The following is a 71,144-nucleotide window of genomic DNA, read 5'->3' as shown; positions in this document are numbered from 1 at the left end:
CATTATTTGAGAGAATCTCAAGTGTCATTGAATAGTCATGTTGGAAAATTTCTAACACAAAATTCGTTATATTATTTGCAAGAATCTCTGGTGTCAAGAAGAAATTTGCTCCAAAAAATTCATTTTTTACTACAGAAAATCCGTTGCATTATTTTAAACGAATCTCGGGTATCAATTAATAGTCTTATCAGCACGTTTGATGAGGAAGAATTTTGCTCCAAAAAATCCATTTTCTACTACATTACCCTTTGTATTATTTGAGAGAATCTCAAGTGTCATTGAATAGTCATGTCAAAAAATTTCCTACACAAAATCCGTTGTATTATTTGAAAGATCGGGTGTCAATGAATAGTCCTGTCAGCACGTTTGATGAGGAAAAACTTTGCTCCAAAAAACCCATTTTCTACTACAAATTACCCGTTGCCTTATTTGAGAGAATCTCAAGTGTCATTGAATAGTCATGTCGGAAAATTTCTAACACAAAATCCGTTATATTATTTGAAAGAATCTCAGGTGTTAGAAAGAAATTTGCTACAAAAAATCCATTCTTTACTACAGAAAATTCGTTGCATTATTTGAAATGAATCTCGGGTATCAATTAATAGTCCTATCAGCACGTTTGACGAGGATGAATTTTGCTCCAAAAAACCCATTTTTTACTATAGATTACCCGTTGCATTATTTGAGAGAATCTCATGTGTCATTGAATAGTTATGTCGAAAAATTTCCTACACAAAATTCGTTGTATTATTTGAAAAAACATCGGGTGTCAATGAATAGTCCTGTCAGCACATTTGACGAGGAAGAACTTTGCTCCAAAAAACCCCATTTTCTACTACAGATTACTCGTTGAATTATTTGAGAGAATCTCAAGTGTCATTGAATAGTCATGTCAGAAAATTTCTAATACAAAATCCGTTATATTATTTGAAAGAATCTCGGGTGTCATTTAATAGTCCTACCAGCACGTGTGCCGAGAAAGAATTTTACTCCAAACAATCCATTTTTTACTATAGAAAAGTGGCATGTGTCATTGAGTTTTTGGACACGAACACGTTTTACGAGAAAGAATATCCGAAACAAATATCATTCGGATACTATTTATTTCAAAAACAAATATCCAAAATTTATATCCGTTTTTGAACTTTAATATATGATTTGTATACCATTACTTGGATTCTAATTTCCGAACAGAATGACAACTATGAGATAGAATAAGACACCATTTGGATACTATTGTTCAAATTGGATCAATATTTTCGGAAAACAATATCCGAAATTTTACCCATTTTCGGACTTTAATATCTGATTTCTATACCACTATTAGGATTATAATTTCCAAACAGAATGTCACAAACTTAACAACTATAAGTTTTCAAACAAAAAATATTATATAAGAGTTCCCTTGACAATCCAAAAACTACATGTAAAAAAATCATCCAATAACATTAGAAAATATTGTATAATAGTACGCATAAAAAGAAAAAAAAAACCAAACTAACAAAAAGTAAATCGTTTCTCAATCTAAAATGCCTAATTCACATGGATGACCTCCTTTGTTGCTATGTCAATACCGATGATCTCATTGAACTTCTGAATGGCCGCAACATGTGCTGTATCCCAATTTTTAGTGATAGAAAGACGATGTCTTTTTCAATTGCAAGTTATTGGCGGCATAGGGGAACCCGACTTTAGGAATACCTGCCTGTAGACACCCCATTTGGTAATCCGTAACGCATAGGCCTCCCGCCAAGCGGCCGCCCAATGATGAGAATGTTGCTTTCGATTATGGTTATCCTAGAGAAGTGATCTTGATGCATTGATGTTCGAAGATAGCATTTCATCGTTTCCTTCAAAACATTTTTATTAAGTTGCAAACTTTCTTTTAAATTGTGTTGTGTTTCATTTTAAAATATTCTTTTGAAGATGTTGAGTATTTTTAATCCATCAAACAATTTATTTTTAGCCCATTAAAGTCCTATTTTTGGCCCAAATCGTCGCTGTTTTTTACCTAAAAATCAACCCCGAAACGCATTGGAATGGACCCGAACCAAATCGGAACTGAGCGAGGCTGGCCCAGGCCCGTGGAAAGGACCAAAGCCGGGCCGGCCTTAGTGAGTTGGTTTGGTGTCGTTTTGTATTATGCCACCTCAAACTCTGTGTTTTCAGTGTTTTTCACAGTCCCACATCAAAACCTTAGCATTTTTCCTCCGCGAATTCACCCCTTTACTGTTAGATTTTTTGGAGGGTTCCAACCTAAAACTAATTAGTAATAGGCGGAGTAGCCTCTAGAATTTATTAACCAAGTTTGGGTGGCTTAGATGAGCGATGTGGGATAAGTCTAACATTTACCTCTATAGGTTTCAACTCATTCAAAATCATTCGGTTCATTCACTGCTTGAGAGCAGGCTAGGGTTTCTTAGTTAGTATTTGGGCATAGTAAAGTCTTTCCTACGCCGTTAGGCTGCCAAAGGCATCTTGCATCAAGGTTACTACCCTAAGGACAATCTCGTTCACATTTTCGCTTAGTTCCTGAAGGTAGTCCGCTTGGTCTCGTGGAGGCGAGCCGTGACAAGTGACCTTTTTCTGTCTGATGGATTTGGTGTTGGTGTACCCAACGCAGGGAACATTCCCATAGGACAATACATTATCCCCCAATTGTTTATCTCAAGGTAGTAGAAGGGTAAATATCACTGACACCCTCGAGGTTTTCCTTAAGTATAGATGCTCTCTCTGTGTTTGAAAAAATGGTTTTTGACCCCCTTAGATTTGGTGCTGCATTTCAACTGTACCCAACCATTAGTCAACAATTAGGTCAACTGTTAAAACTTTTGTTTAATAATTATAAAAAAAAAAAATGATGAGTAGACACACCTCAGAATTCCACCCAAATGTTCGAATCCGTTTTAGTGTACCCATAGGATTTTTTATTAGTTAAATTAAAATAGGCATTTCAAAAGTTTAAACAATTGATGTATCTATTGTTGACTAACACTTTGGTGTAATCGAAATACAGCACCAAACCTCAGGGGCCGAAAATCATTTCTCAAATGTTGAGGGGGCATATATACTGAAGGAAAACCTCGGAGGTGTCAATGATATTTACCCCCAAGTGGAAAGCTTGACATGAATTAAATTGGCTGTACATCATTGGTTGCTCGTTACTTGCAAAGGTATCTATCGTATATACTAAGTCTGAGTATGATATACAGCGTTCTCTCTCTTTTTCTTTTTTATTGGCAAAATTAACGTTTTATTAAGAAAACTTGATACGGGTACATTAAGTTGGGGGAATGGGAGGGGAATTCAACCAAGTGTGAATTCAAACAAAAATTCACGTCCAACCGCTTATATTCCTGTTTTCTCTTCTTCTTTTTTTCACGTGGAAGGAAGAAAAAACCTTCAAACCTCTCATGGTCAAATTTTATTTCTTTATAAAATCTCTATATTTAATGGTAAATCAATTTATGACCAGTAATGCCATTAAACACAAAATAATTTTAACATTTATGTAGTTATTCGCCTTGTATCACATGGGGCATTGCTTTTATATTGAACAAGTGGGAGAATTTACAATTTTTGTTGAGTCAATCTTTGACATGTGGAACCAAGTTAGAGTCCAGTAGGAGTGGAAATTTCAGGTAAAAATGGTGAAATGTGGCAAGGACGGCGCTAGGATTTACGTATAGGGAAGGCCAAAACTTTGGACTTGGAGTTTCACATATTTATATGATTATTGATTTTTAAGTTTTCCTAACAAAGAGTTTGAAATTCAAGCATGTAGTCTGAAGATCAAAGAAAAAAACTATAGCTATTTTCTATTCATACTTGCCAAAATATACATACACAAAAAAGAAGTAATTTTGATCCACTATATAGCCACTTTATTTTGAAGCATGGGGAGACCGATGCAGTACATTATGAATTTAATGTGTACTTTGGGTGAGGTGATATAGTACCTTCCTTTCAAATTAGCACACTTGGGGCTTTTTTAATTGCAGGGACTAAAAAGGGGTAGGAATTAAGAGAACATGGGACCCACATGTATTCATTTATTTGTAATTCGGTGTTTGACTCGCATAGTATTTAATGGATGACTGGATAGCATCTAATTATCTCATGAAATAGTTCCCTATGTATGGGATACTAACAAATACCACCTTGGGATGGTAATTAACTAGCCCGCCCCAATTGGATTAGGTTCCCCCTCATTCAATGGTCAAAAATCATCCTTATTCCCTTATCTCACTCTTTATCTCACCCTAAACAAACATGGTACAAGTAATTTTACCATTCATATAATCTTATCTTTTATTCATAACTTGGCCCTATTTATCCTCGCTATTCTCATCCTTAATCGTGCCTTTGAAGATTTGGAAGAATCTAGTCAAGCAAACAGCAACAAGCTTTGCTTTGGGAGATAGAAACATTTTTTACATCAACTTCTGGGCTACAAGAAGACCTTACAACTAGACGCATGGTTTCATTGAAGTCGCAAGCGAAATGAAAGAATATTAAAAGGGTTGTTGGCTAAATTTCACTGACACCCCTAGAGGTTTTGTCTAGTGAAAGATACCCCTCATGAGAAAGGAATATAAATCCATATAGTTTCAATGTTCATTTTGCCAACACATTTAATGGAACCGTTGTAGGACCCATGAAATCAAATAGTAATACTTTTACCTTTCCCATTATAATGGAGAAGATGACCCACTCCTGAGAGCTAAGTCACTGCAAGGTAACATGAGGACTATTCTTTGTGATCGACAAAGAAAAATTCTTTAAAAAAACTGATATAAAGACAAAATCAGCATAATAGAAAATGGAAAACGTAGTGAGAGCTTTAAAGAGTAAACAAGACTCTTGTACTGCTACTCCAAATCGTTCAACTTATCGGGCAACCTTTCGATTTTTTTGAATAAAAAACAAAAACAACACAAAAATAGCTGACAAGATGTCAAGTGAAAATAAATCTAAATCTACCCCTCAGCCACAAACAAAGAAAAGCAACACAAACAATAAAATTAACAAAAAAAAAAAAAAAACCCATACATAGCAAAGAAGCCCCAATGAAACTTCCTCTAAAAAAGGCCTAAAATTAATCACTATCAGAACCAAAGCAACAGGTGTTACCACAAACTATTAGCATATCTGCGTCAATCACCTAATGTGATTCTGCCAATTACAAATTTATATTTGAGTCAACCACAAACTACTAGCATAAATAACTAAATGATGTCAAAAAATATAAAAGATAATTATATTATCCTCGATATGCAATTAATGTATCTTATGCAACAAATAGTAGTGGATCCATGAATTTGACTTAGGGGCCACTTATTAATCATGACCTCACAAATAGTTTTTCAAAATCAAGCACCGTGATTTCCTAAAAACCAAAAGCGCTATCTAGTTAAATTAGAATCAAAATCCAATACAAAATTGAAGTATATTTTGCATACTAAAGAAATCAAAAGCCCTAACTTTCCATGAAATCCAAATTGCAGCATACAATCAATAAATTCTATATACAAAAATCTTCAAGTTCATGTGGGTTAGTTTGATAAGTTAAAAGTTTCAAGTACTTGGGGCTAGATTCTTAAGGGGGGAAATTAATGAATGATAAGATAAATTTTGTAGGGATGCCATTGAGGTTATAGAAAAGGTGAAATTACACGGAAACTCCTTATCTATACCTATTTCTAAATATCCGTTAAATAATGTTGGATATCTAGGGCAAATGTTATCATTTGGACAAAAATACCCTTCGTTGGTTACATACAAACATAACCCTCTTCTCCTCATCCCCATCCTCTCTCTCTCTCTCTCTCTCTCTCTCTCTCAACACATCTCTTCATCTTCTTCCGTCAATGGGCACTTTCAATTGGAAACCTAGGTTAACAACTTCTGATCATGAAAAACAGAGGAGTTTTAAGAGAGAAAGCGTGCGAAATTGTGAGGCCCTCAAAATCTCAATCTTGAATCCAACAAAGCTTCATAACTCTAGCAACTATCGACAACTTCCACATCCTTCATAGTCCAGGTTTGGGTCTTCAAAATGGAAAATCGGAATTGGGATGAAGGATTTGGAACATGGGTTCGAATTGGTTAATTATCATAGATGAGGGGGTCAGTATGGGCAATTTCAAGGGTTAGAATTGTCATTTTCGTCATTCCATTAACAGAGCTAGCAATTTTTTCATTTCACGTAGATGAGGGGGTCTCTTTGAGAGAATTTAAACGTTAGAAGGTGTCCGTGAAAAATAGATATAAATGAGGGGGTCTTTGTGTAATTTTTCCTATAGAAAATCCAGGGGCAAGGGACAAACTTAAGCAAAATGCTAGGCCAAACAAGTGGTGCCCATTTCTACTGGATGGAGAGAGAGAGAGAGAGAGAGAGAGAGAGAGAGAATGATCCACATTGTAAGTAGTTCCGAAACTTGGACTTGGCTGAACAAGGCCTAATTAAGTTCAAGTCCCCATAATTCCTCCTAACACCACCCACAAAGAGAGAGAGAGAGAGAGAGAGAGTGAGTGAGTGATCCACATTGTAAGTAGTTCCGAAACGTGGACTTGGCTGAACAAGGCCTAATTAAGTTCAAGTCCCCATAATTCCTGCTAACACCACCCACACATGGTGGGATCTTAGCTTCTGTGACGACATTAGTGCAGTGAAAATTCCTACAAATAATGGTGTGATGGAACAATATTTCCTGCTGGGGTGACGGGGTATCATATCGACCTTACATCATACTATTCAAACTAAGCATAGTATTCAATTTATGTAACTTCAAAGGCAATTTACCTGCACCTCCACTTTGCTCCACGCCACACTAGCACAAGCGCACATACAATCTAGAAAGTCAATGGTCCACAAAAGCAGTCACCAAATGTCAAACCAAACATTAGAAAAACAGGAACATTAATCATGCCAAGCCATCAGTATTGAGAATTCCATTGTCAACCTCCTAGTGTATATCTAGATACCAAACAAATAGAAGATAGGAGGAAGGAGAGAAATCAGCTGTGCTCAAACAGCCAAAGTACAAACAAACAAACAAACAAACAAAAAATTATAAGTGAGAAAATCAAGTTTGGAAAGAAATTAGTTGAAACTTCACACACAGAAAATAAAGTTTGGAAAGAAATTAGCTAAGAATTGATCGAAGTTAATTTTGATGATTGCACCGTTAACCATGCTTGCGAAAGAAATTAGTTGAAACTTCACACAGATATTCGAAGTTTGGAATTTGTGGTAAGCTGGTAATTAACAGGCATAAATCAAGGATTTGGCTGACTAACACAACTATGAGCTGAAAATAAGAAATAACACCACGTCGTCACAACCTCAATACATCAGACCTTGAGCTACTTTGAAGGTCGCCCATGGAACGGAATCACCCTGGCATATTCTCATAACTAGCAGCCTCGACACCCATGTAAACCGCCAACAAGAATTCGCAAAGAATCATTTAACTTGAAATCAAATCCAAAATGAACAAGTAAAAGAGGTCTTGAGTTTGTAATCAGAGCCCATAACGTAAGATTTAACTTGTGTTTACCTCACAACCATACTAAGATTTCAACCCTCAAGCGCCACAATTAATACAAAAAAAATGACAAGAGAATTTTTTTGCAAAGAATCATTTCAAATAAACTAAAAACCAAAATGAACATATGTAAGAAGCTAGCCATTAATCACTGGAGAATGCACCTAAAGAATTCATAATCAGTGGAGATTTACAAACTTTCTTTCTGTAGGATCTCGAAGGTACAACGCAATGATATTGACCATGCCCACTGATTGGCTTGGAGAGCTATTTCATCCTTTCTGCACCATCCAGTTATAGGAGAACAACATATTTTGGACAGAACTAGTGTTGTTTTGTCTATTCTTATGTAGCTAGCTCTTGTTTGTTTATGCTTTATATCCCGTGTAAATTGTAACTTTGTATTTCATCGATTGAAGTTCTTGCTCTATCTCGGAAAAAAAAAAATAATAATCCCAAAACAAATTAATATTACCAATATCAAAAATGACAAAAGAAGAGCTCGACTTTATTTTCTGGAAAAACCCAAATCTTGAGTTCTTATGGTATTAGCCCATGACAATACATCCAACAGTTATCAGGCACAAAACAAGAAACCCAAGAATTATCAGATCAAAATCAAGAAATTTCACCTCCACCCATAAACCACATGGTTGTACCTATCCTTGATCCACTTGAAGCTTTTCCTCAAGGACCCTTTGACCTTGTCTTCAACAGAATAAGCCTTGTAGCTAGCAACCCTCTTCTTCCTCTGCAACTCTGGATCCTTGAACCTCCAAGAAGACCCAGTACTCGTGCTCTTGGCTTTCTTCAACTTCATCTCTCTCACGCCACCCACTTGAGTCGGTAGCGGCGGCGGTGCAAAAGTAGCATCAAATGAACAGCAAGACCTCATCTCATGAAGGTTCGAACTGGATCTTTGTCCATAGTAGGTCTGCGCCTGCATCCTGCCATCGGCGTAGGACTTTGATCTGTAATCCCCCATGGATTTCTCTGCGAGAGATTTGATGAAGATATGAAAGTTTCAGGATTTGGGTATTCGTGTTTTGGCAGGTTGGACCAATGGAGTTGGAGTATAAATTAAGCGCGCAGGAGACCAAAGACCGTTAAATACTGTACCCAAAGCTTTTTTTTTTTCTTGTGGAAAATCTTGTTTACAGCGCTTTCAGAGCAACTGTTAACAAATGTTTACGAAACTCAATTTTAATAGTTTAAAAGTGTTTTAAATAATATGAATTAAAAATAATTTATTAACAATAGTAAAATAATTATTATTATTAATAAATTATTTTTAATCCAAACAATCTAATACCAAAATAGACAGCTGAAATTGCTGTATATCACCTTCTTGTGATGGGGACTGTACCCTCATAAATATTTCTCGTGTGTGCATATGTAGATTCGCTATGCATTTATTGAAGGGGAGATGGGGAATCATCTTTTCTGAGACCAATTTTCGTTGTAATTCACGAATTGACTAGTCAAACTGAATTTTTTTGGCCAACTTGTCATGAGGAGGAAAATTTAATCAATGCCCCCAGCACCGCCACTTAGTGCCTCAGGTCTCTCCTCAACCACAAATTTTTGTGCGACTTGAGATTAAATATAAGGACTCCACAACAATGTGTGGTAAGAAGAGGCCCTAAGGGCACTGGATAATCTCTCCATGAAGAGAGATTTTTATGGATTTTTTTTGGAAGTTTTATTTATAAGTAGAATAAGAGAACATACGTGCGACAAGGCAATCCAAATACAGATATGTTTGAAACGTCCCATCCAAGTAGACCTCACAAAATTAATAAAATTGAATTTAGGAAATTTGTAGTTGCAAATAGTAGCGGCCAAAAACTATGATGCTTTAATGCATAATAAAGTATATAGCACTCAAATTAGAAAATCATCTCCTTGTCTGATTGGCTCATGAGAATGGGTTATCCTTGGTTGAAAATCGACCTTTAGTTTTCATTGTGGAGCCTGAATCACATTCCAATCTTTTTCATTGACTTCGCCTTTAGTTTTACTTTTTGTCAAATATTAGAGGAAAGACATAATATCTGCATGTGAACGATCTGAGTTCGAAACTTGATAACATCTTAGGGTTAGGTCCCAAGATAGAAAATCTATTGTGAAACCTTTGACTTGCTTTTGATCAGACCGAAAAAAGGAATAGTTGAGGTGGCTTGGACGCCCCTGACCATCGACCAAAAAAAAAAAGGAAAGAGATGAGTTATCGAACATCCTTTTCTTCATGCGAACAAAAAAAAAAGGATTTTTTGTTCAAAGTCATCTCTCAAAAACAGATCGAAATCGTTTAGGTGAACCTTTTTTTCCTTCGTCTTAGAGCCGTGTCAACTAATTCAAGAAGGGGAAAAAGGATGAAGAGACACTTTAATCTTCTTTTCCCGCTGCCAATATAGACCACCCAAGAATAAATTGTAGCTAGGGAGAATTAAACAAAATAACAATAAATTGGATAAAGCCAGGTCTACCCTACCCGTTTGAGCCTGAGTTTTATTCACGAGTCTAAAAAAAAGTGACGAAAATAGTATCGTACTCTCGTAATATCATATGGAACTATCAACGTGGTACACTCAACCAATGAGCTACCACAACACACACGATGATACGATATAACTCATCCCGTCACTTATCAATCTAAGAATATTAATTATTGGCATCACATACACTCATAAAATCCGTCATATTATGATTGGTTTAGAATGCCAAACGAGGACATCACAAGATTCTCCGAGAGCAATGAATAATTACTCAGTGAATCCATGATTTACAAATAGGAAAAAGTAGAAAGAGACCGGAGATACCAACCATGCTACATTAGGCAAGGGTACCATGTTTTGGAGTGCACACCTGTGATGCACTACGTAACATGATTTAATGTAATGTGCACCGAGCACGTAGTATACTCTGTGGAATGTAACAAATTCATTCAAGGGCATCCAAGTGCTATCATCCGTTTTTGGTCCGCCGATCATTTCAAATGCTCCCTCCGGCCCCATAACGTTCACCCTCTAGTCTATTTTGCAATGTCAAAGATATTAGTCCTACTTAAAAAGTCAACCGAAAAAATCTTTACAAAATGGGATTCTAAAGGTAGTTACGGAAATCAATGCTCATTTTGAAACAAGGAAAGCATTTAATGCTTGTCCCCTTAAAAATTTAGAATGCCCAAAAGATACCAACATTGTGAGACAAAAGGAGCATGCGGCTAGTGGATTGTAAGAAGCCAACATCAAGGAAGACATTAGGTCCATATCAGAAAAAGATGGCAAAATAAGGGGCTTCACCACCATAGGTAATTAATATGCTTTTCATCTAGTTTTTGGCAAATAGATGGACATAATCCTACGCAAAAAAGTAGAACTTGCTAGCAAGACCAGATAAATATAAGAAACATTACCAGAATAGACACCATAAATATAGAGAACCCAGACCCTCAAATGCTAGCAACATTATATGAACACTACCACATAGTCAAAAAAGATTGAACAAGAAAGACAAGAAAATAAGGATATCCGGTAGGGGAAGGAAGCCACAGTTGCCAACACCAACACAATCGGAACTCAAACCCAAACCACAAATTCATGTTAAATATGGAAGCACCTCATACGCCAATGGAGACATGAGAACTCCCTTCGTTTCACAATGGCAATGGAAACTAAAACAATCAAGCAATATAAACTGATATTTCTGATTTCACATCTTGGGCGGCCAATATGGCAGAATCGAAATGAAAGTAATTCGCAAACATATACTTCAACAATGGCAAAGATGCAATTCAGAAAGCTTCCGTAATGCAGCTATTACCTGCTGCAGTCTGTCTGAAAAGGAAAGCAAGACATAATTTAATATCATTCCCATGCATAAAAACAGAAAAGCCAACTAGAGAACTCAAAAGCAGAAGTTCAAACAACACTGACTTTTGAAAGTACTACCCATACAACACAAAAGCAAACAAACAAAACTTGCAATTGTAGTCACTTACGTGCTTAACCACGGTTCTAAAGCCTAAAGAATACGATAATAAATAACTTCCAAGTACGAAACAATTTGCTTCACCAGATCAAAATGCCTCAAAGGAGATCAGCAACGTTAGCTGGGAGCTCCTCAACTACCACATTGTAGAACTTCTGGATGTCGAAGAGCATCCTCTCATCATCTTTTGTGACGAAATTTATGGCAACACCTTTCCTCCCAAACCGTCCACTACGTCCAATTCGATGTAAATAGTTCTCTGGCTGTGTTGGGAGGTCATAATTGATCACAAGAGAGACTTGTTGGACATCAATACCACGGGCCAAGAGATCAGTGGTAATGAGCACACGAGAGGAACCAGACCTAAATTCACGCATGATGATGTCTCTAGTGTTCTGATCCATGTCTCCATGGGTGGCAGAGACTGTGTGATCACGGCTGCGCATTTTGTCAGTGAGCCAGTCAACCTTGCGCCGGGTGTTAACAAAGATGACACTTTGGGTTATCGCCAAGGTTTCATAGAGATCACAAAGAGTTTCAAGCTTCCATTCCTCCTTATCAACGTTGACATAAAATTGCTTAATACCCTCAAGAGTAAGTTCATCACGTTTCACGAGAATCCTCACAGGCTTATTCATGAATTTTCTAGTGATTTCGAGGGCCTCAGGCGGCATAGTGGCAGAGAACACCCCAACCTGAATTTTGGGTGGCAGCAACTGGAAAATATCATAGATCTGACAGCAACAAAAAAAATTGCATTAGATATAAAACCTAAATTCCAACAGTTTGAATTGAACCATGTCTGGGACAATGTAGCCCCAAGATCAGCTTAAGAAACTATGACTGTTACATAGATATACAAATCCAAAATACACCTGAAATACATAAAAGAAACATCCCACATATGAAGTTTCCTTTCCCCGCAGTTAGGTGAAATATTATTACTCATCTACCTAGATATTGAATCATTTGCATAACGTAAACAGATATTCCCAAAAAGTTACTGCATCCCTAAACAGCTAGACAATGATCTAATAGTAACAATGCCTGTTATAATGATAGAAAACAGCAGATTAACAAATCCAATATGCAAAGAAAGGTAGAGACCTGATCCTTGAAACCACGTGAAAGCATTTCATCAGCTTCATCCAACACAAACATTTTAATGTAATCAGGGCGAAGTGACTGTCTCCGCAACATGTCAAATACTCGACCAGGAGTACCAACAACAACATGAACCCCACTTGAGAGAATGCGCTGATCCTCGCGCACACTGGTCCCTCCCACACAAGCATGAACCTTCACCCCAAGATAGTCACCCAGTGCCCTCATAACCTTCTCAATTTGTTGGGCCAGTTCACGAGTGGGTGCAAGAACCAAAGCCTGACACTCAACTATGTTATAGTCCAGCTGCTGTAGGACCCCAGAGCAGAAAGTTGCTGTTTTCCCCGTTCCAGACTGTGCTTGTTGAATAACATCTAGCCCTTTACAGAATGGAACTATTCCCCTTTGCTGAATTGCGGATGGCTTCTCAAAACCTTCAAAGCAGGGAAGGAGCCAGAATTTTTGCGTAGGGGGGGAGAGAATATACCCAATCCAAAAAATTAAAATAAAGAGAGACAATAATGTTAGAACAAATTAGTACTCCTATTTGATTAAATGACAATATTAACCCATTACTTACTCTTTTATTTAAATATAGCCCATAGCTTTTACTTACTTTGTTTATAAAAGGATTGTCGTTAAACCTCATTAAGACTATTTTAGGAAAAAGTTGCTTCATGGCTCGGAAAATATTAAAGCTGTTACTATTAAATTTTTTAAGGAAAAACTGGAGGGGGACAAGCTAAATCTCTGGCCGGGGGGGGGGGGGGGTTGCGAGCCTACATAATTTAATGATAAATTTTCTTTTTTCAATGTAATAGTAAGGTTTTTTTAAATTGTAGTGGGAGCGACCGCCCCTCCCCCTCTGGCTCCATCTTTTGTTTCAAAGATAATTCAGAAAAAAAACTTTCAGCTATTTAAGTTACCAGTAAGGGCTCAGAACCACCAAATGAAGCTATAGCTATGTAAAAATGGAAAAGCTCCAACCAGATGGTTAATTATCGAACCGGGCAAAAGCTATATGGGCACATGGAAACTACACCAGTAAAGGAAACTCCGTTTAATTCCATAAAAACTTATTGTGCAAGCTAATTGTTCCATGTTAAGTTTTTCAGAATACAAAAATATACCGTAAGCGTAGATGCCCCTCAGGAGATTTTCTTGTAATCCCATTGCATCAAAACTGTCATAAACTTCATCATATGAGGTGAAGAATTCTTCTGCATCACCTGTTCCTAGTCTGTACCCACCAATTAACAGAACCACATGACCAAAATTAAAATTATTGTTGCACATAAGGAGGAGAAGGGAAAAGAGACAGGGAAAGACGAAAACCCATCTTACTGTCTGTCAAACTACAATAATAATTGTTTAATAAACCAAAGGGCCGGAACTCACAACTCATTCATTTTGGTATCATATTGACGAGTATCAAACTGAGAACCCTCGGGAGTCAAGCCAGCCATGTCTGCAATGAATAGGAAAATAAAGCAATCAATAAGCACAATTTCATACAAAACCTTCCAACTCACCACCAAGTATGATCATGAAATTGAGCCAGTAACTATTGAAACTCTGCAACTCAGTCAGGTTCACGGTCTAAAGAATTATCCATTGTAAAGCTAAATTGAATGATGTGACCAAAAAAATCGAAACACCTGTTTATAGTTGGCACCACTGCCACCACAAACAGATACATACAGTATGCTAACTAGTTTAGTGGCACCTTACAAAGATGTCAAATAACAGCTTCAGCGTACAAGAAGTCCAAAATTTAACATAACAAAGGGGACACTATTTCGATTCTTCGAACCAAACCACCAGAGACTTGTATCTCCCAGTGATTAAAAAAAACATGTGGAATGAAATGCAATTGCTCTCTCATGTTCAATTTTGAAAGCAGAGGGAGTGGATGTGGGGAAAAACCCTCTGGCTTGAAAAGTATCAATGCGTAATTGAGCAGCGTTGACAAGGTGCTAGTATAGGGTTCATAAATCATATAATGATAAACTAAATGCGTATTGGAATTCTTGATACCCGATAACACAATTCACCAATCCTGGAATTCGCTTTGTAAATCCATGTGCATCAGAATAAGCCAGGGGGTACAAATCTATTAAGGGAACATCAGAGGACAAGGCTGCAGCACCTTGCCCCACACCTCAATTATTTTGTTTTATGACAGTCAATAAATTTACATAAAAGACATCAAGGGGATGCCAACCATGGAGAAAACATCAAGGGAATGCCACCCATGTACAAAAGAAGGCCAAAAACAGAAAAACCCCCAAAAAACAAAAAAGCCTAAAAAACAATCTATGGCAAAAGCCCTATACTTCATTGACTCACCGTGGCCTGTACTCCAACAAAATATCTATCATACCAAGAAATTGGTCAAAGGGTATGATTACACTCTCTCAACTCTTAATTATCTACAATACAGAGGAAAAGACTTTTAAGCCCAAACACAGGCCTCTCCACCACATCAAAATATCTACTATTTCACTCCCTCCAAATAAGCCGCCACATCATGCAAAGCACAATCAAAATCCAGAGCTTCCGTCTTCATCAACCCACTCTGGCCCCAAGCAATTCTTGAATCAGCTCTACCACTCCATGTCTACTCTACTCTACAACCTTTTTTTCCAATTTTCTCTTACACAATTCTTTAACTACGTAAAGCACCAATCTAAAGCACAATTTTCACAGGAGAAAACAAGAATCATATAAAAGAACATGTAAACAGAAAAAATCAAGCATCTACAGAAACATACATAGAACTTCAATCCAGAAATTAATAAAAACGAATGTACGTGAAACGGAAAATTTATCAACAAAACAAGAAACTATTTCAAACCAAATCAACAAAGTTGAGACTTTCCACTGGGAAAAAAAAAAAAAAAAACATGGCAATCGAACAGAATTTCTCTCTGAGGTTGAATTTTACAAGTGACGCTTGACGGCTTGAGAATGCGGACTCGAGAAGCATTAGAAGATGCTAGTATAGGATTCATAATCACAAAAAGATATACTAAGCAGGCATTAAAATTATGGATACACCACTCACGTATCCTACAAATCACTTAACATATCTATGTGCATCAAAATAAGCTCATGTGTTCTACAAATCTATCAAGGGAACTCAGAACATGGTTGCAGCAATTGGACCCCCACCTCCGTTTTTTTAAACCAATATATTTAAAGGAAAGACATCAAATGGATGCCACCCATGTACAAAATAAGGCCTAAAACTAAAAGGCTCAAAACACCAGAAAACCTATAAAGGAAAAAAAAAAAAACCAATATACGCAAAAAAAAACCCGATACTCCATGGCAAACCAGTCTATACTCCAAAAATATCTATCATATCAAGAAATAGGCCAAGGGTAGGATTACACCCCCTCTATTCCAAACTACGCAGACAACAGAGCAAAAGGCTATTGGCCGCTCCACCCCATCAAACTAACTACCATTCTGCTCTCCCCAAATAAGCCACATCAAGCAAAACGGGATCTAAATCCAGAGCTTCCGTCTTCGCCTGACAACTCTAGCCCCAAACCATTCTTGACTAAGCTCTACCACTAATCCTCCATATCTCCTCCAACCTATTTTCCCCTTGTCAAACTTATTCAACTGCAAAATTCTCCCAAAGAAAAAATCCAATAACTACATAAAGCAGCAATTTTTACGTACATCAGAACGTAAACCACAATTTTCACGGGCAGAATTATCTTATAGAGCTTGTAATCAAAAGAAATCAGGCAGCTACAGCAACATCTACGTAGATCTTTAATCCAGAAAAAAAATGAAAAAAATCAAGGAACTTCGAGAAGAATAACACATCTTTACAACATAGTGTCTATCAGATGAATCGAATCCTCATGTAGATTTGCATACGAAGATAAGCACATGTAAAGAGAGAGACGGGAAAAAAAAAAAAAGTATACTTGATAACAGTTAAAGATCGGTGAGAATTGATGGAGAGAGAGAAGCGTTGCAGAGAGAGGAGAGAGCGGGGTCGATCTGATTTGCTAGGGTTAGGGTTTTCCAAACTCCTCGGATCTAAAGCCGCGGAGTTGAGAAGGAAAATACACAGAGAGTGTGGAAAAGATAGATATATGATACTGTGCGTAGCGTTGATAGATAAAGCTGGGACTTTCCATATTCCCCCTGCACTTCTGTCGGCCCAACTCGACTGAGGCCCAAAACAAACTAAGCTCAATACTAGGAGCCCCAACCCACCCAAATAGAAATACTCCTTAGTTGAAAACAAATTTTTGAATTAATAGAAAATTAGAGGTCGGCCCTAGTTTTTATTATGTTCGGTTTCATCTCATCTTTAAATGGAGTATATTTTTCCAAATCTGTATAGGCTTGGTTATGTTATGTAATAACTTTTTTACCCAAGGCCAAGAACGTCGACTCTGACAAGGTCCCTTTAGAGCTGAAGACCCTTCCTTCGGAAAATCCCCTCTTCTTCATCGGCTCAAGATTCCTGGGACCCCGAACCCCGTCGCCAGCATCTGGCTCTCCACGTCTCCTGCAGGCGATGCCTTTGTTGCAGGGACTCCAGCCACGTCTTCATCGGTTCTTTGGTACTCGTTATTTTTTCTCGTTCGATTGGAAGCGTCAAATGTTAATTATTAAAGAAAAGAATTACAAGGGAAAGCTGTGATTTGTGGAGGAATTATTAGATCATCATGATGAATAATTACACGTGAATCCGTGATTTACAAATAGGAAGAAGTGGAAAAATACAAAGAGATACCGTGTTACATAGGGCATGTGTAGCATACTTTGGAGTGCCCACCTTTGATGTATTATGGTACTACATAACATGATTTAATGTAATATGTACTGAGCATATAGTATACTCCATGAAACGTAACAACTTCATTCAAAGGCATCCAAGTGATATCACCTATTTTTGGACGCTAGTCATTTTAAGTACTTGTATTAGTGTACTACATAACATGATTTAATGTAATGTGCACTGAGCACGTAGTATACTCCATGAATCGTAACAACTTCATTCAAAGGCATCCAAGTGATATCACCTGTTTTTGAACGCTAGTCATTTTAAGTACTTGTATTAGTGTACTACATAACATGATTTAATGTAATGTGTATTGAGCACGTAGTATACTCCATGAAACGTAACAACTTCATTCAAAGGCATCCAAGTGATATCACCTGTTTTTGGACGCTAGTCATTTCAAGTACTCCCTCTGTTCACATAACCTTCGTCCTCTAGTCCATTTTGCAATGTCTTAATATATTAGCCCTACTTAAAAAGTCAACCAAAAAAGTCTTTACAAAATGGGATTCTAAGGGTAATAATGGAAATCAATGCTCATTTTGAAAGGAGGCATGCATTTAACGCTTGTTCCCTTGAAAAATCAGAATGCCCAAAAGATACCAATATTGTGAGACGGAGGGAGCATGCAGCTAGTTGATTGTAAGAAGCCAACATCAAGAAAGACGTTAGGTCCACGTCCGAAAAAGATGGAAAAATAAGGTGCTTCACCACCATAGGTAATTAATATGCTTTTCATCTAGTTTTTGGCAAATAGATGGACATAATCCTTCGCAAAAAAGTAGAACTTCTTACTAGCGATACCAGATAGATATATAACAAACATACCTGAGAGATCTAGCAGACACCAAAAGATAGAGACCTGGACCCTCAAATGCTAGCAACATCACACGAACACTACCACATAGTCAAAAACGATTGAACAAAGACCAGAAAATAAGCCAACACACTCGGAAGTCGAACCCAAACCACAAATTCATGTGAAATATGGAAGCACCTCATATGCCAATGGAGACATCAGAACTCCCTCCGTTTCGCAATGGGGATGGAAGAAACAAAGGTTGTTACTTCCACTTAAACAATCAAGCAATACAAACTGATATTTCTGATTTCACATCTTGAACTGTTAATATGACAAAATCAAAACGAAAGTTACAAAAATATAATTCCACAAAGCCAAAGATGCAATTCAGAAAACCTCTGTAAAGCAGCTATTACCTGCTACCGTCTGTCTGGAAAGGAAAGCAAGCCATAAATTAATATCATTCTCATACACAAAAACAGAAAAGCCAACTGTAGAACTCAATAACAGAAGTTCAAACACCACTGAATTTTGCAAGTACTCATTCATAACCCATACAACACAAAAGCAAACAAGTAAAACTTGCACTCAAAATTGCAGTCACGTACATGCTTAACCACGGTTCTAAAGCCTAAAGAATACGATGATAAATAACTTCCAAGTACGAAACAATTTGCTTCACCAGATCAAAACGCCTCAAAGGAGATCAGCAACATTAGCTGGGAGCTCCTCAACTACCACATTGTAGAACTTCTGGATGTCGAAGAGCATCCTCTCATCATCTTTGGTGACGAAATTGATGGCAACACCTTTCCTCCCAAACCGTCCACTACGTCCAATTCGATGTAAATAGTTCTCCGGCTGTGTTGGGAGGTCATAATTGATCACAAGGGAGACTTGTTGGACATCAATACCACGGGCCAAGAGATCAGTGGTAATGAGCACACGAGAGGAACCAGACCTAAATTCACGCATGATGATGTCTCTCGTGTTCTGATCCATGTCTCCATGGGTGGCAGAGACCGTGTGATCACGGCTGCGCATTTTGTCAGTGAGCCAGTCAACCTTGCGCCGAGTGTTAACAAAGATGACACTTTGGGTTATCGCCAAAGTTTCATAGAGATCACAAAGAGTTTCAAGCTTCCATTCCTCCTTATCAACGTTGACATAAAATTGCTTAATACCCTCAAGAGTAAGTTCATCACGTTTCACAAGAATCCTCACAGGCTTATTCATGAATTTCCTAGTGATTTCGAGGGCCTCAGGCGGCATAGTGGCAGAGAACACCCCAACCTGAATTTTGGGTGGCAGCAACTGGAAAATATCATAGATCTGACAGCAACAAAAAAATTGCATTAGATATATAAAACCTAAATTCCAACAGTTTGAATTGAACCATGTCTGGGACAATGTAGCCCCAAGATCAGCTTAAGAAACTATGACTGTTACATAGATATACGAATCCAAAATACACCTGAAATACATAAAAGAAACATCCCATGTATCAAGTTTTCTTTCCCCGCAGTTAGGTGAAATATTATTACTCATCTACCTAGATATTGAATCATTTGCATTAAGTAAACAGATATCCCAAAAAGTTACTGCATCCCTAAACAGCCAGATGAAGATCAAATAATAATAATGCCGGCTAATGATAGAAGACAGCAGATTAACAAATCCAATTGCAAAGAAAGTTAGAGACCTGATCCTTGAAACCACGTGAAAGCATTTCATCAGCTTCATCCAACACAAACATTTTAATGTAATCAGGGCGAAGTGACTGTCTCCGCAACATATCAAATACTCGACCAGGAGTACCAACAACAACATGAACCCCACTTGAGAGAATGCGCTGATCCTCGCGCACACTGGTCCCTCCCACACAAGCATGAACCTTCACCCCAAGATAGTCACCCAGTGCCCGCATAACCTTCTCAATTTGTTGGGCCAGTTCACGAGTGGGTGCAAGAACCAAAGCCTGACACTCAACTATGTTATAATCAAGCTGCTGCAGGACCCCAGAGCAGAAAGTGGCTGTCTTCCCCGTTCCAGACTGTGCTTGTTGAATAACATCTAGTCCTTTACAGAATGGAACTATTCCCCTTTGCTGAATTGCAGATGGCTTCTCAAAACCTTCAAAGATAATTCAGAAATAACCTTCAGCTCTTAAAGTTGCCAGAAGGGTTCAGAACCAAACGAGATGAAGCTATAGCTATGTAAAAATGGAAAAGCTCCAACCAGATGGTTAATGATCGAACAGAGCAAAAGCTATATGGGCACATGGAAACTCCACCAGTAAAGGAAACTCTGTCTAATTCCATAGAAACTTATTGTGGATGCTTATTGTTATCCATGTTTAGTTTTTCAGAATACAAAAATATACCGTAAGCGTAGATGCCCCTCAGGAGATTTTCTTGTAATCCCATTGCATCAAAACTGTCATAAACTTCATCATATGAGGTGAAGAATTCTTCTCCATCACCTGTGCCAAGTCTGTACCCAACAATTAACAGAACCACATGACCAAAATTAAAATTATTGTTGCACATAAGGAGGAGAAGGGAAAAGAGACGGAGAGACGAAAACCCATCTTACTGTCAGTCAAATTACAATAATTGTTTAATAAACCAAAGGGCCGGAACTCACAACTCATTCATTTTGGTATCATATTGACGAGTATCAAACTGAGAACCCTCGGGAGCCAAGCCAGACATGTCTGCAATGAATAGGAAAACAAAGCATCAATAAGCACAATTTCATAGAAAAGCTTCCGACTCAGGGATAAGTCCCACCAAGTATGATCATGAAATTGAGCCAGTAACTATTGACACTCTGCAATACAAACTCAGTCAGGTCCACGGTCTAAAGAATTCTCCATTGTAAAGCTACATTGAATGATGTGATAAAAAAAAAATTAAACACCTTTTTATAGTTGGCACCACTGCCACCACAAACTGATACATACAGTATGCTAACTAGTTTAGTAGCACCTTACAAAGATGTAAAATAACAGCTTCAGCGTACAAGAAGCCCAAAATTTAACAAACTTCGAACCAATCCACCAGACTTGTGTCTCCCACAGATGTAAAAAAAACATGTGGAATGAAACACAATTGCTCTCTCATGTTCAATTTTGAAAGTAGAGGGAGTGGATGTGGGGACAAACCCTCTAGCTTGAAAAGTATCAATGCGGAATTGAGAGGCAATGACAAGGTGCTAGTATAGGGTCCATAAATCATATAATGATAAACTCAATGCGTATTTGAATTATTGATCCCCAATAACACAATTCACCAATCCTGGCAATCGCTTTGTAAATCCATGTGCATCAGAATATGTCGGGGGGGGGGGGGGGGGTGTTGTTATCCCCTTGATGTTTTCTACATGGGTGGCATCCCCTTGATGTCTTTTACATAAATTTATTAATTATTGTGAAACAAAATAATTGAGGATGGGGAGCAAGTTGCTGCAACCTTGTCCTGATGTTCCCTTCATAGATTTGTACACACACACCACTACCCCACAACAACCCCCCCCCCCCCCCCCCCCCCCCCCCCCCCCCCCCCATGTACAAAAGAAGGCCAAAAACAGAAAAGCCCCCAAAAAATAAAAATCCTAAAAACCAATCTCTCAAAAAGCCCTATACTCCATTGCACTCCCCTGTGGCCTGTACTGCAAAAAATATCTATCATACCAAGAAATTGGTCAAAGGGTAGGATTACACTCTCTCAACTCTTAATTATCCATAGTACAGAGGAGAAGACTTTTAAGCCCAAACATAGGCCTCTCCACCACATCAAAATATCTACTATTTGGCTCCCTCCAAATAAGCCACATCATGCAAAGCACAATCAACATACAGAGCTTCCGTCTTCATCTACCCACTCTGGCCCCGGGCCATTCTTGAATCAGCTCTACCACCAATACTCCATGTCTCCTCTACAACCTTTTTTCCCCCAATTTTCTCACATACAATTCATTAACTATGTAAAGCACCAATCTTCACATACAAATACTACCTCTTCATCTTATAAGCACATAAAGCACAATTTTCACAGGAGAAAACGAGAATTAAAAAAAAGAACATTTAATCAGAAGAAATCAAGCATATACAGAAACATACATAGACCTTCAATCAGAAATTAATAAAAACCACGTACGTGAAGCGGAAAATTTATCAACAAAACAAGAGACTATTTCAAACCAAATCAACAAAGTTGAGACTTTCCACTTGGAAAAAAAAAACATGGGGCATCGAACGGAATTTCTCTGAGGTTGAATTTTACAAGTGTCACTTGACGTCTTGACAGCTTGAGAATGTAGGCTCAAGAGGGCATTTAGAAGATGCTAGTATAGGGTACATAATCACAAAAAAGATAAACTAAACAGGCATTAAAATTATGGATACCCAAGAACACCACTTACATATCCTGCAAATCGCCTTACGTATCTGTGCATCAGAATAAGCTCATGTGTTCTACAAATCTATCAAGGGAACTCAGAACATGGTTGCAGCAATTGGCCCCCCACCTCCGTTTTCTTAAACCAATATATTTAAAGGAACGGCATCAAATGGATGCCACCCATGTACAAAATAAGGCCTAAAACTAAAAGGCTCAAAACACCGGAAAACCTAAAAAAAAACAACCAATATATGCAAAAAAATCTATCATATCAAGAAATAGGCCAAGGGTGGGATTACGCTCCCTCTACCCCAAACTACACAGACTACAGAGCAAAAGACTATTAGCCTCTCCACCCCATCAAGCTAACCACAATTCCGCTCTCCCCAAATAAGCCACATCAAGAAATACGGGATCTAAATCCAGAGCTTCCGTCTTCACCTAACAACTCTAGCCCCAAGCTATTCTTGACTAAGCTCTACCACTAATCCTCCATGTCTCCTCTACAACATATTTTTCCCTTTTTACCCTTATTTTACTACAAAAAAACTCACAGAAAAAATCCATTAACTAATAAAGCACCAATTTTTACGTACATCAGAACATAACCAACAATTTTCACGGGAAGAATTATCTAATAGAGCTTGTAATCAAAAGAAATTAAGCAGCTACAGCAACATCTACATAGATCTTTAATCCAGAAAAAAAATGAAAAAAATCAAGGAACTTCGTGAAGAATAACACATCTTTACAACATAGAGTCTACCAGATGAATCGAATCCTCATGTAGATTGCAAATGATCTAGATGAAGATAAAAACATATATAAAGCGAGAGACGGAAAATGCATACTTGATAACAGTTGAAGATCGGTAAAAATTGATGAAGAGAGAGAGAGAAGCGTCGCAGAGAGAGAGAGAGAGAGAGAGAGAGCGCGGTCGATCTGATTTGCTAGGGTTAGGGTTTCCCAAACTCCTCGGATCTAAAGCCGCGGAGTTAAAGGAAAATACAGAGAGAGAGTAGAAAAGATATACCGTATGAGAGACCGTGCGTATATAAGCTGGGACTTTCCACATTCCCTACTACTACGTCGTTTTGAGGCTCCTTAACTCCTAAGCATTATCTACTACTGTCGGCCCAACTTGACCGAGGCCCAAAACAAACTAAGCTCCATACTAGGAGGAGCCTCAACCCAAAAGCAAATCAGTCCTGCTACATACACAGCAAATTGTGCACAGATTTTGTTGTGGGGTCCATCACGGGTTTCACAAAAATCATTCGAGCCGTTCATTAAATGTAAAATATTTTTTCAAGGGTTCCCGTAAAAAATAAACTCAATCCAATACCTATAGATGCTTCATCCAACCATCTATCTTTTCATTCAGATTTCTGGATAATGAAAAGTTATATGATTAGATTGAGCACCTATAGGTATCGGATTGAGATTATTTTTTACGGGGACTCTTGAAAAATGCTTTACATTTAATGAACGGCTCGAATGATTTTTGTGGGACCCGTGGTAGGCCCATAATGAAATCTGTGCACAAATTGTATGTGCACAGATTGGATGTGTGTGTAGACTTTCTGAAAGCCAATTTTGTGTTGTGACTTGTGAAACTATGGCATTGGTAGGTGTGCGTTTGGAATTTGGATTAACAGAAAATTAGAGGCCGGCTCTAGTTTTTATGTTCGGTTTCATACCAGTCCTAAATATTTTTTTCGAAACTTTGTATACGCTCGGTTGTGTTGCATAATGACTTTTTTTTTACCCAAAGTCAAATCAACCTCTCTCTCTCTCTCTCTCTCTCTCAAATGCTCCTCTCCCTTCCGACCTTCAGTATGTGTGGGGCACACACCCTTTTGTGAGTGTGTGTGTGTAAGTGCTTGTATGTGGTTGTAGCATTGATGATTATGGGCGCGGAGCTAAAAACGGGGCTTACCTCTAATACCCCATTGGATTAATTATGTTATAAATTTGGCGTTTAATAAACTTTTTTTTTACCTTTCATGAAAAATTCGAATTTGAGAAATTGAAAAGGTAAAAGAATACGAACCGAAGTTGGCTAAAAGATTATAAGATAACCCGAACAAAAAAGACATCTCTTTTCAAACTTTTTCCACATTTCAGTGTTCTAAAAGTTGGCCTAGACAGCCGACTAGGCGGTGCCTGGCCGACTCGATTAGTGGTTTAACACCCAAACTTTTATATAAACAAGACTCGATTAGTGATTTAACACCCCGACTTTTATATAAACAAAGAAGACGATAAAAAGAATAAGAAGTCGGCCGACTCAATTAGTGGTGTAACACCTTGACTTTTATAAACTAAGAAGAAGATAAAAGAATAAGAAGTAAGGGCTTAACATTTAGCAGCCAGCGTACAGTTAGGATTTAGGAAGTATATTTATTTATGACTTAAAGCCAATAGGAAAAAATTAGCGTATTTTATGTGTATTTGTCATTTTTTCTTAAAAAGTTTTCAGATTTCATTTCAACCCTATTACCAGTGTTGCGGCACGTGAATGAGGCATGAGGCGAAGAACTTAGTTCACACTAGAATAATCCGAAAAGTGGGTGAGGTGTCATCCTATTATAAGGTACCCTCGGGGTGGCTCCACAAGGGTTTTAGTGGGTTCGCTTGAAGCCTCCATATATGGGTTCAAAAAATTTACTAAAATTTTGTATATTTTTTTCTATTGTCAACACTGAATTAGTCATACAAAGATGAGTAAATGAAAATTTACTGAAATTTGTGAGTAAGTAGTCAAACTCAACAAATTAAAATAAATTAGGCTCGATAAGACTTCAAGCAAAGTAAATATAGTTATCTCATATAATGTTCTCTATGCAAACTTTTTTGTATTCATTTTTTGTCACCGCTAAGTTATAATTCTGCAACCGCCGCTGGAGTAACCCTACTTATGTATATTATTTTGACCCCCTTGTTGATTTAAGATTTAACATTAAATTTCAAAGTTTTAATGAGAGTGTTTGAGCATCTTACTTAATTTTTTATGTTTAACATGTGGTATTTTGCAAAGTGTAGAGAAAAATAGAGAGAAGAAAATGAATTTTATTAGGAGAGAGACACGTAGAATAGAGAATTAGGGAGAAAACTGGATTTTATTTTTGAAAACTACATTTGCTTAATATATAGACGTCGTACCTGTGCTATGCACGAATGAACAAAAAAAAAATATGATTAACATTATTTATTACTACGGATAACATTCCCGTAGTATATTTACATCTCTTGATATAGTCATATGCAGTAACTCTTTTTTCATGACTTGTTATTTGTGGAACTTTCTAGTGGATTACTACTTTCCATTGCAGGACGAAATCATGGCCCCATCCCTCATCATTTGATATTTCTATTCACAGGTGGTTTGGTTATCCAAGTTTTTTTTTTCTTCAAGGTTCTAAAATTGTAAACCCTGTAACCATACAGGCATCCATTGCATATAACATCCCTCATCATTCGATATATATGATCATCCGCAAGTGGGTTGGTTTTTCCAGGTATTGTATTCAAGTATAAACTCCAATGACATTACTCGTAGCTAGCCACTCGATCTATATATGGGAATACTAGCTAGGAAATTGATATCAATTCCTTGCATCTAGTTACCATATTTTTCATTAAAAAGATACAACACAAATTTACAGTAAGCCAGGAAAATATGGAATCAATATACTTATTTGCTTCTGTGGAGCTATTGATCACTCTTGCCCAATGCAACATTCCTACTGTAGTAGCTCCTCGACCTTGATTTGCAAACTCAGCATAGTCAACTTTATCCATACTGTGGGTTGGGCTTTCCCACTCTAGCCAACCCTTGGGGTCGACCAGATCATCAAAAATAACTTTCCATTATGATTGTCCTCAAGAGATTCCCCCATGGCCTTCCCAAAAAGGTTGTAAACTTTGAACCCTGCTTTTGTAGTTCCTGTGCAGCTGTTATTGTACAGTTGTGAATGACTATACCAGTTTTTTTTCTCCCGTGAGCTCTCTCTCTTGTGGGCGGTTATTGTATTCTTTTTTTGCTCAAGAGGCTTAAGTGGGTAGATTAAACAGTTTTGGAATACTACAGTTGAATCTCCAAAAGTGAAATCTACAATGCTGTAAATTTTGCATTCCCTAAAGAATTGTACTTGTCAATTAGTGTGTAGTGTATCTTCATACCCTTGGAATTGACATTTGTAGAAGGCGGATTGGTCTACTTCAACTCTTAATGCTACACCCTGGGATATTGCTTTCCAGCTGTATTTTCAAAATTGATATTCAACCCGACAAATCCTCGACCTTCTATTGCTGTTGATGAGGAAAGAGATTAGTAAGTATCTTAGTGACTAGCATATATGTGCCATGTTTATGTATCCCAAGGATAGTTAAGATTATGGAAGCCATGTGTGATGAATATCTTATCCTATTTACATGATCGTGCAAACAGGTCTTTTACATTGTTGTGACAAGCGCAGTCATTGAGTAAACATTCACCTCCATGCACGGAACAGACAACTAGATGTCCACATGACTTTTTTGGAAGATTTATTAACCATGCACTTAGGATCAACATATTTCAAGTGACACCGAAGAGGGTGTTTGTACATACCTACTCCTTGTAGTCCTTTACGTGTTTAGAGTCAATTCAAAATTTTGTACACTATTTGTGCGTGTGTATGCATGCATGCGTTGGTGTGATTTCATTCAATTGAGAAAAACAAGTTTTATGTCTTAATTTTAATGTCAGTACTTAACAGTAAATGCATTTTTACTGCATGCCATGTGTTTACAGTTTTTTGTTTTGTATACATGTACAAAAAATAGTGTGCATAAACTGTTATGTAATATCTCCTCGTCTGACATTATACGTGCAACATTTTTCCCTCTTGTGTTCAATAAGTCAACTTTGTTACCATAAAATCGATCCATTTAACATGCATGTCTTCTCAATTCTATTTAAGTTGGTTCTTTTAGTTAATGTCCAGAACTGTCAGCTATTGCGTTCTGGACTTCGTACACAACTGCTAACTGTAAGGTGTCTATGTCCAGACATCAATTATACTATAACAATTACATGTGTCTCCTAATAATGAAGTAACGGATCTGCTATTGTCGTTTGATAAGTTTTGAAAGGTCCAACAATAGTGGTTCTGTTGCCTGATGTGGTAGTATAATAGTATTTTCCATCCCGACTGCAACCGGCATAAAGTTTGTCTTATTTTCATGCACTACAATGTTCTCCACGTGGTGACCCTCACTAATCTATATTTTGCATCTCCATGTACTGAAGCTTGGAGCATGGTTGATCGCGTCTTGAATTTTTTAAAAGTTCCCTGAGCCATCTTTAGCTACAGTAATGTCAATGTCCATGACTTCGCTTTGCGCACTCGAGCAAAGCGTCATCAACATGAGGATTGCAAACAGCTTTGCGTGCCAACTGTTGGATACGTTTTTGTAGAAGTAAGGGTATTACAAGGCATGGTGGAGGCATTTTCACATCATCCTCCAAACATAGTTTAGTAACTGTTGTTTTCTGGGGATGTCATGTTTTCGATAACCTTATTTGCCTGCTATAGCTGAGCAACATGAAATCAAAATGCAAACGTTACACAATCTTAACGAACCAAAAATGTTAGGTATGTTGAGTTTTTTCCTCAAAAGAGAAACATGTAAAGACTTCTCGAGCAAGGATGAGAACTTCAATTTACAACTCGTAATCTAGTGTCCAAATCATACAGCTTAAGTTCAAAATGAGAACTTTGATTCTAGGATTCCATGCAGGTGCGAAATTTTTGAATGAGCATATTGATCCATAAGAATTGCACAACGCACATGTAGTTAGAAACTTAGAATAAGTTCATCATCTTCCAGAGTGTTTACAAACCAAATAAACTACAAAGAGAACAAAAAACTCAAACATAAGCAAGGCCAACTCTCAATCTTCATCATCCGAGCTCCCCATGTCAATACTATAATCACTACTATCACCATTACGGAAGAAAAACAATCACCATTAATAGCTGACTTAATTTTCCATAGTCGTCCCTACCACCAAGAAGAACGGTAGATTTCCCGTACTCACTATCTCTAAATATAAAAAGAAAACTATATTTATATTTTGCGTTTGAAAATGCATGGTAAGTTAAGGTACTAAAAATAGTTAGCAAATTTGTTTTACTAAAATTTTGGAATGAAATATGATCATGTTGAATATCTCGACTTTTATTACAGGAAAAACATATGTTGTTTTGAACTTCCCAAAAAGAAAGAAAGAACGGATTTCAAAATGTAAGAAATAGTAGTTTGATTGAAAGTATTCATATTTTGATCATTGAGATTGTTATGAGCATGTATACATGGATTTCTTGTTTTGATGTATGATAAAGCATAAGTGGTTTCCACTTCAAAGTTGTCCGTCCATTTGACACTATGCTTTAAGTATGTGGTAATTGTTTGAATATGATTCCGTGAACATGAGCATGATAAAGTAATATAAGAGTTGGATGATCTTGTTGTGTGATTATCTTAGTTTAGTTTCAAGATTACAATCAATGATACATATTTACGTGACACCATTTATAGTGTACTTATGTGAAAAGTCCTACCACGGAGTCTTTGCATAAAAACGAGACACATAAATTGAGAAAGTAGAAACATGACACTTATGGTGTTGTTAATGAAAGGTGTGTTTTGAAAAAGAATGTTTTGAAAAATCGTAATGTGACCGAACGTGGTAGCTCATTGTGTGGTGTGTGGCTTGGTTATCTGTGGAGAGGAGCCAATGCTAAATTTTGTGTGTCAATGCGAACCCGGAACGACAAACCCATTGTGAGGATACTCAGAAATCCGGAGCGGCGGAACCGAGGTTGGTGTGTGTAAAACGATTTTCGAAAACCCAATGGGAACCCGGGATGACGGAACTATTGTGGGGATACTCGGAAACCCGGAACGGCGGAACCGAGGTTGAATTATGGTTTGATTATCCACGGAGAGGAGCCAATACAAATGTTTTTGTGTGCCAATGGGAATCCGGAATGGCGGAACCATTGTGAGGATACTCGGGAACACGGAGCGGCAGAACCGAGGTTGGGTGTGTAAAAACGATTTTGGAAATGTTTTTGAAACCACAAATGTTTTCGTGTGTGTGTGCGCGCGCGCTAATGGGAACCCGGAACGGCGGAACCATTGTGAGAATACTCTGAAACCAAGAGCAGCAGCATCGAGGTTGGGTGTGTAAAAATGATTTTGGAAATGTTTTTGAAACCACAAATGTTTTCTTGTGTGTGTGTGTGTGTGTGCCAATGGGAATCCGGAACAACGGAACCATTGTGAGGATACTTGGGAACCCGGAGCGGCGAAACTGAGGTTGTGATAAGCACCCGATAATACAATTAAGAGTGCGCTAATTGTCTAGTGTTAGTTATTTCTTTCGTTAATTTAGTGATTTTTAATTGTTTTTGCTCATGAGGTAGCGTAGCCTTGTTTTGTAGGAATTTGCCTATTAACAGGTGTTTTTAAGGCCCAAGGCATGTCAAGATCCGAAGGCGACCCGATGGCTTGCCAAAGCAAGACAAAGCAGTGACCAAGACCAATTGCTGGGACTAAGCTGCTCGGCATCGATGGGAAGGGAAAAGTTACATCGATGCCGAGATGATTATCCAGTCAGGCAGTTAATGGGTTAGGCATCGATGAGAAGTTTAATGTTACATCGATGCCCAGACCTTTAGCAGCAGCTTTAAGCCTTTCTCCATCGATGCCGAGGGCTTTAGGAGGGCGTCTTTTGAGTATCTTGGAGAATATTCTGTGCGCGTACTTGGAGGATATAAAAGCCCGGGATGTCATTGTACAAAAAAAGTAGAATAGATTTGATTGCATCATTTTTAGATTTAGATCTAGATCTAGATTTTGAATTATTCTTGGTTGTTCTTCAATTTTCAGCTTTGAATCTTTAAATTTTATGTCTTAATTAATTAGTTTTTGATATTGTCATCTTCATTAAAGTTGTAGTGAATTACTCGATCTATCGTTTAATCTAATTTTCTTCTAGTGTTGTTATTTCAATTATGCTAAGTAGATTTTTGCTTGCTCTTATCTCAATAGATATGTGCGAGTAGTTTTCCAAAGTTAGGTCATGGGGTGATTAGCACCTCATGGCTCAAGTAGAATTGCGTTTTTCACCATAAAGTTTAAACCTTTGGCTCAAGAATCGATGTGGGGTTCGGGTTTATTTGTCAAATCGCTAAGGTGTTAATCTCATTGATCATGTGTAGGTAAGAGCATCGCCTACTTACCACACATGATGCTTGGAGCTCTGTCGCATGAGGCATTTGCTAAATAAATTCTAGAGCTAGCTTGGTAATCGAACCATCTTATTTTTCGATTTGGGAACCTTAATTGTGTATCCTGAACCGCGTAATTGGGTGAGAAATGTAGTTTAACTCGAGTCGTGAGTGTTAGTAATTCATAGACCTAACCTGCTTTTTATCTTAGTTTATTCGCTTTTCAATTTAGCCCCTTTTACTTTCCACTACAAACGTAAAACCAAGTTGGCTGTCTAAAAGTCGAAAACCTAAGCTTACATCTTCAAATCCAGCAAAGCCGTATTAATTATTCCCGTGGGTACGATCCCGGTCTTCCGGATTATTATTCTTCAACTGACGTATTAAGCCCTATGCTTGGGGCATTATTCCTTATATCGGAGTGAACGAAGCAGGTTGGGTGTGTAAAAACGAATTTTGAAAATGTTGATTTGGAAAAAGGTAAAAAAAAATGAGACACGGTCTATAATGAGTCACGTAAGAGAAACACAGATGCCAACTTTAGTTGAATAGCGAATGTGAATGTGTCATTGTTAAGTGTTTTATTGAATATGCATGTGCTATTTGAAATTCTAAGTGGCATATTATTTCTATGACCTATTGTTTGTAATTTATGGGTTAGCGGGTATAGGATTATTTTCCTGAGCTTTTGTAGCTCACAGGTGTTACCTTTGGTGACCCTGACTTATTATACTGGTGGCGATGCTGGTATAATGTGTCAGATTTTGTAGATGATTAGGATGAGCTGTATGCCTTGGAGGCTTTTGGAGCCGAAAAGCTGGCTAAGATGGAGGAACAGGCGGAGCTGTAGTTAGGAACCTTAATTTTCCCTCCCTTTATGTAATGAAAGTACTCTTATGGGGGTTATGATGTAATAATGGGCCAGACTCTATTTAGATTTTTAATAAAAATTATCTATTTAACGTTCCAAAAATTAGTTTAGTTTGAAGATGGAACTTCCTTTTTCTCTTGAAACTAAATTTTAACCTAACTACTAAACTTTTTTGATCGAGAGGGTGGTCGAGTGGTGGTTTAGTAGCAGCCTTGGATGAGTTTCTTTAAAGAACTCTAGAAGAAACTCAAGAACACTAAGAACAAAGTAAAAATAAAGAACAAACACAAGGTTTCTAGAGAGAGAAGTTGGTGAGATTGAAGGCAAGAGTGGGGTGCTATTTATAGCAAAAATTTGGACTCCCTCTCTTGGCCGCCCCCCCCCCCCCCCCTCTATCTTATTTTTTTGCTCCATTGTGTTGTCAAATTTTGGCTTTAATCATGCCATAGCCTTCCCTCACTTGTCATTTCTATTTTTTTTAGGTGCAAGACTATGTGATCATGAAGGATCCTAAGGCTTAAAAGAAAATCCTAAGTAATTATACCCTAGGTTGCAAGTCTTATAAGTATAAAGATAATGATAGCTAGGCTAAGAAGTAGTCTTTCCATGTTCAGTTAATCCTAGGTATAGATTGTATGTATAATATAGGATGATTAAAGGCTATGTTTTAGAAATGATGAAATGGTAAGGCTTTCAAGTGATATCCCATTGACTAATGGTTAAGACTTTCGTAGAATGTCTATGTATGAGTACATAGGCATGATTATGGTAGGTTATTATGTATATATACATACATACATACATACATATATATATGTATATACAGTAATTTTCAGGTCCACTCGCCCGGATTTTCTTATGGTCCGGATTTTCCCTTTCCCGATCGATTTGCGATGATCTGAGCCGCTCAATGTGTTCAAAACGTGATTTTAAGGGTACCCACGAGAAATCAGCAAAAAAAATGATCGGGAAGGGCTTAATCCGAGCAATTTTTTACTAAACCGTTCAATAAAAAACTGTTCGGATCAAGCCCTTCCCGATCATTTTTTTTGCTGATTTCTTGCGGGTACCCTTAAAATCACGTTCTGATCACTTTGAGCGGCTCGGATCATTAAAATTCGATCTGAAAATGTGAGGTCCCAACGGTCCGGACCGTAAGGCGTCCGGACCTGAAAAGAACTCTATGTATATATATATATATATATATATATATATATATACACACGCGCGCGCGCACACACTTAGAGAAAATCTAGGAAAGTGATTTGTTTGATTAAGAAAGCATAATGATGGGTTTGATTGTCATGAGTGGGAAAATGACAAGTCAATGGAAAGTAAAATGATTAAAGAGTTGGCTTTGGCTTTTGAAAATGACTTGTCAATGCAAAAAGAATGAATAAGGCTTCAAAGTAGCATTTCTAAGAAATTTTAGGGTTATATATATATGCATGCCAATGTTACTTGTAGAAAGGAGAAATGAAGTGATGATGGCGTACATTGAAGAGACCATTCAATGAAAAAAATATGATTAAAGGTTTTCAAAATTTGTGAAATAACCTTTTAATGAGTGAGGTAGACTTTTTAGGAAAAACTAGAGTTTAAACAAGTTTGGAAGGTTCAAGTGGTTTAAGGATGGTTGAAAATGTTCATCTAGGGTTAGGAGAATGTAACTAGGTTGAAATGGTAATTAGGTTTCTCCAACTAATTGGTTAGAACTAACTTATACTTGTCAAGTAGAATTTCTAGCCAAGAAATAAAATTTATGAATTAATTCTAGACACAAATAAATATACAAGGGTATAAATAAGTCCCTTTGTCCTTAGAAAATGACTAGTTAATTTTATACGAAGAAAACTTAATTTATAAGTCTAGAATTTAATTATGATTAATTATTAGAAATTAAAAAGGAATTTTTAAAAGCAAATCCAAGTAATAAAAAAAATCAAATATTTAACAAAATTTTTATTTACCAAAAATCAGGGTCGTTACATTTTCATTTACTCTGCTTTGCATGACTAATTCAATGTTGACAATAGAAAAACATATACAAAATCTTAGTAAGTTTTTGAACCCATATATGGAGGCTTCAAGCGAACCCATTAAAACCCTTGTGGAGCTGCCCCTGGGGTACCCTATAATAGGATGACACCTCACCCACTTTTCGGATTATTCTAGTGTGAACCCTAAAGTTCTTCACCTCGTGCCTCATTCACGTGCCGCAACATTGATAATAGGGTTGAAATGATATCTGAAAACTTTTTAAGAAAAAATGACAAATACACATAAAATACGCCAATTTTTTCCTATTGACTTTAAGTCATAAATAAATATACTTTCTAAATCCTAACGGTAAGTGGGCCGCTAAATGTTAAGCCCTTATTTTTCTTCTTATTCTTTTTATCGTCTTCTTAGTTTATAAAAGTCAGGGTGTTACACCACTAATTGAGTCAGCCGACTTCTTATTTTTTTATCGTCTTCTTCGTTTATATAAAAGTCGGGGTGTTAAACCACTAATCCACTAATCGAGTCTTGTTTATATAAAAGTTGGGGTGTTAAACCACTAAACGAGTCGGCCGGGCACCGCCTAGTCGGCTGTCTTGGCCAACTTTTAGAACACTGAAATGTGGAAAAAGTTTGAAAAGAGATGTTTTTTTTTGTTCGGGTTATCTTATAGTCTTTTAGCCAACTTCAGTTAGTATTGTTTTACCTTTTCAATTTTTCAAATCTGAATTTTTTATGAAAAGTAAAAAAAAAGTTTATTAAATGCCAAATTATAACATAATTAATCGAATGGGGTTTTAGAGGTAAGCCCCCTTTTTAGCTCCATACCCATAATCAACAATGCTACAACCACACACACACTGGAGGTCGGGAGGGAGAAGAACATTTCAGAGAGAGAGAGGGAGGTTGATTTGACTTTGGGTAAAAAAAAAAGTCATTACGCAACACAACCGAGCCTATACAAAGTTCCGAAAAAAATATTCAGGACTAATATGAAACCGAACATAAAAACTAGAGCCGGCCTCTAATTTTTTGTTAATCCAAATTCCAAACCCAGACCTGCCTAATGCCATAGTTTCACAAGTGACAAAACAAAATTTGCTTTTGGGTTGAGGCTACTCCTAGTATGGAGCTTAGTTTGTTTTGGGCCTCGGTCAAGTTGGGCCGACAGTAGTAGATAATGCTTAGGAGTTAAGGAGCCTCAAAACGACGTAGTAGTAGGGAATGTGGAAAGTCCCAGCTTATCTACGCACAGTCTCAGTGTATTCCTTTGGGAGTTTATAAATGTAACTGCGAAATTACTGCATGTAGTCTTTTGCTAACTTAAACTACAAATCTTATAAAAAATTGCTATCATACAACTTCAAAATAACTGTGAACTTCCAAAATTATCCTTCCCTACTCCAACCAAGTACTTCGGCCAAAATTTTGAAACGTCCGCTCTCTGTTTTTTGAAACCCACTTCTAAAAACTTTAGAGTTTGAAATTTCGGCAAAATTCCGAGTTTTAAAATATGATATTATCCTCAATTTTCAAACTCTAGAGTTTTAAATGTTGGCATAATTTCAAGTTTTATAATCTGACAATGTCGTGCCAGAACTAGGTTTAAAATGGAGGAGTGATTATTGTCGACAAGTTTCGAACTCTAGAGTTTGAAATTTTGGCAGAATTCCGAGTTTTAGAATATGATATTGTTTTCAATTTTCAAACTCTAGAGTTTGAAATTGTGGCGTAATTTCAAGTTTTAGAATATGACAATGTCGGGACAGAACCAGGCTAAAAATGGAGTGTTGAGTTACCTCTTGCTGTGATTTCGGCTCTAAAACTATAACATTCATGGCTCCCCCTTCCTTGTCAACTTCCATTTTCATTGCACAACCTTCCAATCCCCAATCAAAATGCACATTGCTCTCATATGTTGGGTCAAAGACTTTTTCTTTACCAATGGAGGGAGAGGAAGCAATGGAGGTTTCCATTGAGAGTTAGGAGGTGTGAGGTGAGAGTTCGGAGGCAGATGCCGACTGGGTTTATGGTGGGAGGTGGGAGCTCAACAATGGTGGTGGCCTGGAACGGCCAGAAGAACCAGAAGCAAAAAAATTTCACCTTGAAGAAGATGGAAAAAAATGGAGGAAAATGTGGATTATGGGGTGTATGTGTTTTGGATGTGGTTATATGTTTGTAGTTGTATGTAATAAAAGTAAGGGTATTTTTGTCTATTTTTATAAAAGCATTTTTGTTCGAATATTATTTATTTAAAAACAAGTTACATGCAGTAAATTTGCAGTTGTAGTTATGAACTCCCATTCCTTTTAACTCCGTGGCTTTAGATCCGAGGAGTTTGGAAAACCCTAACTCTAGCAAATCAGATCGACCGCGCTCTCTTCTATCTCTCCGACGCTTCCCTCTCTCTCTTCATCAATTTTCACCGATCTTCAACTGTTATCAAGTATGCTTTTTTCCGTCTCTCGCTTTATATATGTTTTTATCTTCATGTAGATCATATGCAATCTACATGAGGATTCGATTCATCTTGTAGACTCTATGTTGTAAAGATGTGTTATTCTTCTCGAAGTTCCTTGATTTTTTTCATTTTTTTTTTCCTGGATTAAAGATCTATGTAGATGTTGCTGTAGCTGCTTGATTTCTTTTGATTACAAGCTCTATTAGATAATTCTTCCCGTAAAAATTGTTGGTTATGTTCTGATGTACGTAAAAATTGGTGCTTTATTAGTTAATGGAATTTTTCTGTGAGAGAATTTTGTACTTAAATAAGGGTAAAAAGGGGAGAAATAGGTTGATGAGGAGACATGGAGGATTAGTGGTAGAGCTTAGTCAAGAATAGCTTGGGGCTAGAGTTGTTAGGTGAATTTGTTTGCTTTACAACTCAAAAAGAATTTTTCAAAAAATTCCCCCAGATTTCCCCTACTTCCAACATTTCTCTCTCTATCTCTCTCCACTTATTACCCTTACTATTTTTCAAAAAAAAATTCAAAAAGCAATCCAAATGGCCTTCTTTTGTACATGGGTGGCATCCATTTGATGCCGGTCCTTTAAATATATTGGTTTAAGAAAATGGAGGTGGAGGGCCAATTGCTGCAACCATGTTTTGAGTTCCCTTGATAGATTTGTAGAACACATGAGCTTATTCTGATGCACAGATATGTAAAGCGATTTGCAGGATATGTAAGTGGTGTTCTTGGGTGTCCATAATTTTAATGCCTGTTTAGTTTATCTTTTTGTGATTATGTACCCTATACTAGCATCTTCTAAATGCCTCTCGAGCCTGCCGTCAAGTGACACTTGTAAAATTCAACCTCAGAGAAATTCTGTTCGATTCCCCATGTTTTTTTTTTCCAAGTGGAAAGTCTCAACTTTGTTGATTTTAAGCATGCCCATTGAATATTGAGGAAGAATAAAAAGGTGTGAAATGTGATTTAAGGGTTTGGTTCTGAGAGGGATTGCCGTGGTTGGTTCAGTGAGGAATAGAGATCGTATATGAAAAAAGATATAAGGAGGTTTTACTGGTAACACATTTACAGATGTCTACAGGCAAACACTCAAAAAATGGTAGAATATTTCACCGGAAAATATTTTATGGTCAAATAAACAAGCCTAGAGGTCGGGCTAAGACTTCAACATTATCCATTGGACCACCTATTTCTGAGGCAGGTTTGGTGGTGAAAATCATACATCACAAGATTGAATTAGTTTATCAAACAGATGATGAGCAAGAAAACTTAAACTACAAATCACAAGCCCCAGCTTGTAGTTTCCGTTTGTACGAAAGCATGACGCATGTGAAGACATCCTTGTGAGCACAAATATCAAGGTTCGGATACAAGGATTAACGGGACCAAAAACACCCAAGAAGCAAGCCAATTTGATTCAAATTAGGAAATTCAGTTCCAAAAGCAAATACCTACACCGTATTTTCACATCCTTGGTCACATAATCCTGACGGTTAGGAACTTCGTTTTTGTTCTCAATCCTCACTATTGCGCAATTTATATATTTTTTCAAAATAAGCTTCAAGCTCGCTCTCCCGCTCACCCCGCGACGAAAAAATGTTATGCAAGCTCAAATGGACGATACACAAGATTCAACAAAACATAGAATCAAACAATTAAATATAGGTGATAAATCGAACAAACTAACTCGAATGACTGGAAACAAAACTCGTGACTGCCTCCTCAATGGTGGCTTCCGTCAACTGTCTGTAAATAACCACCGATTGCATATTAAGACAAGTGAATTAGGTTCAAGATGAGAGAGAGAGAGAGAGAGAGAGAGAGAGAGAGAGAGAGAGAGAGAGAGAGAGAGAGAGAGAGAGAGAGAGAGAGAGAGAGAGAGAGAGAGAGAGAGAGAGAGAGAGAGATCCGGGTCCCTAGAATTACAAAAGTACTTAATTACCCCTTACTTTTGGAACGGTTGAAGACATATTGACCATGGGCCACTGAGCCTTCTTCAAAAAGGCAAAAGTGATTAATTGAGAAGGGTTTTTTTTCTTTTCTATTTTTATGATCCCAAAATTGTTTACGGGAATAAAATTTTAGTATCTTAGATAGTCATGGGAGTGTTCTTCCTTTTTTTTTGTATTTACTAGATGAGAGTTATATAATGACAGTTTAATTTTTATTGTTGAAAAAAAGTTTATGTTATAAACTTATAAAAAATTGGATGTAATGAGAATAATGAATTTTTAACTATATATATTGGTATTTGCGCTAAATCTGAAACAGTAGCCAGTATTTAACTGGTACCCGTACGTACCGTACCAGTAAGAAAATCGGTACTCTTGCCGGTATGGTATTCAGAACCTTGCTCTCTGCAACTTGAGGAACAACTCCAATGTCTCTCTCTCTCTTCTCTGATCTTGAACCTAATTCACTTGTCTTAATATGCAATCAGTGGTTATTTACAAACAGTTACTTGACGGAAGCCACCATTGAAGAGGTAGTCGCGAGTTTTATTTCCAGTCATTCGGGTTAGTTTGTTCGATTTATCACCTGTATTTAATTGCTTGATTCTCTGTTTTGTTGAATCTTGTGTATCGTCCATTTGAGCTTGCATAACATTTTTTCGTCGCGGGGTGAGTGCAAGCGCGCCAACGTGGAAGCTTATTTTGAAAAAATATATAAATTGCGCAATAGCTAGGATTGAGAGCAGAAACGAAGTTCCTAATAGTCAGGATTATGTGACCTAGGATGTGAAAATACAGTGCAGGTATTTACCTTTTGGAACTGAATTTCCCTAATTTGAATCAAATTGGCTTGCTTCTTGGGTGTTTTTTTTTCCTGTTAATCCTTGTATCCGAACCTTGATATTTGTGCTCACAAGGATGTCTTCACATGCGTCATGCTTTCGTACAAACGGAAACTACAAGCTGGGGCTTGTGATTTGCAGTTTAAGTTTTCTTGCTCTTCATCTGTTTGATAAACTAATTCAATCTTGTGATGTATGATTTTCACCATTGTTGCCAAACCTGCCTCAGAAACAGGTGGTCCAATGGATAATGTTGAAGTGTTAGCCCGACATCTAGGCTTGTTTATTTGACCATAAAATATTTTCCGGTGAAATATTCTACCATTTTTTGAGTGTTTGGCTGTAGACATCTGTAAATGTGTTACCAGTAAAACCTCCTTAAATCGTTTTCCATATACGATCTCTATTCCTCACTGAACCAACCGCGGCAATCCCTCTCAGAACCAAACCCTTAAATCATGTTTCACTCCTTTTTATTCTTCCTCAATATTCAATGTGCATGCTTAAAATCAATTGCTCTCTCTCTCTCTCTCTCTTTGCCTAAACCTGAAGCCAATTTCACTCTCCTATTTTCGTTCTCCTTCCTCTGACCCATCTCTCTCTTTCTCACACACACATATCTCAATGAATTGGTCCAGCGACCACAATAATTTACCACCAGAGGAAGGAGAAGAGGAGAGAGACAAAGTTGAGGCTGAGGTTGATGGAGTGGGTGATAGCTGGATGTAGAAATGTTTATCAATATTCCATTTAAAAGTTTGAAAAAACATGAGTTCTCTTATAGGGTTGAGTTAGAATCAGTGAATTGTGTGTGGTGGAAAAATATTTTCCAACTATCAATCAAACACCATAAATGAAGAACATAAAGTTTGTTTTGATAAAATCATTTTACATGTAAAATATTTTTCAATGTGAATATTTACATAGAAAGAAATTGAGCCCTACTGTTTCATTGGACAAAATGTTATGGCCGGTTCATTCAAAATGACATCTCCATTACCACATTCAACATGCCAGGATTGTAGCATTAGAGGAGAAACGGTATGTATTAATGCCGATGAGGTTCTAGAGGTATGACCACTTGTAAAAATTGTGATTTGTTTGGAATATGACGATTGGGGAAATATGTCCATTGTTGTTTTGTTTTAACTATGAGAGTTGCAAAATGCTATATTTTTGTTTACGTATACTACCACCACGTTTCCAACAATCATTTTTTTCTTATGAAAAATGTTAGTGTTTCGGCAACTAAAATAGAATTGCATTGGCGACCCAGTGTTCTAAATGGCGGGCAAGGCGGCCGCCTAGGCGCTTGGTGCCACCTTACCGCCACGCCTCTATCCCTTGGCGTTTGATTTGGCGGCCTAGGAGGCTTGGCGGTGTTTGGCGGCCACCTAGGCAGGCTTGGCGGGCCTTGGCTCGTCGTTGGAGGACTTTGGCGGCCTAAAATGTGTTGCCTTAAACTAAAAGGGCTTAGTTTGTTATTTTTACAAAATCATGTATATATACTTTAATTAGATGATTACACATTAGTCCCACACCCATTCTCCAGTCGATTGGCGAGGTCCAATTGTCCATCGTCGTCGGCGTCGATCAGTTGCCGGCCGCCGGTATGTCTCTCTCTCTCGCGTCTCTCTCTATCTCTCTCTCGCAGCTCGCTCGTTTGTCTCCTTTTCTCGTCTCTCTTCTCTTCTGTTCTGTCTGTCTGTCTCTCTCTTCTGTCTCAGACTCTCTTCTGTCTCAGACTCTCTCCCTCCCTCGTCTATGCTGCTGAGTGTTGACTGTATACATATTACATATATTATGGCTCTCCTTTGTATGAAATTTATAAATAGATACAACAACATAACATAACCTATCTAGTTCCCAATCATTGGGGGTATGGGTGGGGATGATTGGAGACAGGCCTAACCTTTGGCAATATTTGCACAAAGTGGTTGCTCTCAGAATACCAAGAACCGAGGAGCTACAGGGACGTTTTGTTGTAGAACCATGCCTCCAAATCAAAGCCAAATGGCATCAGAGAGGGCAAGCCTAGAGACCAAAATCAATTTATGTGCACATTACCATGCTTTATTCATCAATAGTCTAGAGCATCGGTATGCACAAACAAATTATGCATACCGATTGTGCGACTTTCCTCTGGCTCTAAAGAAAGGGCACAGTGAAATCTTTAAATTTTGACGAAGTTATGCTACTTATTAGAACTCACCAGTGACCTCCCTGAGGAATTAACCTTTAGTATTTGATTGAAAGACACTATATTCATCGTGAGACCTTTAAATATTTGTCAGTTGTTTTATGCATTTGCTTACGAATAGCAATGACAAAATGTTTTAACTTGGTAGTTGGTACCCGTACTAGTTAGTTTAATTTGGGTTTGTACTAGTTTGAATATTGAACTTTGCTCATGGAATGTGGTGAACACTGCCTTTGTTGTTGCTTTCTTGATGCGTTAGTGCTGCTCTCTTTTTATCTCTCATTTTTTTGTGTGGCCCATGGAACTAAGTAATGAAGTTGATTTTGTAGTTGTTATGCACCTTTTTTATGTAGTAATGGATGCTTTAATTAGGACTGTGAACAACTTGAGTTAAAGTATCAGGTTAGAGTTCACAAAAACTGCACAAAAGATGTATATAAAAAAAAAAAAGAAAAGAAAAAGAGAAGCCAAATGGCTTGGCGGCGCCTAGGCGGGCTAGGCGCTTGGCAGCGGGTCACTGCCCGACTAGCGCCAAGGGCCATTTAGAACGCTGTAGCTACCCAAAGAAACAATTTGGATAAAGAAAAGTGTATGCATTGTTTTTCTTTGAAATGCTTTGTTTATTGCATTTATGGTTTTATTGTGGTGTTATGAGGTCCATACATCCTACCCGCATATGGATGTACACTGTTACTGATCTGTTAGATTTTGTTGCTGTCTTTGGTTATTTCATGATTTCATCTTGATTCTTATGCCCCTTTTGATATGGTTTAAGATAATGGAAGGGAAGGGAAGGGAAGTTATAGGTATTTGAAAACTGCATACCCCTCAGGCCCTCACTATACATGCATGCATTTGGCGTGCTTGAATACTATTGATGTATACATGTATGCGTTGCGTGTGCTTGAAGACTATTGATGCATAGAGGGGCACTAGTATAGTTCTACTTATACATATATGGACATTGGTCAGACCTGTCTTTTGCTCTACTTGTAGAAATTTTATCACACAGCACATTTTTGCGTGTAACTGTGGTTTCAGAATATGTGGGGAAGTTTTCTTTATTGATTCTGTGCAAGGTTTATTTGGAATTTCAATTAAATTCAGAGACCCACAAAGGTAAAAGCCATGAACTCAAGGAGTACCTGTGTTACTTCATATGTCAGAGCTCTACAGAAGGATACTCTCTTCTCTTCTTTTCTTTTTTCAGGTACCGGTAGGGGCCGAAGCTGAAAAGAAAAAACTAAAAGATAACACTTCTAGTAATTCCCCATCCGGTTGTCCCCTAAGCTAAAACAGGCTGAACCATTCTTGGTGGGTGAGGACTTAGGACTTAAATTTCTCCTGCTGTGTTGACTATCTCAAGCTTACTGATCTGCACACCCATTGCTTTCCCAGGGAATATTGGATTTTGCTGTCACATTCTTTCCCATTAAAACCTGCACATTTATGATCAGAATTTAGCTGATATGAGAAGTTACTTGCTGCATGGTTAGTTGAATACCCTCTTTAGAGTCATTATTAGGACTCTGATCCCTCAGCGAAATTATGTAGGGGCATAGTTCCCCACTTAATTTGGTAGCATTATCTTGGTATCCTTGTATAATTGTATTATGCTCTGTAAAATTAGTGGCCCGTGCATATATTGCACTAAATTTTCTAGATTTGGATATATATTAGTCTTTTTCACAAACTAATAATTTGCACCCCCTCTCCACACCCATTGGTTTATGTTTTCCTAAGGTGAAGTTAGTTATATTCACATACAAATGTTATTATTTGCTACCCTTTTCCATACAGACGGAAAAAAAACAATCACCATTACGAGTAATGTGTGCCCCCACTATGCAATATTCTAGGTCTGCCACTGCTCTGATCCCAGGCCATTTGAAGGCCGATGTAAAAAACCCAGAATTTGGCTCAAGGGCAGTAGCACGGCCAATCCTTTGTACGAACTCCATGAGGATACTATGATATAATTCAAAGACCACTCGAGAAACCTCTAAAATTGGATGCAAGATTTTGGCATTTCAATGATCCACTTTTGGAAGCCCATATTTTGTGGAGTAACTCCTAAACGTATTATCCTACTGTACCGAAATAGATGGCAAGATTCTTTAGATGCGAACTGTTTCCCTTCCTGCCCTTGTAGTTGGTTGGCATTAGGGGCTCTTCTGGTTCTCTGTAAAGGCTGGAATTGTGTTTTTTTTTCCCTTTTCTTTGTAAGTGATTGGATTGCTCTGGTGGATTTAGCATGGAATAATGCTTATAATTGATAGCTTAGTTTCTAATTAGTATCTTCAGGGATGTTGCTTTCTTGCTCTATTTGTTGCAGCTTGTTTCTTTTCATGTTGGGAGTTTGTGCCTGCAGGTTGTTGCAACTTCTCCTTACAACTTATAACTCATAAATGAATTAAATGAGCTGGGGAGGGGTGCTTTTAGCTTGCGGTTATGTACAGTCTTTTTTAGCATAAACTAATTAGTGGCAAAGAGGGTCTCTGTAATTTGCATATGGTTTTTCATGCTGTTCATGATCAATTGATCATACTTTTTCTCAATCTACATCTCGTTTATAACCACATTTTGGCTGGTTTTGAGGTCTCTGTCATTTGCAAATTACAGGGGATAAAATTTGTTGGTATGCTGTGGCGCAACATGAGTTTGATGAGTTGTCTAATGAACGTAGAATCTCTCTGGCACATTGTGGAGGAAGTGTTGTATTGAATTTGGCCATTAATTACATCCTACCTTCCTCATGCTGTGTTAGTGCTTTTCCATCTCCATTTTTGATTGCTCTTAGATTCATGATCTAAACATGCTTGATGTGGCGTAAGTGTTGTGTATGATGCATAGGTCATAGGTGTATATGTACTTCTGTGTACGGCCACTGTTCTGGAACATTGTTCTTTGCGGGAAAGTTGCTAGTTATTTACACTGTTTTGTCTCTTATGTTCTAACATTACACACCAGGAAACGTAACATTGGTTTCCTTTTCTAGTTTGAAAAGGAGTGCTTGCTTCAATGGTTGAACTTGGCCACAAGAATCACTAATAAGTAGTACTCTATTCTCCTTGTATTTTTGTCCACCACAAGTCAACTAATTATTCTTTGCTTGAAATATTTATCTATGTCCACATTTTATTATCTTGTGATTTATAGTGATGTATATTCTCATTCCTTTGTTGTTTTAGGTTTCTGTGAAAGGTAGTGGAAGTCCAAGATGCTACAAAATGTCCCACACCAAATGGTACAATCACCAGCCAGGCTAGGCCTGCCAAATCCAAATTCACCCTCTCTACAAAATCCTACCCCTCCTAAATTCTCCTCCCAACTCCCACAATCTCATCAGCCCAATCAGCAATCAAATCCGTCAACTGCCACAACCACCTCCTCAACCCTACTTCCTCTTCTTCCGCCTTTGTCTAGAGCCCAATGTCTTCTCCTTCATATGTCCTCACTCGCCTCCCGACTGTTCGAAGTCTCACCAAATCGGTCTCACTGGCTTAGTGCCTTCCGAGGTTCTTTCCCTACATTTCTATCTCCCCAAACTCAGTCCGGAGCACAAATTCCACCAGACTCCTCTCCTTCCTCCACCAAAGAAATCCTCTCCCTTTTCACATCCCTCCAAACTCAGCTTTTTGAAGCCGTTGCGGAACTCCAAGAAATTCTGGACCTTCAAGATTCTAAGCAGAAAGTCGCTCGCGAAATTCGGTCTAAAGATACCACGATGCTTTCCTTTGCTAACAAACTCAAAGAAGCCGAACGGGTTCTCGACGTCCTCGTCGATGATTATTCCGATTATCGCCGCCCCAAAAGATCGAAATCAGAAGATGACATAGACAATTCTTGTACCACGTCTATTTCTATTCGGTTGAATCTATCAGACATTTTGTCTTATGCCCATAGGATAAGTTACACAACATTTGCTCCGCCGGAATTTGGAGCTGGACAGGCTCCATTGCGCGGGGCCCTCCCGCCTGCTCCTCAGGAGGAACAAATGCGTGCCTCTCAGTTGTATGCATTTGCTGATCTTGATATCGGTTTACCTAAATCGGTGGAAACCAAGGAGCAAACAATCGAGCCATTGATTGAGATACACCCGGCAGATCCGCTTGCGAATTTTTCTGCAATTCCAGGGCTTGTTCCTCCAAACATTGTGGTTCCATCTGGGTGGAAACCTGGGATGCCTGTGGAATTGCCAAGTGATTTACCCATTGTACCCCCGCCTGGATGGAAGCCCGGAGACCCAGTTCCATTGCCTCCCTTGGATTCTCTCTCCGTTCCTGGTAGAGTTGAGGAGCAACCGCCTAGGCCGATTCCTGCTCAAGGATTACCTAAAGCACCAGAGACGATACAAGTTCGACATGTTCAGCTTGATATTGATGATGATAGTAGTGATTATAGTAGTTACATGGGGAGCTCGGATGATGAAGATTGAGAGTTGGCCTTGCTTATGTTTGAGTTTTATGTTCTCTTTGTAGTTTATTTGGTTTGTACACACTGGAAGATGATGAACTTGTTCTCAGTTTCTAACTACATGTGCGCTGTGCAATTCTTATGGATCAAGTATGCCTTTTTTTCCGTCTCTCGCTTTATATATGTTTTTATCTTCATGTAGATCATATGCAATCTACATGAGGATTCGATTCATCTGGTAGACTCTATGTTGTAAAGATGTGTTATTCTTCTTGAAGTTCCTTGATTTTTTCATTTTTTTCTGGATTAAAGATCTATGTAGATGTTGCTGTAGCTGCTTGATTTCTTTTGATTACAAGCTCTATTAGATAATTCTTCCTGTGAAAATTGTTGGTTATGTTCTGATGTACGTAAAAATTGGTGCTTTATTAGTTGATGGATTTTTTCTGTTAGAGAATTTTGTAGTTAAATAAGGGTAAAAAGGGTAAAATAGGTTGTAGAGGAGACATGGAGGATTAGTGGTAGAGCTTAGTCAAGAATAGCTTGGGGTTAGAGTTGTTAGGTGAAGACGGAAGCTCTGGATTTAGATCCCGTATTGCTTGATGTGGCTTATTTGGGGAGAGCGGAATAGTAGTTAGTTTGATGGTAGTTAGTTTGATGGGGTGGAGAGGCTAATAGTCTTTTGCTCTGTAGTCTGTGTAGTTTGGGGTAGAGGGAGCGTAATCCTACCCTTGGCCTATTTCTTGATATGATAGGTATTTTTGCATATATTGGTTGGTTTTTTTAGGTTTTCCGGTGTTTCGAGCCTTTTAGTTTTTGACCTTCTTTTGTACATGGGTGGCATCCACTTGATGCCGTTCCTTTAAATATATTGGTTTAAGAAAACGGAGGTGGGGGGCCAATTGCTGCAACCATGTTCTGAGTTCCCTTGATAGATTTGTAGAACACATGAGCTTATTCTGATGCACAGATATGTAAAGCGATTTGCAGGATATGTAAGTGGTGTTCTTGGGTATCCATAATTTTAATGCCTGTTTAGTTTATCTTTTTGTGATTATGAACCCTATACTAGCATCTTCTAAATGCCTCTCGAGCCTGCATTCTAAAGCCGTCAAGTGACACTTGTAAAATTCAACCTCAGAAATTCCGTTCGATTTCCCATGTTTTTTTTTTCCAAGTGGAAAGTCTCAACTTTGTTGATTTGGTTTGAAATAGTCTCTTTTTTTTTTTTTGTTGATATATAAATTTTCCGCTTCACGTATGTTGGTTTTTATTAATTTTTAGATTAAAGTTCTGAATACCGTACCGGCAAGAGTACCGATTTTCTTATTGGTATGGTACGTATTGGTACCGGTTAAATACCGGCTACCGTTTCGGATTTAGCGCAAATACTGATATATATAGTTATAAATTCATTATTTTTCTCATTACATCCAATTTTTATAACATAAAGTTTTTTTAGACAATAAAAATGAAACTGTCATTATATAACTCTCATCTAGTAAATACAAAAAAAAGAAGGAAGAACACTCCCATGACTATCTAAGTTACTAAAATTTTATTCCCGTAAACAATTTTGGGCTCATAGAAAAAAAAAAAAAAAAACCCTTCTCAATTACACTTTTGCCTTTTTGAAGAAGGTCCAGTGGCCCATGGTCAATATGTCGTCAACCGTTTCAAAAGTAAGGGGTAATTAAGTACTTTTGTAATTCTAGGGACCCGGATCCTCTCCACACCTCTCTCTCCAAAGATCTACCCTAAGATTGTGAATACCATTCCGTACCGGTCAATACTGATCGGTGTGTACCGGATTGACGAGTAAATGGTACCATGACCTTCCAATACCGTACCGGTCCCAATACCGAACGATACTGCGCGGTACCAGCCGTTTCGGTAGATACCGGGCGAGATCTTCTTAACGGAAATTTCGACTGGTTTTTTGCAATGTTGGATCATTTTGTAATAATGTCCAAATTAAGTTCTAAAACCGTATTTTTCCCTCAATTCGTTGTATCTATCTACTGTATCTAATCTAAGCGGCGATTAATTGGATTAAGCAGCGTTAGGCAGTACTCGATCGCCCAACTAGCGTCTAGCTAGCTTCGATTAGAACCTTGCCGTATTTAATGAGTATTTTTTGTCTTCTGTTTTTTGTCATAATTTTTTACTTTTTATATTCAATTTGTCAAGACGAGATCACTAACTAATAGTAGAAAACATTAAACAAGTGAGATAGGATTCTGATTAAAATATATATAAACAAGTGAGATAGGATTGATGACAATGATTCCACTTGGTTTACTTAATCCAGATAAATTATTGGCCGGCCATGGAGGCTTCAGATAATGTTTTTATTTCAAGTATGAATTTAAATTACGTGAACAAAAAGGAAGATGATCTGATGAATATTTTCCACTTGAGATAACCACTAATACACATCCATCGGTCGTTATGAAGATAAATCTTTTGGGGCCGCTTCGGTTAGGTTTTTCGAGTACGAATTTATATTACGTTTTGATGAGATACAAGAATTAGTTTAATCTTTATTTTGCTTATCTCATTTAAAAAAATAACCCTTTTCTCCAAAATATATGAACATCGCATGCACCTATGTATTTATTCTGGCCATGGGGGATCATAATATCAAAACTATTTTTGTTAATGTCAAAATTTTAAAGCATAACAAACTTGTACCTTATGCAGGATAGAAGACTGTTATTATACACTAACAAAATAGAAGACTATTATTATATTTTTCTCACAAAATATAAGAATGTCACCACGCCAAGTAATGTTTTTTTCTAAATATACCATTCCCCGTAAATTTTTGGTATTTTTATTCATCTCTTTTGAATTTCTGTTAGATTCGTGTTATTTTTTCGGATTAAACAATCGCCTTTATGACAAGAGTCTAAAAAGTAAAAATTAGGACCAAAAGAATTCTTTTTTACAAAAGAAGAAAAAATACTAAACGACTAGTATTTTTGTCATCTTACAAATTTTTTTGAACTTCGGACTAATTTTTTTTTTTTTTTTCTGTTTACTCTTTTTAAGACAAATGATTAGTTCCAAAGATTAAGACGAAAAATTAAAACGAATTAGGAAGAATGAGGCCCAAGTAGGTCGTTTTAGAACTTGGGTTACTCCACAGAGGGCCTAACCCAACCTATTATGGTAAGCCCAATTGTAGTACTTGACTATCCTTAAAAATCTAATACTAGTCCATGAACTTTATGCAAGCCCAATCTAATCAACCAAATACCATTGCAAAGGTTGCATCATCTTTCGCGTTGTTGTTGTTGTTATTATTATTATTATTATTATTTTGGGGTAAAGTTAAAACTCTTATAAAGCAAACCAACCAGAACCAACAAGAGGTCAAAACCTCTGTAGAATCGATTAGAGCCTACTTATCAAGCTAGGAAAAGTAAAAACATGAACAAATCAATTACATAGGACAAAATATCCTAGAACCAAGGTTCCAAGATGTAACAAAAACTGATTTGCATTGCTACACTTAACATTCTTCCACGAGCATAAGCTGCCTCGGACTTCCTTAATAATTTGGGTCCCCAAAGTTTGAGCAAGCACACCAACCCCTTGAAAGTTGAAACTACCTTCAATTACATTCCTTCCAAATCCAATAAATTGAGGCAGCTATGGAAAGTTTATAAACACGATTAGGACAGGAATCAAAATATATGTGAGCGTACATCCAATTAATCCAGTTCACTGGCCAAACCAAAATAGGGGCGTTGAATGTTATTCTTGTGAAGCAACATCTGCCAAACCATTTGAGAATATGAGCACTCAAAAAACAAATGTTCATGTGACTCCTCCACATCTTGGTAGAGCAGATACATCGCGTCAACTAGGATTCCACAACTGTGAAGTCTATCCTTGGTAGACAACCTCCCCAAAATTGCAAGCCTTTCGATGAAAGACCGACGAGGAACATGACTTGGAAACCAAACACTTAGACCAATGAATGCTTAGCCAATAACATTGCCTTCAAATAAGGTTGAAATACCCAAAGCATAGGGCTAGGTCGTCATCAGCATAATAATCAGAAAGACCGAGATCGTACCAACTGGGAGCTCGAATATAGCTAGTTCGGATTATAGGTGTAAGGGTTTGAGGCGGCCAACTGTCGGTTTTACTTGAACGGTGGAGATTACTCTCTTTAGACAACTAGAAAAAGGTTTTAATTAACTAAAAGGCAAGTCAAGGGATCATCCTTCCTGTGACTTTGGCCGATATCGATTCTCGAGGATAACTCAAGCGAGAGTCATGACCGCGTGCTTACACTCGGAAGGTTTAGCTTTGAACTTTGTTTAAATCAAATGATATGGTTTTCTGGAATATTAATGAACTCATTTTGGACACATTTATCGAAACCTATGAGTTACAGAGTTCTAAGAATGTCGTGCGCCAAGACCGCTTGCTAGCATGGCATCGAAGAAGTTAACAACTCTAGTTTAGACCGAAAAATCACAAGTTTAGTATATTCCAAAAGCCATTCTTTAAGCCCGAGATAACGAGAACAAATACAAGCCCAAATCATTGAGAAAGAATCACCACAAAACTTAGCTGATAAACTACTCACACATACTTGAAAGATAAAGCATAGTAGAAAAACGAGACATACGATTTAACTGCAGAAAACGAAAACAAACTTGATATTTAGGTGAATCTAGTCTGTAGCTACAACATTAACAAATGGGAAATTAACGTACAATAAAGACTTACTAGTGTCCTTGAAGGAAATAACTTGAAAAACTTGAGAGAGCAAGAATAGAAATTCTAGAAAGCAAAAAAGACTTAAAGCATAAAAGGTAAATATCTTGTAAAGTGAGAGAGAGAGAAAGGAGTATTTATACAAGAACATCTTCTCTCTATACAAATATCCTAAAAACATACAATAAGTAGCAATTATTCCATAAATGAAAGGTTGAAAAAATGGCAAAAATCTGCCCGGAAGCCATTGGTATTGATACCTATGCTAAAGGGTATCGATACCCTTCGTCCTGGACAGATTCTGAGTGATTTAAGGTGATTGGTATCGATACCAAAAGACCTATGAAAATTGGTATCGATACCTAGGCCATTAAGGCAGATTTTGCTTGGCTGAATTTCGCGGGCTCGCTCTGGACACTCCCGAACTCGGATTTGGGTGTTTTTTAGACCGTTGGAAAGCTTGTCGAGTCTACTTTCTAACCCAAGTGGTTTGGATCCAAGATAATTTGTACATCAAAAGATATGACGATTCTACCCTCAACTGGTCGAAAAATGAGTTGCTTTGAAAAGATCCTCCCATCTCCTTCAATTCCCTTAACCCTTGGGCGACCCGAGCAACCTCCAAACCATCTCTTCATGACTTTTTGAGCACCACAACGTGGTGGCACGTGGCCTCAGGCACTTGGTTGCACCCGGAGCATTCCTTGGTGTTCAACCGTGCCTGATTCACTCGGTTTACCTGAAAATACTAAAAATACACTTTACGTGCAATATCGCATAAGAACAACAACATATATGTACAAACACAACATACTAGAGGACTTAAGCACCAAGAATATGCGTTATTGGGTGCTTATTGAGGAACCACTAAAAAATTGGTACGCAGAGCATTCCAAGCTGACTTTAGTTGTATACACCCCAGATTTATGAAGTAGCCTTGTTCGGTTGTGGATTTGAAAAAATTTAGGGTTTGGTTTTTGGGTAATGAGTGAGGAGAGAAAATAGAGTAATAATTGGGGATATGGGTAATGAGTGGAGAGAGACAGAAAGAGAAATGAGATTAATGATTAGATATATGGGTAATGAGTAGAGAGAGAAATAAAAGTAATGATTGAAAATATAGGTAATGAATGGATTTGGATTTGGAAAAAAAATTTCAAACCCACAACCGAACAAGGGGTTGAAGTAACCATCTCACGGAATCAAGAACAAGAGGGTTGGGCATCAAAAAAAGTTTAGTACTAGCAACAATCTGCCCAGTAATAGCACATTTTGGGTTAGGCCAAACTCAAACTCCATTTTTAATGATAGATGCTACCTTGGTATTCTTAGCTCTACCTATGTTTAACCCACATACTCCTCAAATTTCTATTCTAGTAAAGAGGCTCCAACGTACATGCTTTTTGCCTCAATTAATCCCTCTGGTACATGTAGTCTCCGTCCCACAGTACTAAATAAAAAGCACATAGACAAATATACTGGGTGTGCATACGCAAAATGAAAAAAAATAAAAAATGGATGTGAATGGCTGATATATTAAATGCACATTTAATTAAGCATACGCAAAGTGATAAAAAAGAAAAAGAAAAAGGGTGATTTCGAAGAGAACAAGCAAAGTTGTGAATTAAAGTGCTTTGAGGCCAAGCAAAAAGCTAGCACTGGATCGGTGCCTTACGTTGCTGAATGCTGACTATCCTATTAGTACATAAGAAATTAAGTCAACAATAATAATATTATTTAATTATGCATATATGGGCCGGGATTCAAATTCAAATACTTGCATCACAAATCACCCAAAGGGCTCTTTAATTTGTTCTGGGCAAAAATCTGCATTCAAATGTGTCTTCCTTGAGCTAACAGATACTCTTTCCGTCCCGATTTGTTTGTTCATTTTTACTATTTGAGACCTTTTAAAAAATTGTCTATATGTTTTAATTTATAATGTTTTTTATATACAATATGAATCTTGTTTGATAGATCTCAATTAAATCTAAAGTAGGATGTTTTCGAAATTATGTAAAACATTATAAATTGCGAGATATAGACAATTTTTTAAAAGTCACATATGTCGAAATTGGACAAACAACTGGGACGGAGGGAGTATATTGTTGACCTGGCCGGGCAATTAACATTTTCCGGAAAGCGCATACATTTCAGTTTAAATTCTCAATTAACCTTCCCCGACAAGCGCCTGAACAATTTGTTATCCCGAATTCCGCCTTGTTGCTTCGCTAGCAACGGGTCACTATTCTTCGAACTCCGGGACAAACATAGATCCAATACTTTTCGATTACATACCATGATCTGAATCATCGTTAATAAAACCCATACGATTGCTAATCGGATTGTGATGACTCGTCTGATAACAAACGTACAACAATCAGGTTATTGACTTGGTTTTTTTCTTTTCCGAACTTCTGCTGGTTTTGGGTAATTTTCTTTTAGACTTCTTATTCCTGTTGACAAGGAAAATTGGAAATTTTAAAAATATGATTTCAAGTTAAAAAACTTTTGCTAAAAGTCGAATAAAGAAGTCAAAATATATATAGATTTTTAGCTTACTATTGATCTTGTTAATTCTTTTCAAGTTCCATATATCCATATTTTTTTGTATTTTTAAAAAATTCTCTTATTCGTCCAAAAATCTAAATATTTTAACCATATGCTTAAAAAAAAGGTTTATGAAAAAAAAATTAAACCAACTTAAAAAAAAGAAGAAGTTAAAAAAGTCCGAACTCAACCTAGCATAACCCCAATGGGTTGGCCTGATGGTCAAGGTCCGAGACGTAAGTGTTTGCTCTATCCTAAGATCACAAGTTCGAAACCTCTCAGGTTTTATCAATTCCTTTCGGGCCAATCCATACAGAACTTTACTCCAACTTTAATTGGACGATGGGATTGGGCTCTCAAAATTACTCGAGGTGCGCTTAAGCTAGTCTGGATCATACACAGCCGAGTTATAAAGAAAACTCAACCATGCAGTTTTTTCTTCTTCTTCTTTTGTTTCTGGTAATAAACCATTGCCAAAAGAACAAGTCACAAAATGTTAGGCACTGACCCGGGGAATCCACTTTTTCCTCTTACTAGAGGCGTGAGAAATGCACTCAAAGGCAAAAACTTCCACCCAACTTCAAAAGCAAAAGCAAAAGTTAATTCACGATTCACGCCAAACACATCACAAGCCCAAAAACAACAAAAAAAAAAAAGAAGAGGAGAAAACACAACACATTACCCATCTTTATAGACCTACTCTTACTTTTGAAAAACAATCCCAAATGGCCCCCCAAATCACCAAACCAAAAAAGCCAATTACTTTCTCCCTCCTATCCAAACTCTCCACCACCCTCTTCTTCGTAGTCCTCTTCACCATCCCCGCCCTCCTCCTCCTCCACGCCCCCACCTCTCCTCCCTGCTCCACCCCGTCCGCCACCGGGGTTGCCACCTGGTCTGGCGACCTCCGGGCTGCCAAATTCTCATGGAACCGCCTCTCATTTGCCGGTGACAGCCCTCCTCTGGCTAGGCTAAAAATTGCGGTTTTCTCGAGGAAGTGGCCAGTGGGGGCCGTGCCAGGTGGCATGGAGCGCCACGCACACACGCTCTACACCGCGTTGGCCCGCCGCGGCCACATGGTTCACGTTTTCACTTCGCCTTTGGATAGCGTGGGTAAAGAGGTGAAGAGTATTTTGGAGGGCGGTTCGGGTGACCCGGTAATTCATTGTCATGAAGGTGAACCGGGCAGCAAGTGGAGATATAATAAGGCTTGGGAGCAATTTGAAGAGGAGAACCGGAATGAACCGTTTGATGTGGTTCACTCGGAGAGCGTGGCGTTGCCTCATTGGTTGGCTCGTGGACTGCCCAACCTCGCAGTCACATGGCATGGTATTGTTAGTAGAATTGAGTTTTTGGAAAAGAAAAAAAATTATTTTTATGGGAAGAAAAAAAAAAGTTTTAAAACTTGCACTTATTGCAATTTGAATTTGATATGAGAGACAATCTTGTTAAGTGGGTAATTATCTAAAATACAGAACTCTAATTCAATCTACATTACCAACAAAACAATTATTGGATTGTCTTCGTTACAAATAAAAACATATTTGGAAAATGGACATGGCTATTGTGGAATGTTTTCTAGAATTTATAAAAAAAATTAGTTGAGAAGTATCATTTTGATCTCATACTTTCAAGTCTCTCCCTTCGTCTTCATCTCAACGCTATAATTGTCATATTTTTTTGGATTTTATAAAAGAAATTTGACAAAATATTGGCACCAATGCTGTAAATTGGTGAGATTTATTAGTCGTCCTATGAGTGGTATTTAATTGCCAAAGGCTTCACAAAACTAAGCGAAGAATGCCTTCACAACAAGTCTGACAACTTATTAGTCCCCTCTCATTTATCCTATTTTTCATCGTTTATTTAAGGGAAAATTATCAAAATCACCCCGAGTTTTTTTGCAAATAACAGATTGCTCCCTTAGGTTTGGAGAATTACAAAACGAATTGCTCCCTTCTTGTGATGTAGCTGCTAGGAAACTCAACGAAATCTGTTTGACATAGTTAAATCCTTATTCGAACGGACCACAATGTTCTTCGGTTACTTGTGAAAATATTGTGAAAATATCCTTTCATAGGCTAAAAAGTACAATTTGGTCCAATTTAATAAGGATTTGATGACGTCAGACAAATTCTGTCGAATTTCCTAGTGGTTACATCACGACAAGGGAGTAATTTATAACAATAGATGGGTATTTTGTAATTTTCCAAATGTGAGGGGTGATCTATAATTTGTAGAAACCTCAGGGGTAATTTTAATAATTGACCCCTTTTTTGCAATACTATAATCTTAATTGATCTCCACAATTCACAAACTTCTACTAATCATGAACTTTTTCTCTACACTTTTTGCACATCGTCTTACAAATCTCCAACAGGTATAGCCCTAGAAAGCATATACTCATCCATCTACCAAGATTTAATCCGGCCGCTCAGCGAGCCAATCTCGCCGATGTTCAACCACAGCCTCCAGGGAGTAATCCCAAAAGTAATAAGTGAAATAAGATTCTTCAACAACTACCAACACCACATTGCGATAAGCGACAGTTGTGGTGAAATGTTGAGAGACGTGTACCAAATACCGAACGAAAGGGTTCACGTAATTGTCAATGGCATCAATGACAAGGACTTCGGGGTAGATTCGAGATTGGGAAACGAGTTCCGGACTCGAATTGGGATCCCAAGTAATGCTAGTTTGGTGCTTGGGGTGGCTGGAAGATTAGTGAAAGATAAAGGGCATCCGTTGTTGTTTGAGGCGTTTTCGATGGTCCAAGAGAAGCACTCGGATGTGTACTTGGTTGTCGCCGGGTCCGGACCTTGGGAAGAGAGGTAATTAATGTTGGGACCTACATGCAATTTTACATACCTTTCCTCTCTATTTATCAACCAAAAATGCTACGAAAACAGATGAAATTATGCATATTCAGACATGAATGTGTTTGGCACCGTCCGATGTTTGTGAACCTCACATCTTCTGTGTGGGACCCACTTGCATTTAGACAATCACAAATACATATATGTCTGAATCTGTCGTTTCTGTCTCTATCCGTACTATTGCTCATTTATCAACAGGTACACGAAAAATTATTTAGTGCTCTTGAGGCACATACACACAAATGGTTGGAGCTGCTCAATTGTTTTAAAATAATTTTTTAAGAATTTTTGTAAAAATTAAGCTCAATCGGATATCGGTAATGGCTTGATTAATTCTTTTGGACATAGAATCAATTAAGCCTTTACTGATATCCGACTAAGCTGATTTTTTACAATGATTCTTAAAAAAGTGTTTTAAACAAATAGAGAGGCTCCGAAGTGGGTAGTACTCACTTCGGGGTCTCACGAAACACGAAGTAAATTTGGTGTACATCAAATAGTGTACCCATAGTTTTATTGATATTTTGATCAAAAACCCATTTCGATCTCTCCAAATTGAGTTGCGCCCTAAAAACTGTCAAGTACAGAGCATGCCAATTACTTTATGTTGTATTTCTATGAGGTTAGTTTTTGTCAATACAGTTTTATGATCCATTCAATGTACTCATACTAATTGATTTATTGATCATTTGAATCCCCAACAGGTACAGAAAGTTGGGGCCTCAAGTAATAGTTCTAGGGTCCATGAAGCCCCCCGAATTGCGAGCTTTCTACAATGGAATCGACATCTTCCTCAACCCAACGTTGAGGCCTCAAGGGCTTGACCTCACTCTCATGGAGGCAATGATGAGTGGGAAACCCCTAATGGCATCACGATTTCCCACGATCAAAGGTACCATTATGGTCGACGATGAGTTTGGTTTCATGTTTGCACCGAACGTTGAATCATTGGTGGCGACATTAGAGGTGGCAATTGCGGAAGGATCAAAGAGGATGAGCCGTAGAGGGAAGGCGTCAGAGGCGTTCGCAACATCCATGTTTACTGCTAGAAAAATGGCTTTAGCTTATGAGAGGTTGTTTGTTTGTATTAAAAATGAGACGTATTGTATCTACCGTTAGGCATTATATGGAGGTTTAATTTTCATCCGAGGGGGTTTTTGGCTTTTAGTTTTTCTAATTTTTGTTGGAATGCATATTTGGTACTACTCTACTCTTTATATCTGCCTTTATCATTCAATGAAAAGTTAAAAATTCTTTACTAGTATCTTTTTCTCGATTATTTGCAGTGATAGGACTGATGTTGAACCAACGAAAATACTAGTAGGAAAATAGTTCTAGAATCACATGCATGTGCCATATGTGTTATGGGTTAGCACAAGAATATAGCTCGACTACCATCGAAGAACTTTTTTTGTTTTGTTAGGAAGGATGTGAAACTTAATTGATAGCAAGAAAAGTACAACATCAAAGAACTTGAGTTACGACAATTTATCTTCACCAAAAAATAGGGCCACGGCTACTTAACTACCTCTTTCAAATTTGCTGTAATCTGTGCCCTCTGCAATTAGTATGTCTTCCAACGACCCCTGCACCGGCGCGCACGCCCACAAAGGTAACGAGTCCTAATGAGCCTGGTACTTTTGTAGATTATCAGGAGCCCCATTTTGGTAAACGAGCAAAGTAAAATAAATGCAGCCCCAGTATTCATGTTGCTTCAAATGCAAGTCCTTTATCAAAATTGAGCCAAATAACTCTACCAATTTATGTTGCTTCAAATGCAAGTCCTTTATCAAAATTGAGCCAAATAACTCTACCAAATTACTAGAGCAATCTCTACTCGTATTAATCCAACATCAAAGCTACCTAGAATTCCGAATGAATTTCAAGGGGAAAAAAAAAAAAACCAATCTGACCCATATAACAAGTAACACTGCACCCAATGTGTACCTGTTTAAGAGCTTGATGTATTGAATGGCTAATGTGTAAGCGACGGCCTCCAAAATCAGGACACTGATGTCCATTTAAAGCCTTTAAATCTTCTTGAGCAAAAATCTATTCAATGTAAGAAACGACGACAAAAGCACCAATCTCATCAGCTGCATAGATTCCTTTCACGCTCTTCCAAGTGTTATCACATGTATTTTGGCATGCAACAGTCATTTCAATGATGCAACTACCGCATTGTAAGATGTCAACATAAGATATAATTGTTTGCGCGTAGAACCCCAAGAAGGATGTTCGCTCCACATCTGAAATAGATGGCCATCATCCCTTCATAAAAAAGTAGAACAATATACCAGCAATACCGGAGAACTACAAGAAATATACCTGAAAAGAAGCTAGCACGCACCATAATCATAGACACCTCCATCCTCAAATGCCAGAAACTTGTAATGAAGACTATGATATATATACTAACAAAAGATTAAACAAATAAGAAAAGAATATAATGATCCCATACAGGAATGAAGCCACAGATGCCAACACACTTGACCTCAAACCACAAATTCATGTTTAATTAGGAAGTACCTCATCCACCAATGGAGACATGAGAGCTCCATCCTAACAGGTCGTTTGGATGGAGGGGATTCGAGAGAGAAGAAAGGAGAGGGTGAGGAATCCGACTCTCATCCACGTTTGGGAGAGCCATCAGGCGAGAAAGGGGTGGGGAAGGAGAGAAACTGTTTCCTCACAGGACCCCATTTCTAAATCGCGCCGGATGTGGCGCGATTCCGTGAGAAAGGAAAGGAAGGCACGCATGCGGGCCACGCCGGAGTTGCTCACTCGTCGCCGGAGTTGCTAGCTCGTCGTCGGTGTTGCGAGATCCTCGCCGGAGAAAGCTTCGTCGCCGGAGTTTACAGATCTTGGTCGCCGGAGTTACAGATCTTGGTCGCCGGAGAGAGTTTCTCGCCGGAGAGGATTTGATTTCTCCCGGTTGTTTGGATTGCACAGTGAGAAATCACTCCCCTCTCTTCTCCTTTCTCGCCATTAATGGAGAAGGCTTCCCTTTCTTCTCCTTTCTCACCCCTCCATCCAAAGGGGCCGTAAGTCTCACAATGGGAATGGAAGAAACAAGCTTGTTACATCCACAGTTATACTTACTAAAGTAATCGAGCAACGGAAAATCACATTGCATATCTTGAACGGACAAATATGCCAAAAATGAAAGTGGTACACTTGAACACAGGAGAAAATGCCATTCAGAAACCTTGTGTAAAGTAGTCTGTCTTGAAAGGAAAGCAAGAGCATAACTTAATAGGAGTATCATTCTCATACAGAAACAGAAACGCCAACTGCAGAAATAAATAACAGAAGTTTAAACAACACTGAATTTTGAAAGTACATATAACCCATACAAAAAAAAAAAAATACAAAAAAACAAAACTTGCACTCAAAATTGCAGTCACGTACAGGTTTAACCATTGTTCTAAAGCATAAGGAATACGATGATAAATAACTTCCAAGAAGGAAACAATTTACTTCGCCAGATCAAAACCCCTCAAAGGAGATCAGCAACGTTTGCTGGAAGCTCCTCAACTACCACATTGTAGAACTTCTGGATGTCAAAGAGCATCCTCTCATCGTCTTTTGTGACAAAATTGATGGCAACACCTTTCCTCCCAAACCGTCCACTACGTCCAATTCGATGTAGATAGTTCTCTGGCTGCGTTGGGAGGTCATAATTGATCACAAGGGAGACTTGTTGGACATCAATACCACGGGCCAAGAGATCAGTGGTAATGAGCACACGAGAGGAACCAGACCTAAATTCCCGCATGATGATATCTCTCGTGTTCTGATCCATGTCTCCATGGGTGGCAGAGACAGTGTGATCACGGCTGCGCATTTTGTCAGTGAGCCAGTCAACCTTGCGCCGAGTGTTAACAAAGATGACACTTTGGGTTATCGCCAAGGTTTCATAAAGATCACAAAGAGTCTCAAGCTTCCATTCCTCCTTATCAACGTTGACATAAAATTGCTTAATACCCTCAAGTGTAAGTTCATCACGTTTCACAAGAATCCTCACGGGTTTATTCATGAATTTCCTAGTGATTTCGAGGGCCTCGGGTGGCATAGTGGCAGAGAACACCCCAACCTGGATTTTGGGTGGCAGCAACTGGAAAATGTCATAGATCTGACAGCAACAAAGATTCTCGCATTAGACATAAAACCAAAATTCCAACAGCTTAAATTGAACTGTCTCAGGACAATGTAGCTGCAAGATGAGCTTAAGAGACAATGACCGCACACATATATACTAATGCAAAAATACAACCTGAAAGGCTCAAATACTTAGAGAAAACATCCCATCTGCGAAAGTTTGTTCTTCCTTTAATATTAAGGTGAAATATTAGTCCTCATCTACCTAGGTATAATATAGAGTAAATAATAAAACGTTTTTCAGGCCCCTTTACTTGATATTCTATTAGTCAAGTAAAAGTTACTGAATCCCTAAAAAGATGGTCAAATAAAGCATGGGTACATCTAAAACCCTGCCATACTCGTACCCGTAACATACCGGGTACGGGTACTTTGCATGGTCCTTCTAAATATGTACCTGATTCATGAAAAACATACCAAAAATTTACTGAATAACTTTTGCTGCACAGCAGAAGTACCGTATATATATCAAGCCGTACCCACCACAAAAAATGAAGCTAAGTGACTTCTTTTTTTCCCATGCTTAGCATGAGTGTATAACACAAATTTTGGTCCATAGGTTCTTTAATATAATGGCAGTAAACTCTATGTCGTATCTTAAGTTTAATGCTAAACTGTTATTTGATGTTGCCATTTTGGATTCTTATCTTTTAGCTATTTTCTTAATTTGAAATGTAATCATTACTTGTAATATATTGCTCTAAATTGCAACCAAAAAAATAAAAAATACATTTGACGTAGCCATACCCGTACCCTTCATTTTCTAAGTTCCGCCTTATCAACATACAATATGGTACCAGTACCCATACTCATACACATACGCATACACGTGCTTCTGAGACGGATGATGACCTCATACCAACAACACCAGCTAGTATGTGACAAGCCACATTCCTCATTCTTGACACATCAATCGCAAATTCTAATAATAGAATAAAACAGATGAACAAAACAAATAACGCAATGAAAATGACAGACCTGATCCTTGAAACCACGTGAAAGCATTTCATCAGCTTCATCCAACACAAACATTTTAATGTAATCAGGATGAAGCGACTGTCTCCGCAACATGTCAAATACTCGGCCAGGAGTACCAACAACAACATGGACCCCACTTGAGAGAATGCGCTGATCCTCACGCACACTGGTCCCTCCCACACAAGCATGAACCTTCACACCGAGATAGTCACCTAGTGCTCGCATAACCTTCTCAATTTGTTGGGCGAGTTCACGAGTGGGTGCAAGAACCAATGCCTGGCACTCAACTATGTTATAATCAAGCTGCTGAAGAACTCCAGAGCAGAAAGTTGCGGTTTTTCCAGTTCCAGACTGTGCTTGTTGAATAACATCTAGTCCTTTACAGAACGGAACTATTCCCCTTTGCTGAATTGCAGATGGCTTCTCAAAACCTTCAAAGAAAATTCAGAAACAACTTTCAGCTCTTAAAGTTGCTAGATGAGAGTCAGAAGACTCAGAACCAAACCAAATGAAGCGATGTAAAACATATTCCATTAAAAAGGGAAAAGCTCCAACTGGATGGCTTAAGATCTGATTGGATGGTGTAAAAGCTACATTTGCACATGGAAGCTAAGTTATCGTTTGTTTTTTTCTCTATACACAAGTATACCATAAGCGTAGATGCCCCGCAGCAGATTTTCTTGTAAGCCCATTGCATCAAAGCTGTCATAAACTTCATCATATGAGGTGAAGAATTCTTCTCCATCAGCTGTGCCAAGTCTGTACCCACCAATTGACAAAACGGCAGAACCAAAATAAGCATTATTGTTGCGCATAAAGTTGAAGGAGAAGTTATATCTTTTAATAACTACATAACAAAATGAGAGAGAGAGAGAGAGAGAGAGAGAGAGAGAGAGAGAGAGAGAGAGAGAGAGAGAGAGAGAGAGAGAGAGAGAGAGAGAGAGAGAGAGAGAGAGAGAGAGGGAAACTGAGAGAGAGCGAGAGGGCGAGAGAGAGAGAGAGAGAGAGAGAGCGAGAGAGAGAGAGAGAGAGAGAGAGAGAGAGAGAGAGAGAGAGAGAGAGAGAGAGAGAGAGAGAGAGTTTAATAAATCAAAGGCCAGAACTCACAACTCATTCATTTTGGTATCATATTGACGAGTATCAAATTGAGAACCTTCGGGAGCCAAGCTAGCCATGTCTGCAATCAATAGCAAAATAATACTATCCATAAGCACAATTTTATGCTTTCAACAAAAAGATACATCCAATGATTGAAACTTTTAACAAATCATGACCAAAAATATCAAGAAAACTATTTATAGTTGGAACCACAAAAAGAGACATGTTCGGCAAACTAGTTTATTAGCACTTTTACAAAGATGCCTAATGTCAACTTCAACGCACATGGAGCAGAAAATTTAACAACTAAATCAGAGACTATTTCGAACCAAATCAACAGACTCTTGACTTTCCACTGGAGAAAAAACATGGGAAAAATCGAACTAAATTGCTCTCTAGGGATGAATTTTACAAGGGTCGCTTGAGAATGCAAACTGGAGAGGCAATGCTAGTATGGGTTCCTAGATCACAAAATGATAAACTAAATGGGTATCGGAATTCTGGATACCCAAGAACACAATTCACTATCCAAGTTGCTTATCCATGTGCACCATAATAAGCTGGGGTATTCCACAAATCTGAACATCAGAACAAGGTTGAGGCAATTGGGCCCCCGTCCTCATCTTTCTTTCTTTTCTTTTTTCTGACACTCAATACAATTATAGGAGAGACGTCAAGGGGAAGCCACTCATGTGCAAAAGAAGGCCAAAACCAAAAAGTCCCAAAACACCCGAAATCCTAAAAACCAATCGACTGAAAAAGCCCTGTACTCCACTCTTGCACCAAAACTATCTATCACACCAAGAAATTGGTCAAGGGAAGGATTACACTCCCTCGACCCCCAACTATGCAAACTAGAGAGGAAAAGACTCTTAAGCCTAAACATTGGCCTCTCCACCCCATCAAAATATCTCCTACTCCACTCTCTCCAAATAAGCCACGTCAAGCAAAGTAGGATCAAAATCCAAAGCAAGTCTTTGTCTACCCACTTTGGCCCCAAACTATTCTTCTTCTCTTTGTCCTACCAATCCTCCATGTCTTCTCTACAACCTACTTTTAACTTCTTACCTTTCTTTACTAACTCACGCATCCATGCCAGCTTACACCCACCTCAACCAATCGTGGGGGCGCAATCCCCCCACCGACTGCCCACTTTCGGGGAACCCAATTAAAGCTCGAGCTAAGCTCCGTATAACACCAATCAGCCACATAGACAAAATTCATTAACTACATAAAGCACCAATCTTTATACATGCATACAACTCTTCATCTGATAAGCACATCATAAGCACGATTTTTTCACGGAAGCAAAAACAGAATTATGTTATAGAACACGTAACCAAAAGAAATCAAGCATATAAAGAGACAAACAAAGATGTTTCAATCCAGCAAAACGTAAAAATCACGAAACTCGTAGAAGAATAGCACATATTTTTTCCACACGGAGTCTACCTGACGAATCAAATCCTTAATATGCGGACGTATACGAAAACAAAAACAGACAGATTGAGAAATGCAAAAGTTTAAAAAAAGTATACTTGGTAGAGCAGTCAAAGGCCGGTGAAGTCTGAAGATCTGGCGATGAAGAGAGAGAAACGAGCGATCGATTTGATTTTACTAGGGTTAGGGTTTCCCAAACTCGTCGCCGATCCAGTTGAGGAAACGAAATCCGGAGAGAGAAGAAAACGATGGATGGAGTACAAGACCCTGTGCGAGGAGGGGGTAGCGTAGAGACTGGCAGAGAGGATAAGCTGGGATTTGTCGGGCACGTGCTCTATATCAATCACAACAATATACTGTTAAGAATTTAATATTATTCTTTCCCTTACTAGCCAAACCAGCACTGCCCCCACCGTTCGCTTTTACCGTTCTCTCAATCTCACTGCCGGTTTAGGCAACGAGATGTTTACGCCTACAGCTCATTTTCGCCCCTCCCATCCACCGCACTCAATTTCTACGTCCAGTAGCGTTTTGAACAGTCGAAATTTGAAAAAAACTCTCACGGGAGTAAAACTTAAACTCTTCTCTGAAAGAGTTTTTTAAAATCTGACCATTGATTGTTGAAACGGACGGTGAGATGGAGGAGCGGTGAAAGTGAGTGGTGGGTGTAGCACTGCTGTCTCGGCAATTAATGTTTTGGATTTCAAAAAAACTCTTCCAAAAACTGAAGGAGTTTTTTTTTTTAAAATCTGGATCGTCCAAAACACTTTTGAACGAGAGCGGTGAGCGTAGACTTTTTGTAGCAAAAACAACAATGCTACCCCCACGCTCTCTTTCACCACTTCTCCAATCTCACCGTCCGCCTCAACAATCAATTACGGAGTATTTAAATTTTAAAAAAACTCCATAGTTTCTACCGAAGGTGTACAAAATTTAATAACTTTGGTAATTTGAGTAATATGTAGCACTCACTAATTTGTAATTGATATTCAAACATGACAAATTTAGTATAGCCTAGTGGTTGTCGCACTCCATTACCAAGTAAAATGTTGAGTTCAAGTTTTACCGCTGCAAATTGCAACACCCCTTTCCCTATCTCTTGGAGACCAATCTATAAATTACCATCCCTTTCCTTATCCCTTGGAGGCCAATCTATAAATTACTATCTATATAATAAGACATAACTGGCTTTGAATCCAATAGATAATCAACGCTTCAGATTTATCTCCTATATAAATTTTCACCCTTCATTCTACAATGACATTTTGGCATATGCTTCATGTTTTTATGGCAAATATAGATTTATTCATTCTTTATGAAACGAAAATCTGCCATACTAATATATATATATTTACATTCCATATTCTAATCCCATGACTCTTGGAAATTCCAAACCGAAAAGGAAACAATAAAACAAGACTGGGGACTTCTCATCTAGGTTGAGCAGAAAGTCTACAGTCACCGCACCATGTGGTGGCCGGCCACCACACGCCATGTGGGGCCCATTTTGGGCTCTGTATGAATGATTCGAGCCGTTCAATAATTTTATAAAAAAATTGAGTGGACATCGCGATAAATCAGTTCGATCCGATATGTGTAGGTGCTTGGATCCAATCTTCCTTTTTTGAAAAATTGGAAAACCAATCTTTCAATTTTTTCCGATTTTCCAAAGACGAGAAGATTGATCCGAGCACCTGCACATTTCAGATCGATCCGATTTTCTGCGATGCCCACTTGCATTTTTTTTAAAATTATTAAACGGCTTGAATCATCTGTGCGGAGCTTAAAGTGGACCCCACACATGATGTGCGGTGGCCAGTCACTGCATTTTAGTGCGGTGATTGTAGGTTGAGATTGACACAAAGTTAATCTGATGCTTAATTCATTCCTAAACTGACGCGATCCTGTGTAGTGTTATGGCAACGTTGCATTCAACCAAACTTGGAAGTTTCCTCGTTTCAGAAACCTTTTTAAAAAATAAGCAGCTTATTTTATATTTTCAAACTCAAAAATAATATAAATAAAAAATAATTTTTAAATTTTTTTTTGCATCGAATAAAAGATATCGATGAGATCTTTCAAACAAGATCTATATTGAATATTTTTATATTTCAATAAGCTCATAATTTTTTAGTTTAAAATTGCCTTCTTAAATAAGGGATTTTTTTCCGTTCTAAAATCCACTCTTAATTCCGAAAGAAGTTTAGGATCACATTTCGATACCGGGGAGTTTTCAGTTTACCATAAGGTCAGGGTTTGAGAGAGAGAGAGAGAAGCCATAGCCATGAGCAGAGGAGAGGAAGTATGGTGCGTGGAACGCGAAGGCAACTGGAATTGCTATCTCGGGAATATAAATTTCACGGCTAAGGTAATATTCGGGTAATCGCTATGTTATTTGACTTGCACATTTCTATTTGGATAGAGGATGGTGTAGATTGATTTATAGATAGATCTCTCCATGTAGATAGGTATCCCCGTGGAGAGAGATGTGCTTTCTCGACACTCACTAGCTCATTCAATCACTTGCCGCATGAATGACCTCTCATGTGCACACGATCATTACAAAATGTCTTAGATCATAGTATTAACTATCAAGGGCAAAAATAGCAACGATCATTGCTGCATGGGACAGCTATACCATAATTGAACTACCCACTATTGGCCAGTCATAATTCGTTATTTTCTACTATTTATTTATTTGTGGTTGATCTTTAAGAATATTACATTTTGCCTTTCAAAAAAAGAATTTTGCATTTTAATTTCTTTTTTTTGCAGGGAGGAGTGTCGTTCTTCAACTTCTGATTATGATGATTTGGACTTTCAGTTTGATTGGTTCTATTTCGATCTACATGCGTGCGTCATTTGTACTTACACAAGTAAGAATAATAAATAGTACTAGAAAATTGAACTATAATCTTTGTGACTTATTTTTGTTTTGTTTACTGTCTACCCTTTTTTTAGACGTAAGAACTAGCTCAACTGTTAGAAGTGCAGACAACCTTCAGCAGCGAAAACGATAATTTAAGGACTTGTGGTGTAATTTCTACATAAGATCACCTGACCTATTTTACACTGCAGTTTGTATGTAATTAGGTTAACGTGTTTTTAGAGAAAAACAGAGAGAGACGAGAGAAAATGCAGATCTCAAAGAGATTGCGAGAAGACTTGTACTCTTGATTCAATTTCATAGTGGACTGGTGTGGCTCCCGTAGTTTTTCCTCGCGTTGAGGTTTTCCACGTATATCTTGTGTTCTTTCTTTTTCTTTTTCTTTTTTCATTACGCACTATTTCTGTTTGCTTGCGATTTTCTGTGATCCTAGTTTCCAAGATCCGTAGGGCGTTGTAAGTTGAACAAGGAGTTCAATTCCTAACAACTGGTATCAGAGCCGCAGGTTGCGGTAGGGTTTGTTCGACAGGTGAGGGTTTAATCTTGTTCGGGTAGCCTAGGGTTTCAGTGGGAGCTATGGTCTGAAGAAGGCAGTCAGAAGATAGCAAAGTTTGACGGGTCAGACTTCGCGTACTGGAAGACGCACATAGAGGACTATCTGTATCAAAAGGATCTTTATCGTCCGTTGGAGGGTAAAGCGAAGGGAAAGAGGGCTGAAGAAAAAGATGCGGATTGAAATGTTCTTGACAAAAAGGCGTTAGGAGTTATTCGCCTTTCCCTTTCTAAGTCAGTCACCCACAACATATTGAAGGAGAAAACGACGGAGGATCTTATGGAAGCGCTATCTAAGATGTACGAGCAACCGTCTGCTGCGAATAAGGTACATCTTATGAAAAAACTTTTCAACCTGTCTATGGCAGAAAGGGTTTCCTTTATGTCACACCTCAGTGAATTCAATACGATTGTTGATCAACTTACATCTGTCGATATCAAGTTTGATGATGAGGTTCAAGCGTTGTTGATTCTGTCTCAGTTGCCAGAGACCTGGCAGGGTACGGTTACTGCAGTAAGTAATTCGGCTGGGAAAGAAAAGTTGAAACTGAGTGAGGTTGTTAGTTTAATTTTGACCGAGGAGGTCAGAAGAAATTCGATTGATTGTTCAGGTTCAGGCACTTCGGGTTCAGCTTTAAGTTTTCAGCAACAGAAGGGCAGAAGCCAGAGTAAGGGTGGTCAGAATCAGAACAGAAACAGGTCGAAGTCAAAGGGCAGTAAAGGAAATCAGGATAAATCTCAGGCTTTCCAAGTTCGGCCCGTTAAAGGTGAATGTTGGAATTGTGGTCAGACAGGCCATATGTCATCAACTTGCAAAGCACCGAAGAAGAATAAGGATGAGCAGGAGGCTCATGTTATGCACGATGCACTTATTTTTGCTCTGAACAGCGACACTGATTCATGGGTTATTGATTCGGGGGCCTCATTCCACGCCACTGCTAACAGGGAGGTTCTGCAGAACTATGTAGCAGGGGATTTTGGGAAAGTATACTTGGGTGACGATCAGCCGTGTACTATTGCGGGAATAGGTGATGTTCAGATTACTATGTGGGGGTTCAAATGGTGTCTAAAAGATGTCAGGCACGTTCCGAATTTAAAGAGGAATCTTGTTTCGGTTGGGCAGCTTGCAGCAGCGGGTTATACATCAACATTCATAGGGGACATGTGGAAAGTCTCCAGCAGTACCATGGTGGTGGCTAAAGAGAAGAAAGTTGCTTCACTTTACTTGACTTCACATGGTAGTGACACACTTGCACTTGCAGACAGCAAGAAAGGTTTAGATCTGTGGCACAATAGACTGGGACATATGAGTGAGAAGGGAATGAAGGTTTTGCAGGCTAATGGGAAGCTACCAGGGTTAAAGTCAGTGGATATTGACATCTGTGAGGATTGCATCTTCGGTAAACAGAAACGGGTTAGCTTTTAGAAAGGCGGCAGGCCTCCTAAGGCTCAGAAACTAGAACTTGTCCATACAGATGTTTGGGGTCCAGCTACTGTGCGTTCTCTTGGCGATTCTTACTACTACGTTACTTTTGTCAACGATCACTCGAGGAAGGTATGGGTATTCTTCATGAAGCAGAAGTCAGAGGTCTTTGAGGTCTTCAAGAAGCGGAAAGCCATGGTTGAGAATGAAACAGATTTGAAAGTGAAGCGGTTGAGGTCTGATAATGGCAGAGAGTATGAGTTGGGTGTGTTTAAGAAAGCCTGCGCTTTTTATGGGATTCATTTAGAGAGGACACCCCCAGGGACTCCGCAGCATAATGGCATCGCAGAAAGGATAAACAGGACTTTGACTGAGCGTGCGAGGAGCATGCGGATACACGCAGGTTTGCCTAAGGAGTTTTGGGCAGATGCAGTTAGCACAGCAGCATATTTGATCAATCATGGGCCATCAGTTCCGTTGAACTTTAGGATACCGGAAGCGGTTTGGAGTGGCAAAGAGGTAACTCTTTCACATTTACGGGTTTTTGGTTGCGTATCTTATGTGCTTATTAGCGATAAGGAAAGAGATAAACTTGATCCTAAATCGCAGAAGTGTACGTTCATTGGGTATGACGGTGATAAATTTGGTTATCGGTTTTTTGATTATAAAAACAGGAAGATAATTAGAAGCAGGGACGTTGTATTTAATGAAAGGGTAATGTACAAAGATAGGGACAGCAAACAGAACAGTGGGAGTGACACTATAGATGGGGACACTTCAAAGTACTTTGGGTTAGAGGATCTTTCAGATGACAGAGGGGTTGAGCCAAGTTCTAGTAGGACAAATAGGGCAGTTTCAGATGAGGCAGTTCCAAAGACAGAGTCTAGCCCAGGGTACCCAAACCTAATCCCAAGTACCTTTCGTCGTTAGATTACTTGCTTTTGACAGACAGTGGAGAACCAGAGTGCCATGATGAGGCTTTGCAGGTTAGTGAGTCAGCCAAGTGGGAGCATGCGATGCAGGATGAGATGGATTCTCTTTACTCCAACGAAACTTGGGATTTGGCTACTCTTCCCGCAGGAAAGAAGGCTCTGCACAATAAATGGATTTTTCGGATTAAGCAAGAAAGTGATGGTAAGAAGAGGTACAAGGCGAGATTGGTAGTAAAGGGCTTTCAACAGAAGTAGGGGATCGATTATACTGAGATATTTTCCCCAGTTGTGAAGCACATCACTATCAGAGTGGTTTTGAATTTAGTTGCTGCTGAAAATCTTTTCCTTGAGCAGTTAGATGTGAAAACTGCATTTCTTCATGGTGACTTAGATGAAGAAATCTACATGAAGCAACCTGTTGGCTTCATTGAGAAAGGAAAAGAAGAGATGGTGTGTAGACTTAAAAAGAGTCTATATGGTTTCAAACAGGCTCCCAAACAGTGGTACAGAAAGTTTGATGGTTTTATGCAGCGCAACGGCTACAAGAGGTGCAATGCAGATCACTGTTGTTACTTCAAGAGGTTTGAATCCAGTTACATTGTTTTATTTCTTTATGTCGACGATATGCTTGTAGCAGGATCCTGTGTTAGGGAGAAAAATAGTTTGAAGCAACAGTTGGCAACAGAGTTTGCTATGAAAGATCTGGGTGCAGCAAATCAGATACTTGGGATGAGAATCAGCAAGGATAGGGCTCAGAGGATCTTGCGATTGAGTCAGGCTGAGTATATTGAAAGTGTTCTGGAGAGGTTCAATATGCAGAGTGCTAAGGCAGTTAGCATGCCCTTGGGAAGCCACTTCAAACTTTCTCAGGGTCAATCACCCAAGACAGATGCAGAGAAGGAGTACATGGCCAAGGTTCCTTATGCCTCAGTCATTGGTAGCCTGATGTATACGATGGTGTGCACGAGACCAGATATTGCCCATGCAGTGGGAGTTGTAAGCAGGTTTGCTAGCAATCCAGGGAAACATCATTGGGAAGCAGTCAAGTGGATCTTGCGTTACTTGAGAGGTACCACTGATTTGCCACTTTATTTTGGGAGAGGGAAGTTGACAATAGGGATATGTGGATGTAGACTTTGCCGGTGATCAGGATACGCAGCGAAGCACCACGGGGTATGTTTATACTATTGGTTCAACAGCGGTGAGTTGGGTTTCATGTCTGCAGAAAATAGTGACATTATCCACTACAGAAGCTGAGTATGTGGCCGTGATTGAGGCTGCAAAGGAGATGATTTGGTTGAAGAGTTTTTTGGAGGAGTTGGGTTTGAAGCAAGAGAACTGCGTTCTTTTCAGTGACAGCCAGAGTGCTATACACCTTGCCAAAAATCCAGTGTTCCACGCTGGGACGAAGCACATCGATTTGAGGTACCATTTCATTCGTTCACTTTTGGAGGATGGGGATTTATTACTAGAGAAGATTTTGAGAAACAAAAATCCAGCAGATATGTTGACCAAGCCTGTTATTGTTGAGAAACTGAAGTTGTGTTCAACTTCAGTTGGCCTTCATGTTTGAAAAAGATGATGGGGCTGGAGCCACACTAAGAGAGGTCAGATGACTACGTCTGCGTTGATTGAGATTATTTGGGTTTGCAGTTATTTGTTTGCTGATGCTTCGGTTATCTTCAAGTGGGAGATTGTTAGAAGTGCAGACAACCTTCAGCAGCGAAAACGATATTTCAAGGACTTGTGGTGTAATTTCCACATAAGACCTGACCTATTTTACACTGCAGTTTGTATGTAATTAGGT

The 71,144-nt window shown here is 38.3% G+C and overlaps 6 protein-coding genes and 1 non-coding gene across 10 annotated transcripts; 2 read left to right on the top strand and 5 right to left on the bottom strand.

The window, feature by feature from the left end:
• Positions 1-8,037: 8,037 nt before the first annotated feature.
• Positions 8,038-8,648, bottom strand: LOC131307781 (uncharacterized). The gene has a single exon (XM_058334467.1). It carries the CDS (start codon positions 8,533-8,535, stop codon positions 8,179-8,181), a length of 357 nt encoding a protein of 118 aa, XP_058190450.1. The 5' UTR covers positions 8,536-8,648; the 3' UTR covers positions 8,038-8,178.
• Positions 8,649-11,409: 2,761 nt separating this feature from the next.
• On the bottom strand, positions 11,410-23,668 carry LOC131308298 (eukaryotic initiation factor 4A-14). 2 transcript variants are annotated; one of them, XM_058335200.1, is made up of 5 exons: positions 23,520-23,668; positions 14,046-14,115; positions 13,778-13,887; positions 12,651-13,081; positions 11,410-12,277 (listed from the first exon to the last, which is right to left on the bottom strand). In XM_058335200.1, the coding sequence occupies exons 2-5, from the start codon at positions 14,111-14,113 to the stop codon at positions 11,642-11,644; spliced, it is 1,245 nt and encodes a 414-aa protein (XP_058191183.1). In that variant the 5' UTR covers positions 14,114-14,115; positions 23,520-23,668; the 3' UTR covers positions 11,410-11,641. The 2 variants fall into 2 exon arrangements, with proteins under 2 accessions (XP_058191183.1, XP_058191182.1); XM_058335199.1 differs by lacking the exon at positions 23,520-23,668 and adding an exon at positions 16,595-16,856.
• On the bottom strand, positions 18,747-23,662 carry LOC131308299 (eukaryotic initiation factor 4A-14-like). The gene is made up of 5 exons (XM_058335201.1): positions 23,520-23,662; positions 20,912-20,981; positions 20,649-20,758; positions 19,968-20,398; positions 18,747-19,597 (listed from the first exon to the last, which is right to left on the bottom strand). Exons 2-5 carry the CDS (start codon positions 20,977-20,979, stop codon positions 18,962-18,964), a joined length of 1,245 nt encoding a protein of 414 aa, XP_058191184.1. The 5' UTR covers positions 20,980-20,981; positions 23,520-23,662; the 3' UTR covers positions 18,747-18,961.
• Positions 23,669-36,127: 12,459 nt separating the features above from the next.
• LOC131308296 (mediator of RNA polymerase II transcription subunit 4-like) lies at positions 36,128-45,868 on the top strand. 3 transcript variants are annotated; one of them, XM_058335196.1, is made up of 2 exons: positions 36,128-36,271; positions 44,479-45,868. In XM_058335196.1, exon 2 carries the CDS (start codon positions 44,508-44,510, stop codon positions 45,723-45,725), a length of 1,218 nt encoding a protein of 405 aa, XP_058191179.1. In that variant the 5' UTR covers positions 36,128-36,271; positions 44,479-44,507; the 3' UTR covers positions 45,726-45,868. The 3 variants fall into 3 exon arrangements, with proteins under 3 accessions (XP_058191179.1, XP_058191180.1, XP_058191181.1); XM_058335197.1 differs by lacking the exon at positions 36,128-36,271 and adding an exon at positions 38,692-38,809; XM_058335198.1 differs by lacking the exon at positions 36,128-36,271 and adding an exon at positions 43,624-44,049.
• LOC131309056 (small nucleolar RNA snoR100) lies at positions 41,063-41,170 on the bottom strand. The gene has a single exon (XR_009194729.1). It is a non-coding gene; the product is annotated as a small nucleolar RNA snoR100 (small nucleolar RNA).
• Positions 45,869-53,639: 7,771 nt separating the features above from the next.
• On the top strand, positions 53,640-57,127 carry LOC131308294 (uncharacterized). The gene is made up of 3 exons (XM_058335194.1): positions 53,640-54,319; positions 55,371-55,821; positions 56,571-57,127. Exons 1-3 carry the CDS (start codon positions 53,716-53,718, stop codon positions 56,983-56,985), a joined length of 1,470 nt encoding a protein of 489 aa, XP_058191177.1. The 5' UTR covers positions 53,640-53,715; the 3' UTR covers positions 56,986-57,127.
• A 1,923-nt stretch (positions 57,128-59,050) lies between these two features.
• On the bottom strand, positions 59,051-63,957 carry LOC131308295 (eukaryotic initiation factor 4A-14-like). The gene is made up of 5 exons (XM_058335195.1): positions 63,642-63,957; positions 62,113-62,182; positions 61,655-61,764; positions 61,006-61,436; positions 59,051-60,001 (listed from the first exon to the last, which is right to left on the bottom strand). Exons 2-5 carry the CDS (start codon positions 62,178-62,180, stop codon positions 59,366-59,368), a joined length of 1,245 nt encoding a protein of 414 aa, XP_058191178.1. The 5' UTR covers positions 62,181-62,182; positions 63,642-63,957; the 3' UTR covers positions 59,051-59,365.
• Between the last annotated feature and the right edge of the window lie 7,187 nt (positions 63,958-71,144).

This window comes from Rhododendron vialii, chromosome 11a (genome assembly GCF_030253575.1).
Source record: "Rhododendron vialii isolate Sample 1 chromosome 11a, ASM3025357v1".
Classification (NCBI taxonomy): Eukaryota; Viridiplantae; Streptophyta; class Magnoliopsida; order Ericales; family Ericaceae; genus Rhododendron; species Rhododendron vialii.
This window is presented reverse-complemented; position numbering and strand designations above follow the sequence as displayed.

Bases quoted from the DNA above. Each gene is read 5' to 3' on its own strand.
- LOC131308299 (XM_058335201.1), bottom strand. From the start codon at position 20,979: ATGTCTGGCTTGGCTCCCGAGGGTTCTCAGTTTGATACTCGTCAATAT. The intron at 20,759-20,911 runs GTGAGTTCCGGC...TGTTGGGTACAG, and splicing joins GATACCAAAATGAATGAGTT to ACTTGGCACAGGTGATGGAG. The intron at 20,399-20,648 runs GTATATTTTTGT...TTATCTTTGAAG, and splicing joins GAGGGGCATCTACGCTTACG to GTTTTGAGAAGCCATCTGCA.
- LOC131307781 (XM_058334467.1), bottom strand. From the start codon at position 8,535: ATGGGGGATTACAGATCAAAGTCCTACGCCGATGGCAGGATGCAGGCG.
- LOC131308294 (XM_058335194.1), top strand. From the start codon at position 53,716: ATGGCCCCCCAAATCACCAAACCAAAAAAGCCAATTACTTTCTCCCTC. The intron at 54,320-55,370 runs GTATTGTTAGTA...AATCTCCAACAG, and splicing joins CCTCGCAGTCACATGGCATG to GTATAGCCCTAGAAAGCATA. The intron at 55,822-56,570 runs GTAATTAATGTT...AATCCCCAACAG, and splicing joins TCCGGACCTTGGGAAGAGAG to GTACAGAAAGTTGGGGCCTC.
- LOC131308298 (XM_058335200.1), bottom strand. From the start codon at position 14,113: ATGGCTGGCTTGACTCCCGAGGGTTCTCAGTTTGATACTCGTCAATAT. The intron at 13,888-14,045 runs GTGAGTTCCGGC...TGGTGGGTACAG, and splicing joins GATACCAAAATGAATGAGTT to ACTAGGAACAGGTGATGCAG. The intron at 12,278-12,650 runs GTCTCTACCTTT...TGTTGCTGTCAG, and splicing joins CACGTGGTTTCAAGGATCAG to ATCTATGATATTTTCCAGTT.
- LOC131308296 (XM_058335196.1), top strand. From the start codon at position 44,508: ATGCTACAAAATGTCCCACACCAAATGGTACAATCACCAGCCAGGCTA.
- LOC131308295 (XM_058335195.1), bottom strand. From the start codon at position 62,180: ATGGCTAGCTTGGCTCCCGAAGGTTCTCAATTTGATACTCGTCAATAT. The intron at 61,437-61,654 runs GTATACTTGTGT...TTTTCTTTGAAG, and splicing joins GCGGGGCATCTACGCTTATG to GTTTTGAGAAGCCATCTGCA. The intron at 60,002-61,005 runs GTCTGTCATTTT...TGTTGCTGTCAG, and splicing joins CACGTGGTTTCAAGGATCAG to ATCTATGACATTTTCCAGTT.